The sequence below is a fragment of the Centroberyx gerrardi genome, chromosome 11 (assembly GCF_048128805.1).
Source record: "Centroberyx gerrardi isolate f3 chromosome 11, fCenGer3.hap1.cur.20231027, whole genome shotgun sequence".
Taxonomy (NCBI): Eukaryota; Metazoa; Chordata; class Actinopteri; order Beryciformes; family Berycidae; genus Centroberyx; species Centroberyx gerrardi.
Window position 1 is genome coordinate 21,085,154 of NC_136007.1, and position 71,682 is coordinate 21,156,835.

General features: G+C 40.5%; 5 protein-coding genes across 5 annotated transcripts; 3 read left to right on the top strand and 2 right to left on the bottom strand.

The window, feature by feature from the left end:
* The first annotated feature begins 1,525 nt into the window (after positions 1-1,525).
* On the top strand, positions 1,526-5,988 carry LOC139913521 (claudin-15-like). Its single transcript, XM_071901558.1, has 5 exons — positions 1,526-1,742; positions 4,673-4,837; positions 5,392-5,473; positions 5,658-5,768; positions 5,889-5,988. The coding sequence occupies exons 1-5, from the start codon at positions 1,526-1,528 to the stop codon at positions 5,986-5,988; spliced, it is 675 nt and encodes a 224-aa protein (XP_071757659.1).
* Positions 5,989-9,964: 3,976 nt separating this feature from the next.
* sat2b (spermidine/spermine N1-acetyltransferase family member 2b) lies at positions 9,965-13,478 on the bottom strand. The gene is made up of 6 exons (XM_071901700.2): positions 13,338-13,478; positions 13,053-13,104; positions 11,765-11,848; positions 11,420-11,521; positions 11,217-11,257; positions 9,965-10,348 (listed from the first exon to the last, which is right to left on the bottom strand). The coding sequence occupies exons 1-6, from the start codon at positions 13,398-13,400 to the stop codon at positions 10,169-10,171; spliced, it is 522 nt and encodes a 173-aa protein (XP_071757801.2). The 5' UTR covers positions 13,401-13,478; the 3' UTR covers positions 9,965-10,168.
* A 1,700-nt stretch (positions 13,479-15,178) lies between these two features.
* Positions 15,179-22,857, bottom strand: taf6 (TAF6 RNA polymerase II, TATA box binding protein (TBP)-associated factor). The gene is made up of 15 exons (XM_071901510.2): positions 22,677-22,857; positions 21,203-21,360; positions 20,949-21,035; positions 20,679-20,832; positions 20,507-20,563; positions 20,278-20,397; positions 20,035-20,156; positions 19,723-19,800; positions 19,509-19,610; positions 19,226-19,408; positions 18,452-18,526; positions 18,244-18,369; positions 17,866-18,039; positions 17,003-17,194; positions 15,179-15,731 (listed from the first exon to the last, which is right to left on the bottom strand). Exons 2-15 carry the CDS (start codon positions 21,356-21,358, stop codon positions 15,447-15,449), a joined length of 1,911 nt encoding a protein of 636 aa, XP_071757611.1. The 5' UTR covers positions 21,359-21,360; positions 22,677-22,857; the 3' UTR covers positions 15,179-15,446.
* Positions 22,858-24,204: 1,347 nt separating this feature from the next.
* On the top strand, positions 24,205-30,513 carry mrps31 (mitochondrial ribosomal protein S31). Its single transcript, XM_071901443.2, has 7 exons — positions 24,205-24,372; positions 25,822-26,310; positions 27,281-27,433; positions 27,939-28,082; positions 28,188-28,264; positions 28,770-28,910; positions 29,012-30,513. Exons 1-7 carry the CDS (start codon positions 24,260-24,262, stop codon positions 29,245-29,247), a joined length of 1,353 nt encoding a protein of 450 aa, XP_071757544.1. The 5' UTR covers positions 24,205-24,259; the 3' UTR covers positions 29,248-30,513.
* Positions 30,514-32,049: 1,536 nt separating this feature from the next.
* LOC139913419 (forkhead box protein O1-A-like) lies at positions 32,050-53,051 on the top strand. Its single transcript, XM_071901432.2, has 4 exons — positions 32,050-32,861; positions 47,837-48,028; positions 48,212-49,468; positions 49,561-53,051. Exons 1-3 carry the CDS (start codon positions 32,256-32,258, stop codon positions 49,430-49,432), a joined length of 2,019 nt encoding a protein of 672 aa, XP_071757533.2. The 5' UTR covers positions 32,050-32,255; the 3' UTR covers positions 49,433-49,468; positions 49,561-53,051.
* The last annotated feature ends 18,631 nt before the right edge of the window (positions 53,052-71,682 follow it).

The window sequence follows — 71,682 nt, forward strand, 5'->3', positions numbered from 1 at the left end:
CAGAAGTTGCGTATAGAGCTCCTCACACAGGCAATAACTATTTGTTTTGCTAATTATTAATAGAAAATTACTTTCAAGATGAATGAGATCATCGAGGTTATAGCACTTTTCCTAGGTTTTGTAGGCTGGATAATGGCTGCCGTATCATTGCAAGATCAATATTGGAAAGAATCCACCACGGAGGGCAGCGTTATTACAACTTCCACAATCTATGAGAATCTCTGGATGTCTTGTGCTAGTGATTCCACAGGGATCTATAATTGCCGTGACTTTCCATCTCTTTTTGCACTCCCAGGTAAGTAACAGTAGTAATTGTTACTAGTAACTGTGTAACAGCCTATTTATTATAACAATGTTTCAGGATCTTAGAGGTTATTTTCAGCTAAATCAGTCAGATCTGCTCTTAAAAAAAAGAAAAGGTGATTGTTATTGTTGTTTAGTGACAAATTACTGTTATTATTTTTCACTTCATTATGAGTGCTTTCACACAATTTCTGATGATTCGGCTAAAATGCTGTCCATAACAGCTGAGTATGCATTTTCCAATCTGTAACGTCATACTGAGTGAAATGCTGCTTTAAATCCTGTGAATGATTGAGATGTATATTTTTCTCCTTTAAGAGTCCAAATTATTATGTAGACCTAATTTGATCCAATCATAACAATACATCTACATTGCAATAATATATATATTTTATATATAGCTATATTAATGCTATGCATGTTGGACATCCTTTGACTCCTTTAATTTTACTGCAGTTAACTTGTGATCATATTTAAATACATAGTTTAAAGGCAAGTTGTTCTTTTGATTGACCTAAACTATTTGGGATAGAATAAAATTTAAAGTAAGATGGCTTTTGCTTGTGTGAGAGGAGAGACTACATAGGCAGTGGTTGTTCATCACCATGATGTGCTGATAAAGAGACAATAGAACAACACTATATGTTTGTTAAGACTAATGGAGACAAATCTTTTGGGCTTAGTTCTCAGATAAGGAAACATGCTCATCCGCGGTTCGGAATCAGGGGCGAACCCTAAATCCCTCAGTGCCACGGACATTACCAACATCCCTCTAACAGAGGGTGAGTCAGGGGCAGAACGTGACTTGAATCCCATCAATACCTGTTTGATTTTATTGACACAGTGTTCAAAGCAAACGTCAAAAGGTAACAAATAGCTTTGAGTATATAGACGTAGTTAGCAGGTTTGAACGTTGGACCTCACCTTTCTGTTGTCCCTAAGATAAACACTTTGCAGTCTTTGAAAAGGTTCAATAGAGTTGAGAATAAAAGGAGAAATTATAAAGGGGCTATTTTGAATTAATCATTGATTTTTCCGTTTTTTGTATCATCTAAGCGTAAGGGTCGCTGGGAATTTTGTCTAGCACTCTGAGACAGCCAACGGAAATCCACACGTTTGTGCACAAAGACAGCTCCGAGACAACGTTTAAAGAAAGAGTTTGAATAAGTTGTTCCTCTCTCTGGATAACTCTACACGGGTTCGCCAAAAGAAACAAGGAAATATGAACGCGTTAGTGGAAGGTTTCGCCTTATTCCTGGGCTTCCTGGCTTGGGTGATGGTTGGGGTCGCCCTTCCAAATCGATACTGGAAAGTCTCGACAGTGGATGGAAACGTTATCACCACATCAACTATCTATGAAAACCTATGGATGTCCTGCGCAACTGACTCCACAGGGGTTCACAATTGCCGTGACTTTCCATCTTTGCTTGCCCTTAATGGTACGTGGCTAACAACAGAAATCATTTTCTTAGAACTAATGATTATTGAACAGGATTAATTCCAATCCAATCACTCAAGGAATCAGGACTTTGTGGACCTTGAGATAATTGCTTCTGCTATTACAAACAAGAAAGACTATACTCTCCAAGCAGCTTTAAAAGTGTATAAAAGTTGTGTAAGAAAGATAGCTTTAGAAGTAATAGACATCTTTAAAAAAAAAAAAAAAAAAGAAATGTAAATACACTGTAGCTTTTCTCCAGTGTGTAAAGGAAATGTCAAGTGTATGTATAGTAAAACAGTTCAGATTTGACACTGTCTGATAAACACTGAATTCAGCTGAATGTTATGCCAGTTACCACTGGATCAAATTCAAGAGTGGGGAGTGAGCTGTCCTTATTTGCCATTGTTTTCCTCCTGTGATCTAGGTTTACCTTAAAGAATCTAGCAGGAGCCTTCTACTGTACTGGCTATAATCTGTAGTAAATATGGGTAATATAATATATGATAAGATGGGATAAGATAAGACAGCACACCTACACCCAAACTAGACAAATAGATACTCATAAAATGATAAAACACTTTCAACACATTCGCACAAACTGATGCATTCCACGTTGTACTGTATTGTTTTGAGGTTGTTAACCCCTCGGGCTGACAGTACCTGTCTCTAGGTACCAGATTGCATATATAAATATGCACATTAATGCTATTTAGCAAAGCAACCAGACAAGTCTTGTATGCTACATGAAAGCTCAGGCTGTCCTCTCTCTTGGTATCAGCCAATATGATAACTAGCTCCCCTCCAAATAAGGGCATGACCCTACCTGCTGTCGTCATTTCAATATTCAGCCACTAATTTGCATATTTTAAGTTTGAAACACATCCACTACCTGCTGCAGTGTGTGTGTAGCACAGAACCCCATGATGAATTCATGCTCAGTGACGCTGACCCTATGGTCAGAGTTTAGAACGGTAAAACAACAGAGACAAAGCTACACAAACTGGGTATTTTATATAAATCTGGTCCTAGTAAAGACATGTCAAGTATTAAAGGACGTCTCTTTAGTATGGCATGTGAAATATTACCTTGAAATTGGCATAATAAAAACCACGTGGCATTGCATCTTAAGTTTATATTGTACATTTTGGGCTGTTATACCTAACCATTAACTGAGCACGCTGCACAATCTAAATCATTCCCTTTTTCAAAGAAATTCCGTATATGATTGTGTTGTGTATATTTCCAGAGTTATATAGCCTACTTTTCATTTTTGGTATGTCCTTTCACAATATTTTGCTCTCAGCTCCAGAAGTTAATAGTCATAACTGGAGAGCTCAGACAGAAAGTTGACAATTTGTTACTCTATTGATGACTGATCTAAATATTGATCTACTATATATATAAGTAAACTCAACTAACTTTGACTACACTTTGTACTGCCGAGTCTACTTAAGGTTAAACAGGAAAATGAGTGAGGAGAAACAACCACTTAAGTGATCCATGATCTCATGTTTGAGCTCTGGTTTGGTAACAGACCCTGTACTTCAAACTGCACCAGAGTAAACTGAGTCATTTAGAGCCAAATGCAGGACAAAGCTGAATTCTCATAGGCTACACTAAAATGCAAAAGCTGCAAACAGAACCTGAGAACAACACATCAAAAGTCTGGTGTTGGTTATGAGTTGCAGACTTACAGGACTGAATCAAGATAATCAAGATCACATCAGTGCTTCACCACATATTTGGTGCCTGTTGTATGGAATATAACCTTTGAGCTAAATATCACTGTAACCCTAAAATGGGTGAGCCAATCACAAAAAAATGTTGTCGTTCTTCAGCAGTTCATACAGTATAGCAAAAAATCACTGACTTTTTGGGAGTTTGGCCCATTGGTCACCTTACCCCATATGTGATGAGAAGATTGGCACCAAAATGATCTGTGTGTGTCTGGTAGATAACTCAATCCACTGCGCATGCTAACACTTTAGCGTACAGTATGCTAGGTATCCATACAGGATTAGCATTGTCCAAAGTATGAAGATAAACCTTAATAATCCAAAGTTGGTATTGGTTTCCATTCTATGGCCTGTAGATTCATAACTTCTGAAAATTAAATCTCAATCTTCATCATTAGTGAAGTCCATTACGAATCAACAGCACAAAAACGTTAGCTGTTTGGCTAACTTCACTCGCTTCCTGTGTAAACAAAACAAGTTATGCTCAAAGTCTTGTGGGAAGAGAGATCTTCTGCCATTGAAAGAGCATTCTTTTTGTTGAATATTATGTCTATTTTACCAATACCCCTAAACAAGCCTGGCAGGTTTATAAGCATTTAATTAAAATTAATTCACCATCCAGCCTTGGAGCTGCTTTTAGGATAGTCGCCTACAATTACTTTACATGCTGAATGCTAAAGTGTTAGTATACGTACCGGACAGAGCTATCTACTGGAGACACAGAGATTGTTTTGGAGCCAATTCTCTCGTCACACATTGGATAAGGCGACCAATGGGTCAAACTCCATCTATACATCTGACAGCTTGTACTTTAACAGCCATTTCATCATTTCATATTCAAGATAATGAGAGTATGGAGCCAATGAAGATGTTTTATTCAAATATTTTTTGAGCTTGTTGTGATGAATGGAAAGTGGCCTTCTTCTATGTTGCACCTTATTTAGGATGCTTTTCTCAGCTGTGTCCTTGTCTGTCTGTTTCCACGATGTTTAGCATCTCTGTAACAGGTGTATAATATGCGCACCACTGTACAATTCTGCCACCTTATTTCATGTCCCCTATTGTCTTCTCAACAGTCTCAAGCAATCTCTCACCTTGAGTTACTTGTTTCAATATTCTTTTTTTTTTTTTTTTTTTTTTTAAAATATGTAATAAATATGTTATCACAGAATTTATTCATGTTCCCACACAGGGTACATACAGGCCTCCCGAGCACTGATGATTGCTGCCATCGTGTTTGGGACATTTGGGCTTGTGGCTACTCTTGTAGGAATGCAGTGCTCTAAAATAGGAGGGGAAAACTACATCCTGAAGGGGAGGATCGCCGCAATTGGAGGAGTCTTCTTTCTACTACAAGGTAATGGCGTATGGATGGAAGCAATGGCCATGTAATAAAAACTCTGAATTTTCTAAAGCATGAGAAAATGCTTGGTCAGGAGTAAATTCCAAAATAGTGTTAGAAGTAATACAGAAGATACAAGAAGATATGCAACAACACATATCAAAATGTGCAGAATGTACAGGAGCCCAGAAAAAAATATTATAGATATAGGCACATTTTCAAGAGGAATTCATAAAAATTAAAACTCATCTTTACACAGAGCACCTCGAAAGGTAAATAGGAATTTCTGGTGGTCCAATCTCTGTGTACAGATGACAAGCTATCAGTAAAGGGGTCAAAAAGTCAAAAGGTTATCCCTGCTCTAACAAACCTCTCGATCTTGTACAAACACCTGCCATCAGAATTGCAAGGGAATGGCTACTCCTTGCAACAAGTTAATCTGGGAAATTGTCAAACAAGTGCTTTTTGTGTCTTTATTATTCCCCAAGAACTCACATTCTCTCTGATGAGATGCCATTTATTACATTTGTGTAAGGTTTTCCCTAATGTTTTGTTTTTTAATCCTATAGGAATATGTACCATGATTGCCGTGTCTTGGTATGCAGCCAACATCACACAGCAGTTCTTTGACCAATTCTATCCAGGGACAAAGTAAGTCAATTCAACCTGCATCAGTATTTTAAATATAGTAAGTAAACTATAGTAAGCAAGAATGTAGTTATATCCAACTTACGTGGCCATAATGTAATTATTTGATGTATACCATGAATTAAAAAAGAATTAGGGCATGTAATCTTTAAAGCATGTATGTTAAATGCATGTCCTTTTATTACAGGTATGAGATTGGAGAGGGCTTGTATATTGGCTGGTCTTCAGCCACACTTGCCATATGTGGAGGTTCATGCCTAATGTGTGCTTGCAGACTGCAAACATCTGATGAGAAAATGTGAGTATCTGTTGTTGAAAAGTTCAGTATTGGTTTACTCTGCACAGACTGCCCTGGAGATCAGGGTGCAGTGGAAATTGCATGTATCCGCCTAACTGCTACACATTTGCTGTGTTTTAGACCATATCCATACCAACCACCTACCAGAGGAAATGTGCACTCTACTGTGGCAACGTCTCAGTCCGCCCCAAGCCACTATGGAAGAAATGCATATGTCTAAGGGGTTACTGTGTAGGGGGCTAAATTGTCTGGGTTGGGGTCAATTTATTGTGATTGAGTCTGTGTTTGTGAGAGAAAATGAACATGGGTCCAAGAGTTTCATATTCTAAATGCACTTTGTGGAGGGTAATTTACCCGCAAGGCAGCATTTAGAATGGAAGACACCTAGATCCAAGACCATTTGGCCACTTGTACACTTGTAATAGCTTACTAACAAAAACCTTCATTTGATTTTTTGGGCTTATTGGCTTTACCCAATCTAAACTTTTTGGTAGTGATATCATTGTTTCACTGGAAACCCTGGAGGGTCTAATACTTGGATTACAACTCTGCTATTTATATAATGTTTAGTGATTTTTATGGAAATGCCACTTCACTACTCCAGCATATAGTAAAAACCTTGGTAACAACTAACCCTAACCCTAATAGTTTCACAGCACTACTTTAAATCTGGGCATTTCATGAACAAAAAATGCCTCGCTTCCAGCCAAACAATCACATTCAGCCAAGCCATTATAAAAAGAGAAAGTATAAATGTCTTCATAAGACTGATGGTATATAATGAAATTCATCTCAACTCCAAAATCTAAATAGTCCTCTGAACAAAATGTACATATTACACATGTGCCTCTTACCTTGGCATTGTATTATTATAGACAGAAGTTTTATGGCAAGACACAATATTCAGATAGGTCATAAAAGTTTGTATTATGTTTGCATTTCTGCATTTATACTTTATTTCATGTTAGATCTGAAAGGTTTGAAAGTTTTTTTTGAATGATTGATTGCTCTAGGATTCCTTGTATACAGTACTTTGTTGATTAATCATAAGAACTATAATCATAACAGCTAAATAATCAAGAAACTTAATGAATACCACATGAAAAATCTTGACCACAGACACCAGATATAAAGGGATGGAAGAAATTACACAACTGGTTGATGAACCACTGGAGGATCCTGTAGTTGACATGAATACTGTGGGGAAAAAATGAAAAGACGCCTATCTATGGCCATTGTTTTGGTGCAGCAGTAGCATAATCATTGGTATAGTGTGGAAAGCAACGGTGAGCTGATGCAGCCATGTGGGGCTTCAGAGTTGGTTTCTCTGGGGGAAAAATACCACTAACCTTGACCAGTTGTGTTCTATTTTTGAGAAATGCATTGAACCAGTGACAGAGATATGGATTAACTTTTTGTTGCACCTAGCTGTACAAGGCGTATTATACTGAAAGCTGATGAAACCTGTAGAAACTTAAGCCTTGAATATAGTTCATGCTTATCCAGATGTTTAGTAACTAGATGTATGAGTATTATTATCGCATCATCTGTACCAACAAATCAATACGCACAGCAAGAGTAATAGGCCTGTATTCATCTCAATCCAAATTGCTCTGCACACAACAGGTTGAACACTCCAGGGTGCTGGCGGCGGCAGGAAACACAATGTAACAAAACTTTAGTAGTCCACCGCACTCAAGGAGAAGACAAGCCAACTATGATTTATGCCAACGCGTTTCGCCAAAGCTTCATCAGGTTCGAACCTGATGAAGCTTTGGCGAAACGCGTTGTTCGCTATATCTTAATCTGTCTAATAAAGTAATGGCACAAATCATAGTTGGCTTGTCTTCTCCTTGAGTGCGGTGGACTACTAAAGTTTTAGGCCTATATTCATGTTGGCAGTGATAGATATAAACTGTGATTTGCTACATACAGACTATCAATGAATGCTATACAGATAGCCAGTGCCACTGGTATTATTACAGCCTCTGACCTAAATGAACTATATGATTCAAAGGCAGCAAATTATAACACAACCATATAAGGGGATATTTATAATGGACAATGTAAAGTAGAGGTGCAACAAAGGAAATGATCCAAAAGAGTGCACAACATGGGTATTTTGTTGTATTATAAATTATCAGCACAAACCATAGGCTGTGTTTACATGCACCAATAACCCTGCTCCGGCCATACTCTGGTTTAGCTGTTTACATCCACCTCTGAGTATCCCAGCTGACATGAATAAACCAGTTAACAGAATATTCCTGTCTACCTGTTCTCTCTGTGGGCGGGACACCAGCCACAGAGAGAACTTTTCACCTGCAAAAGGTATGAAAAGGTTCGGTCACCAGCTTCCCCACTGAAAAATAAATGATTCCAACAGTAATCTGTGTAATCTTCTGACAAATAACCTGATGTTACAGGAAATTATACTTTTCAGCTAAAGTATCCATCAAAATGAACCCATAACACTGTGAGTCTGAGTTTGTGCACGACAAATGCCAAAATTGAAAGGTGTAAGACGTTTACATGCTACAGTAACACATTTAATATTTGTATTTAATATACAATTTTATTAGAGTAAACCAGAGTTCAAAACCAGGTTCAGGGTAACAGGGTTAAGAACAAAATTCTCTGTGCATGTAAACATAGCCTTTGTATCTTGTTCACTTTTCTTTTTTTTTTGGAAATATGCGTATGTTTGTTTTAAATGTGATGTCATACAATTTCCTTCACATGATATTGGTGATTTAAAAAATGTAAATGTTTTATATATTTTATACACAAATAAATGTCATTTGTAATGACTGATTGCATTAAGTCTTTATTTAATTGTATTGGGTATAAAATGGTATGCACTCTGCAGGGCAGGTGTGGAAATTTGAACATGGGCATCACTTCAAAAATGATAGGAAGCTTGCTCAAGAAAAGATTTTTCTGAAAAAAAAAAAAAATTCAGAAAGGAAGAAAGTTTCAACATTTACCTTTTTAATGGTAGAGCGTGCTGTACAAAAAAATCATTTTTAAAAGTTCAAGATATCCTATTGGTCAGGATCAATGAATCCTTTCTCTCTGGACACGCCTCACTCCTCTAACCCCACCCCAGTATCGCAAAGAAAAGAAAATGAGTAATGCCAAAAAAAAAGTGTTGCAAAGAGAAACCAATATCACAAACGCAACAAAAGAGCCCAAAGTGATACATTTCTTGCAAACATCAAGTTAACAATTCAAGTATATATATATATATATATATATTTTTTTTTTTTTACAATACTTTTCAATAATTCACTTTCATTTGCAATATATATTTTTTGGTTTGCAATTCTATGTGACTTTATCTTGACTCCGCAAGGCTCTCTTGGCTCCAGTGCTCGATGCTAACAGGTTAGCATATACGATGATGTATATAAAAATAGTGTAGGCCTACTGTGCACACAGACACGTATTTTAGTACTGAGATCACAGTTTTATATTTAGATTCAGTAGGGAACAATTGTCAGTCGCTAATGTTTGCATTCATTCATTCGTTCATTCAAGAGAAAATCCCTGTTCATTTTCCTATTGACCAACACAAATTAATTTATCATGAATAATTAAATTCATGATCTTTACCAGAAACATACATTTTGAAAAGAGGTTACTAACCATAAACCTACAATAAAGCTTACTGAGTTAAAAAGTAGTGAAAACTAAGTTTATCTTTAGCAGTCCACAAGTACAGAACTGTAATCATAACAACTAGTCATTATTTGTGTATTTGAGTTCATGCTAAAAATGTTTTGTGATTTGTTTTGTTTTGTTTGTCTTGTTTTGTTTTATTTGGTAAAAAAATGTTTTGTATTTTGTTTGGATTTGTTTTCTTTGTTTCGTGGTTTGTTTTGTTTTATTTGTCTGTTTGTATGTTTGTTTGTGTGTTGTCATGGATGGTTGCTGCTCTTGTTTTATTACTATATGCACTTGATTGCTTGAACTATCAATGCTATCTTGCTTTATTAATATATGCAGTGATTTAAACTGCAACATGTAATTTTAATGATTGCTTGACCCATCAATGCCCATCAAGGGACTGGTGTTGGAAATTAGCTTCGGCTATATACACGTGTACAGTACATCGGACACTGCTTTTGCAACTGTCAATGTTTCTCTGTACTTGTCCCTTACAAATAAACAAATAAACTAAACTAACTAAGTAATAATCAACAAAGGAAGATCATTTTTTATATGTAATTGAAATCAGTGTGATCTTAAATCCAGTCAAAGGAACCAAGCAGCCTGAAGCTCAGCATCATTGTCTTAAGGTGGGTTAGTGTTGATGGCAGACTGGGCATGGTGAAAAAAACAACTAAGCAACGCCCACAAGTACTTCATAGTATAAAAAGATTTTACTCGGCAAACTTCTAATCTTCAGGAGCTTCATTTGCTAATTTGTCCAGGGCTTCTCCATCAAACCGAAGTAAGTGCCACCCTTCACTGGCAGTAAGGTCCTGAGCTCCTTTTGCAACATAGAAGTCTAGAGAGGGAGTGTTCCAGTCCAACACCGAGAGCTGCAGCCTCACACACTGCTTCTCTTTCCCCACCTAAGCAAACAAAATGGTACGTTAGTACCTTGTGATAGCTGCAGTATATGTCGCACGTCATGTTTAGTACCAGTATTATTTATTGCCTGAGTGCCTTTAAGTTCACAGAATATGTTCATTTGCCTGTATTTTCACCAGAAGTCCATATTATTTCTATGTAATTGCAGAGTTCAAGACATTATCTGAGTCTCAAGGTCTGTGACCCTTGTGCACCCTCTAGTGAGTAGTTCGGAGGATGTATTCCTTAGACTGCTTATGTTTGAAGTGTAATGTATGCTACCACATACAGTAAGCTTCAGATTACTGTGTCACACCTGAGGTTGATGCACATCTCTTAGTGAGCCAAGTAGCCTAACTTGCACCATTTATCCATATGTAAGACCCTTGTTTCTACATTTCCTTTCCAGACCAGACACATTTACGCCTGCTCAGACATAAGAATACTGTTCCTGTTAAGTAAACCACCCTAACCTGTCTACAATCTTTGCTTGACACCGTACTGCGAATATTCCTGTCCTGACCAGATCAAATACAGTCCCTAGCTCCCTAATAGACATATATAAAAACAATACCATCACAGATATTTCAACAATCCCCCCTCCACCCCTCCCATCATATAAAACCTGCAACTTTGCAACTTTCAAAGTGACACGGGGGGCCACATAGTACGGTGGTGCATTTTTGTGTGTTCACCCCCGAAAACCCTGTTTCCTTTTCCTAAGATGCCATGGTTGCATCCTGGTGGCAAGAATTTATATGAATCTAGAATCCACAGTAAATACGCTGAAACACGGACACTACTGAAAAGCCATTTCCTTGTAGCTTTAAGAAGCGGTAAGTAAAACAATTTTACTGAGAACATTCTTACCTGAGCTACTTTGCTCATTAAACCTTTGCCAATGCCTTTTCCTATAGAGAAGAACATGAACAAAACAAATATGAGGTTGAAAATATTAGAGTAAACAATCTCATTCTGTACAGAATCAGAATAGCAAACATTTGGACATCAGACTGTCTTTATTTTAGTCTTTTCAAGCTTTGCTGACAACATTGCACCAACGCTCACTTTACCTCTGAACTCTGGCATCACATACAGATCCTCCATGAACACGGACGGGCCCTTCCATGTGCTGTAAGTGTAAAAGAAAAGGGCATACCCGACGACTGTGTGTCCTGTATGGGCACAAAGACACAGGCCATCAAAAAGACAAGCAGGAAAAATACCTAAATAAATAAAAATATAGTGCACAGAAGTGGCCAACCGGCTGCCAAATGCTAAACTAAAATGTCACCTGTTGAGTATTTGCAAACATATTCATGCATTGCTAATGTGACAAATAGTTACTGATTAGATGACAAATAGATGTGGATTTGAACTTATCTGAGAGAATCAAATAGGCCTGATTGAGATTTTACCTTCTTTAGTTTTATGCTCCTCTGATACTTCCGCAACAAGGCATTTGAAGAAGGGGTTTGGGCAGAACCCATCACGCTCCAGTTCTGAGGTAAAACAGGAAAGAAGATCAGTCTCATTTACTCGCACATGAAAACATCTCATTGACTTTCCACTGGAAGTAACACCTTTGAAAACCACAAGCATCTATATGACTCCCATCACGCCACGCTGTGATGGAGGAAGTGTCACCCTGGCACATTCCACTCCCAACTGGATAAAAATGCTTGTCGAGAGGCAACAGAGTTTCACCCCATATAAATTCTGCAGTATAACCTCATCAAGAGAACAGCTGGAGTGATAAGTGCATTGGGATGCAAGTGTCTGGGATCTTACTCTTTATCAATGTTATAACAAATTCCATGACATTTCAATGCTACTGAGGTAAGAGCAATGGGATAATAATCACATGACTCATGATAGCTTATTTTCAGGTTCTATTTTTAGCTGTTTTTGCATGTAGATCTAAATAATCTGTGAATTTGGCACTAAATTAGGCAGTATGGAATACATGGTTGAAGTAAATGAGAACAAATAAAGAAGGGTCTGAGTTATCAGTCCAGCCGGCTCTGCGTGTTTTTCTCACGACTAACTTGCCCCAAGAGTTCAGTACGAAAATTAGTTGGAAAGTTGAAAAAAATGTCTGTCCCCAACAACATGAAAAGGATAGGTATATTATGTGTACTACTGTCTCTGTCTAGCTGGTGTATTTATGTTCACTGTTGCATTGAAGTTTACCCCCCCTCCTCCATGGAACTGACTGTAATCCCATTACTGTTACTTTAGTCCACTCCATTTATCATTACCCAGCTCTGTTTCCACAATATTGCACTACTCATATCTGCACAAGTCTTTGTACACTGGCCTCAGGAATCATGTCCATGCTGTGTAAGACTCATAGTTTATTTCATCCTAATCAGTATAAACATTGCATGGTGCCAATGCAGTGCTGGAAACTGAAGACTCCTCTCTACAGCAGTAGACATATTACAGTGTATTCCCTGTTGCCTGAATGCACATAGTGATTGAATGTATATTTGTAGATTGATGTGTAGTCTCCACTTGTACTGAATGTGAGGTTTTATTGTCCCTGTGCCAAGTAAGCCAGTACTTGGCACAGGGACAATAAAACTATACAGTATATATACAGTAGTTAAGTTGGAATTTGACTTTTCTATTCGCTTCTATTATTTGCATCTGCCTCTGGTGCAAAAGATCTGCAATCGTTAATATGCAACGGTGCAAAATTACCTTTATGGGATATCTTCACCTGGTCGGGCATTTTTTCAAATACAGCCAAGTGCTGTAATAAAAGTCAAAATGAAATTAGAATCCACGTGTCTGAATCCGACGTAACTAAGTCTGTAGATAGAAGGCTTAAGGTTCGGTTTCTGTTGCAAACTCACACACTGTGAATGTAACAATGAAACACTTTAAATGTGAAACGTGGAACATTGTTGGAGCCAAGTTAGCTACAACTGGCTGGAAGCAGATACTGCCGTTAGTAACAGTAAAACACCGGCGGCACGGACTCACCGTTATCATCCTGGATATGTCTTTGCAGTCATCTTGTGTAGCAGCACGTATTTTGAAATTCATATTTGCAGACACAACAAATAACGCCCGTTAATAATCGATATCGACAGTGATAGTTCACAATCACAGACCTGCACAAACCAGCGCCTCGCGTATCTGTTGCCTGTTTTCCTCGAGCCAGAACATGAATAAGACTTCCGGTCCGTTTTTTTCAGAATAAAAGCGCCATCTCTACAAATCCACAACACTCATGTTGACTAAAAACTTCATTCTGCACAAAAACGCTAATAATTAAACAGCAAAATGCAACATTACATTATGCATAATGTTTTTTATGGTAATAATTGTTTTAATAATTTTGTTTTAAGTCCCGCTCTATATTTAAATAGAGAAATGCAATTTTTGGACAACATAGGCCACACAGATTAAACATTACACACATCACACACTACATTTTTTAATGCCATTACACATTACGCCTAAACCGAAAGTGTTCTGGTTTAGCTATTTTGCCTCAAAATGAAAGTGCAAAATTTGTTCCTGTCAAAAAATAAGTATTCGTAAAACACTCATCGTAACCCCTAGTCAGAAAATAGAGTGAAAATAGGGCTATAAAGTAGATTATGGTGCAGCTGGTTTTTACAACTCATATAACATATTATCACCCTGTGTATTAGACATTGTAAGCAGGTCTTCATACAATTCATACAAACGTACATTAGAGCCGTTTCCCCACAGGGAGCATTCAACTCATGGCAAAGAAACAGCAGAAACTACTGCCACAGAAAAGGCTTCAAATTGCCCTTTTTAGTCAGCAGCCATCCTTCCAAATGGTCTGGTATGTGCTTTATGTTTAAATCTTTCTTTGTGCGTATTTGGGAGTCCTTGCCATTGGCCTCCATTACATTTTGGGTAATAGAGAATCCGTTTTTTGTGTTGGCATCCATTGACCTAGATACTGGAGGCCCTGGAACAGTGGAACAGTAGTTTAAATTCACTTTTCCAAGATAGTAGTCATTCTTACAAGTGATGTGGTATGTTTATGTGTTTAGGCATAGGCATATATGACTAAATATAGCATATAAAAGGGACAATAAGGGGAATGAGTAATTGTATTTTCATTTATCACAGATTACTTCTTTTCACTTTGCGATGGGTGCTCACCATGAAAACTTTAAAATCACTGACCAGAAGCCTTGTTTTACTGGTGATTTTTTAAAATTGGATTGCAGTCGATTTGTTTATATTTTGTTTTTCAAATAAAAGCCCTAAAAGTCTTGTGGTAAAGGCAAACCAATAGTGTCAAAGCTAAAAGTGTTTGAATAAAATATTATTGTGCATTTACCCTCAAAATAGACGTCTTATTGCCACGTAGAGCTGAGAAGAGTGCAAACTTATTTCTCACTCAATTAGTCCAGGTCATCCCCGCAAATTTTTGAAACATCTATTTAAAGTAAGTGTTTCACTGTAGCCAGTACACCCTGCTATTTACTAGCTGGTAAGACATTACTGTTTAAACAAGCTGCTGCAAACATTTGCAAGCTTATACATTTTGAAATACAGAATTTTAAATTATGTCCTGTCCATTCCAATCTAAATTTGCAAAGGTGCCATAAACTCCACTCACTGCACTCAATATATTATATAAGCACTTAATATAAATAGTAAATCCAACAATAACCAAGACATTCTGGTATTTCTGGTACAAAATGTATATGAAGGGTGCTTATACCAAACTTCTCCCAGTAAAATTATTTTTGTAAAAAAATAAAAACTAATAATGAATAGTTATTAACCCATCCCTTAAAAAATACAGCCACATGAAGAAATCCTTACAAAATCTGATTTATTTTAGAGTAAAAAAGGAACATGAAATCAATTAGAATATCAGCTGAACCATTACAAATGTCACAGATTGATCTCAGATTTCATCAGGCGTGAACATATTTACAATTTCTAGTCATATCCGCTCTTTATCAGTCGAGTGTTCGTATATTGACACGATGCTGCGGAGTTTACCCCTCTAAGTTCAACCCCTCCCAGCCTCCTAGTGTGCGTCAGCTGCACCAGCGAGATAAAACTCTCCGTCGTCTCCACTACCTGCGAGTCTCAGTGTGGGGATTGCGTGCTCGCTCCCGGAGAATCGGAGCGGTCCATCTTCATCCCCGCTTCTAACGAGGAAATGGAGGTGGGAAGCATGGCGCTCTTACTCTCCAGGGAGGAAGAGGCGGACGAGGGCAGAGACACCACAATGTACTTCTGCAGGGGTCGTGACCCCGTCAGCCCCGGGCCGCCGCCAGACTCCAGTTTTACCAGGGGCTGCAAGGTGGAAGTGGCGCTGGGAACAGTGCTGGTGACTGGGGAGGCTGACTGGGAAGAGCTGAGGGTGATCACCTGAGGGAGGACAACAAGACAGACAATAAACCCCTGCACTGGAATGTGAATTTATACAGCAGGGTGTCTGCAAATTCCATCATTTTACATGTAAGACCTTTTCAATCTCAGAAAGAAATATGAGGCCAGTGTTGGGACTGGAATAAAAGTGAAAATGAACTGTAGACCTATCAGAATATACTGTAGGTTTGTGTGACTGAGCTGATTTCTGACAGGAAAACGCCATACCAAGAAATCGCAGCACTTTAAAATTTAAAAATGAAAAAATTTAAAGTTTTCTGTTTGGACCTTTAATCATAGCACCCAACTGACCTTTAATCATAGCAACTGAGGGTGCTATGACTAAAGGTCAGTTGGGGTGATGCCTGTTGTGAAGGAAATCAACACCATTATCAATCATGTTGCCAAGTCTCTGACAGGAAGACCCACAGGAAATTAAGCGACCGTGGGAGGAACGCTTTAAACCAAAGGGGTTTTCACTAGAAGGTGACTGATTATGGATTTTTGAAGACTGATGCCATTTTTAGGGGAGAAAAAAACCAACTAATATATCTGATTAATAATATACTAATTTGAAATTTATTACAATAACATCTATATACAGACTTCCACTTCCAGCTCCGATTAACTAGAATACATAAAATATTATTAGGTTTACATCATTTTTATGTATTCCTGTATGATGTATACAAAAACATTGTGAAATAACACTTTTTCCAAAATGTTTTCTAGGCACCAACTCAAGGCAGAAATATATGACTGAATATTACTTATAGATTTATGAGGATCATGACAGAATAATTCCACTTTTGTGTGATTTTTTTTTCCACATATGGAAATACAGAAATGTCATGACACTAAAATGTACACAGAATGAAGGATTTGGTCCCTGTTGGTTGTGGCTGCATTGAACTCTCCCAGTCAAAACTCCCATGCAGAGCTGACACTACAAAAGTGCTCCAAGAAAATATTGAAAGACATTTCCTGTGAACCACATCAAGGAATAATAATATGCATTTTCAAAACCGTGTAGAGTGTAATCAGTGCTCACATCCACTGATTATCAATTATTTATAAAAACTCTAACTAGCATGGATGAACCACTGAATCGGTCGACCACTTGTTGTAACCCCTAATTAGACTGGGATAGAGTTTCACAACATGAATGTAAACATACATATTTACACTTCATCACACTTTGCTCATTATTCATACAGAACCAAATCTAGTTGTGACAATTTCATACTGTGTAAAACTGCTACTCAACGTACCTGCTGAGTCGAGGCAGCTCCCGCACTGGTTGCCATGACAATGTATTTTGTTGCCGGGGGAGACGGCTGTGACGGGGTGCCTGGTCGAGGGGACATCAGGGTGAGAGAGCTGGGAACCTTAATGATGCTGGGAGTGCGAGGCCCTCCAGACCCACTCAGACCACTTTGCGAGACCGAGAGCGTGGGACGAGGCTGCCAGAAAACAGATGGCATTGTTAGTGTGCAGCTGTCCACAGCATACTCAGTAACACCTCACATGAACTCTGGTTTGTGACACCTGAACAACAGCGTTATGGTTGCTGTATGGTAAAATATAAGCAAGGTATGTTAAACAAAGGGATGGTGCATTTAACAAACATCATATTCAAGCCTGAATATTCAGTGAATCACAGGAGGTATCTTATAGTTAATTTTTTCAGTCTGTAAATTTGGACGCTATTTATGTTAGGTGGAACCAAAAAAGTGTATCTAGTGCAGCACCAGCACTTTTCTGATTTCTAGCTCCAGCTAACAGATAACCTAACAATTATTGTACTAGTTTGGACACCTAATTGCAGTTGGATTAACAAAATATTGCATTGCTTTTAACAAAAGCAAATGTTTAAAATGATTTGTGTTGAGTACATGACAATAGTGTCCTAGCTCCATGCCTACCATCAAACAAATGGATATCTGTCTTTTGTCCGCAAGACTATTATTAAAGATAAAAATTGTGTTTGGAAGACAAATTCAAATGGCTGTTCAGAGGACAGCAATATAATTATTTCAGAATAAAATAAAATTTAAAAAAACAACAGACATTTGCACATTCCTTCGTAATTCAACACAACATTATACATTATTTCACGAAGTATTTAATGTACCTGTGTGATTGTTAATGTGGTTCTGTTGACTTGCTGAGCTTGCAGTGCTGCTTGGGTCCTGGCCTTCACTACATGGGAACAAAGCATGGGTCCAAGGTAGCCGTAGTCCGCCCGATACTGCTCCACATTGTCAGGCAGAGGTCGTGTCTTGGCAATGACACTGGCACAGTGTTTCTTAGAAGAGCGGGAATAAAAAAAAAAGACTTCCTCACTTTTGGACATAAATAGAAGTAATGTTCTGCTACAATAGGCAGACAGAGTGAATCAACTGTCATGTTGTTTGTGTGACATGCTTCGATTGTTTTACATAACAAATGTATCAATCCATGCTATAGTGTATCTTCAAATGCATGATAATCATAGAACTTTATTAATTACCAATAAGAGGCTTTGAACATGGTCAGCTCCTATCTTATCAATATTGGAGACCACCGGTCCTTCCATCACTGCTTTGATGCGAGCGCCCTCTACAGCAAGCCGAGGAAGGATCAACGTCTTGATCACCTGCAGAAGACAAAAGGAGGAGGTTGGAGCCAACGCAGCAGAGAGGACCGGGAAGAACCGTGGGAAACAGATTCACACTCACATCAGCTCCTAGTTCAGAAAGTCCAGCGATGCAGCCGTAACGCGTCGTCCACTGGGTTTTGTCATCCAGCCAACTCTGAGAGACAATGTCAACAGGGTTTAGTCAGTGAAGCCTTTTAAGCAGGGCGGTCAAAGTCAAACACAAGGAGGGTAATGTTTATCTAAGGCTACAAAAACTGTTCCACAGAGGTCACTGGCCATTAGTATTTGTTTTTCCAATTTTTGTGTGGCAGTGAACTTAAGTATATGGAAATTTAACTAAACTTCCTTTACAAATCCAGCTATGCTTACAAATTACACTGAATGGCCTAATGGGGGAACTACAATTAAAGGTCAACTCAAATGTGATATGCATCTCAGACACCACTGCTTTCATTTTGACAAAACAGGGATGATGCATTTTGGCACTGTGTTTTTGCTGGCCTGGTTGGGACGCTATAATTAAAGGTCAAAATTTCAAACTTTAAAAAGGCCATAACTGCCAACGGCCAAAATTTGTGAAATTGTTGGTGCCACTGCATATATTTAAAAATGGCAATTTAAAATGTGGTTGCTTGAAGATTACCCAGAAGCCATAGATAAAACAAACAAGTTGACAAGGGGAGATTTTTGTCACTTCCTGTGGCTGATCAAGACCTCAAGCATCAACCATGTTCAAAATGTCAACTTACACTTTGCATGTATAGGTTTTGCTGTATTGATACAGTGTCAGATCCATACACCTTGTCTGTACCTCAACATTTAGGAAAAAGAAACATACACACACACAACCCACCTTAGTAAAGGTCTTGGTAATGCGGGACTGGATGTTGTTGGTCGTTGTGCTGAAGGTTTTACAGCTTTGGGCCATGAGGCGAGCAGCAAAGTCCCGCAGGGCCCAGTGGTTGTCAACATCTGGCCGCAAACACAGCTGCTTACTCACAATACACGTCACCACAGCCGGGATGAGCTCATGCAGCTACACATGGGTCACAGGGTCAGAGAGGGGAAAGATTAAGATTAAGATTATATTCCTGGAGTAAAATAACACAGCATTTTATGTTTGTTTCTTCACTCACATATTTCTCCAAGTAGAGGGTGGGGTTGTCCATTAGAGCTTTGACCATCCGCATGAGGTAAATCAGCAGAGCCAGGTTGTTTTGCACCACATTTACACGCACCTTTGAGGAGAGCATGAAGTCAGTACCTTCAGCAGTGAGATGTTTGGCTGTTTTATATTAGGAACATAAGGATGCTTCACAAAATTGAAAAGGCACTGGAAGAAATGCTTACCCCCTCAGAAATAAAAGTGCTGAATCTTGGAAGCATCTGATACAGTCCAGGGTCTGTAGCAATACTCTGCAAAGCCTCCTGAATGAGACAAGAGAGTGTAATTACACCGAGAATTTCCTTCACTATGAAGCCGACACATGAGTAATACTGACTGCTCCAAGTTCTGCCCAGCGCTTTGATTTTGTCACTTTATGGCTAATTAAATCCCACAATGTAATTACCTGTCAAAACAAGGTGAGTAAAACACTAATTACAGTATTAGTGAGCAACTGTTAGGTAAACCATATAATCAGACAGACAGTTGGGACTTACAGCCCTCTTAGCTTCACAGGAGCCAACACAAGCCTCTGTGATTTCCTTGTAGTAGAGCTGCTGTTCCACAGAGAGTTCATGAGTGCTGCGCGGCTTCAACCTCATCAGACCCTTCTCCTTTCCTGATAGAGAGACAGATACAAATATAGGATGAATCATGGATGAATGAGACAGACATAATCACGGGGGAGGAGGGGGTGAGAGAGAAAGAAATTTTGATATAATACAAAATAAGACACTGACCTTTGCCATCAGCAGTCGTTGCCCCCTGACTCTTGCCCTGAATGGTACCCTCCTCCTCCTGACCAGGCTTGACAACTTTGAGCGGTTCTGTGGATTCAGCCTTCTGTTGCTCTTTCGGTGCTGAAACAGAGTAAATGAGAAAGCTCAATGCCCAGCAATTCAATAAAACACGTTTTTCCTCCATATTTTTCTGTGTCTTTTAAGAGAGAAAAATTCAAACAACTCTCACCTGGAGGTGGATTTTCTGGTATAGCAGGCTGTACCCCGTCAATACTTAACCAATGGGCTGTGGATTAAAAAACAAGTGGGATGTATGAGCTTCCACAAAATACATTGAGAACAAGACAACAGCATTTCTTAGGATATAATGACATGTGACGTGATATTGATTGTTTGAGTACCTTTGAGAGAAACGTCTAGTGGAACTCTGGGAAGCGGTGTGTTGATTATGTCACTGAGGTCCACTTCCTTTTCCTCATAGAAATGAAGCTCCCTCCCACCGCCACTTGCAAAGCGGAAAGGGATAAACTCCTGTGACTGGAACCCATACAGCGGCTGAAAGGAGAGGGATTTGTTTTGAATGCATAACCCAGTAACTTACATCAAGTACAAACAACGCCACAGAGAGCACTTTCCGTTCTCTAATTCAAATTACAACAGTTCGCCCTCACCTCTACATTTTTTAGTTTGAGAGCGTTATCTATGTCACTGGTAGTTAATTTACGTCTCTTCCCATGGTGCATGAACTTCAGAGCATCCTATGGAAAAGGGGGGAAAGAGAATAAATAGAATAAAAAACAGATTGCCAACTAATCAGACATAACAGAAACATGACATTCAAGCACATAGGCAAAACATTTTGTTGATTACATAGTAATTTACGCACCCACAACCTTGATATCTTCTTGAATCTTCTGAGCCTTACCTGAGCAATTTCCTTTATTCTGTAGCTGACCTCTTCACTTAGGGCTGCACAGCTCTCCTCCTGTAACTGCCCCACGCCCACAGACTCTGCCATGGCCTTCATAGACTCTGTGGGCAGGACCACTGAGCACTGCTTTTGCCGTCGCTCCTCCGCCATGGCTATAAAGGCAAACAGGGCAATAAATAACAAGGCATAACCCCTAGCGCTATGTACACACCCAAACACAAATGCACACATCAGTTCCACTTATTAAGGTGATGTTTTTTCACTCAAAGCAATATTTCAGTTTGGTAAAACTTTTTTTTTTAGTTCTCTGTAATGTTGAATGGTCCAGTAATGGCCAGTCATGGGACCTGAAGTTACCATTACAAACGTATGCTTTGCAAACATACACTTAAACACTTAAAGTCACACATCTAAAAAACCTGAGTGACAAAGTAGACCTAAGTGATGTTTCAGTGTGCACATCTGTGATGACTACGCATTGTGGCTGATTTTGCAACTCATGCAAAATTTCTACTTTCATAATTGCTTTGCCTTTTACATCTACAGTCTTCAACCATCCAAATACACTGTGCACTGAGTGCAGCAGCAAAAAGTGAGAGTCAATTTTAAAGTTTACATTCATTTCTTTGAAAGAAGTGCTGGGTGTTACTACTACCATACTCTGAATGGACCCAAACATTTAAAAATATGTCCCAAGTCCTGTTCTGTGAGATGTTTACCTTTCAGAAGGCAACTGTCAAAATATGCAATGGAATTTGACATGACATTTTCTTCAATGCTAAGACAGAGAGAGAACGATATAGATTGGGGCTATCTTGGCCTAAGCCTGTTCAAAATGGTTTTCATTTTAGAAGGGAATGGGGGGCTTCAAGGTAAGTTTAGACTTAACACAGTATTACAAACATAAAACTTGAGTGATAAAAAGGCAATCAGGATACGATTCTGTTGAAAATAGATTCGCAATGCGCCCTCAGTCCCTTTTCAGTCTGTTTTCCCAATCTAAAATTGAGCAAAAACGCACGTCTTATTTTAGTTGAACATTTTCTCACCTGTCGGAGGCTAATTTCCATATAGCAAAATAATCTTAACGGGCCAAAAATGGCTAAATATGTGGATTTAGCCTTATTTTCCCCATGCAGTTAACGTATTATACTTGGTATGAATGATATGCGACAGCAATTTCAATTTTGACCCCGTTCACTCCTACCGCTAAGAAATGCCGTGTAAACATAGTTTCCCAGAAAGCGCGTTAACCACTCTGAAGAAAAGCAACCGGCTCCATACAAAACACAAGCCTCAACAGAAGTGTATTCGTTCACGTGCAACAACTTCATAAACAAATTAAGCAAAACTTGATTTAATTTTAAGCTTCTTCGCTAGTGCATACTTCTTTTATGTCACTGTGAGCTTAGTTAGCTGGGTTAGTTAGCTTGCATGCTAGTAACTTAGCTAGCATTGACGTTCTTACCTGTGTGAAGTTGCTAAATCGTTACCACCTTTCCGAGGTTAAGCAAGAATTTATACGAATAAAAACACTCACTATTAAGATTTGCAAAAATTATTATTTCGCCAAGCTAACTCTTCATGATTTATATCCATCTCTTGATATAACTAATTCAACGATTGGAGCTCTAACCTCCGTTTCAGAAAAGTCGCCATTTTGATTCACGTTAGGTTATGTCATCGCGAGACTGTGGTTAAGGTCCTTACAGATACAGAGACCACTTCAAGTTTATTGTCATGTGCATTAAAGAGACATACAGTATGTAAATTTCAGTGCAATTCAATTCAATTCACTTTCAATTCAAAGATTAAATTAAATTAAAATTTAATTAAATTACGCCTGACAAGGACAATAAAAACAACAATAAAACAATAATTGTATAAAAGGATATTACAGGGTATTAAACTGATAAAAAACAACAACAACAACAGTATAACACCAGGACAGACCTACTGCATGTGTGTATTTGTGCATCAGACTGTACGACCACTGTTCATGATTCTGACTGCCTATAAACTGTGTCTGAAGCTGTTTACAGTCTATGGTCTGAAGCCGGTGTTAAGAGTTCTGATAGAGCTTTCCAGATGGCAGAGCTGAGAAAAGACCATGAGCTGAACAACTGGGGTCTTGAATGATGCTTATGGCTTTCCTCTTGCAGCAAGTAGTGTAGATATCCTGGAGCTGTGGTAGTTCTGTGCTTATGATCTTTGATTTTAGAGTTATGTTCAATAGTGTGTGGTCCCGTTCAGTGAGGTTTCCAAACCATCCTGTAATGTCTTTTGAGACATTTCAGAAAGTACACTCACAGTTGTGCCTTGTTTAGGATACGGCTGGTGTTGAGAGGGGGCATCTGAGATCTGGATAGCTAAGAATTTTAAGTCTAACAATTTCAACAGATGTGAGTGACTTTTGTCTTTCTAAAAAAAAAAATAACAATGATTTCTTTTGTCTTATTGACATCAAGAGAGAGGTTGTCCTCTACTACTACTACTACTACTACTAGTCTACTACTACTACTACTTCTACTACTACTACTACTACTACTACTACTACTAGTCTACTACTACTACTACTACTTCTAATAGCCTACTACTACTACTACTACTACTACTACAAATAATAATAATAATAATAATAATAGGCTAATAATCATAATCAAGAAGAAGAAAAATAAGTGGATGAAGAAGTGGAATAATTTCTCAAGAACAATTACTGCATGAGCTTTTTAAATTAACAAAGTTATAAACTATAATATACAACCAATAAGCCTTGTAACACCTCAATTTTGTCTTTAGCAGTCCACTACAAATTAATAAAGGAAGATTGTTTTAGAGGGAAACAGAATCACTGTCATGTTTAATTTATTGCACTTTCTAACACAGTTAATAGCCTTTATTTTTTTTACTGAGCTACATCATGAGCATGATGTTCTATCCCGGAACCAACGTTGTCCTTTAGTTTGCGGCGGCAACCTTTTCCTGTAGCAACGGAAGAAAACGCCAGGAGCGTGGAAGGGCGACATTATTAGGGTTTTGTGAAAAGCAATCATGTATAGATGTTTATTCCGCGCAGTGTATACGGCTCGAAATCCTGCAGTTCATGCCTACGAGGCGTGTGTGTTGCCAGCGAAATGTGACACAGCTGCTCTGCCCGTGTTCAGGTAGGATATGTGACTGTCAGCTGGGGCTGAAGGGGACACACGAAACACACATGAAGAAGTGACACATGACTTTATTTGGATTGTTTAGTGACGTGCCTTACCGCTTCTGTTCATAGGAGAAAGTAATGGCGATAAATGTACAAAATATGCGTTCAAAATAGCCCACAAATTACTTTTCTTCGTTATTTCTGTCTACGCTGAGGGAAGGGTAACGGTTAAACCTGCACTGGGGGGCGGGACACTTTGATTGACGTCTGCTCGTGCGATTCAGGTGCTGCGCTGGTAGGTCGTTTCCATGGTAACGTGTATATAAAGTTACCAGCTTAACATGCCAGTGAATCCAAAAAAGACGAGATGGTACCATTGTAAGACACGGCGGAATATGGTGATGAAATCTGCTTGACTATAATGAAATTTCACCACTGTTTTTTGTTGTTTTATTTTTGCGGGCTCCTCTTATATTGTGTAATCAGTCGCTGACCTTGAACATTTGGCTCGTTCACCAATGGGATGGCCCGCGCTACTGTTCACCCCCTGCCTATATTTCATTTTTATTAGAGGAAGTAGTCATAAATTGAGCTCAGATTACCATTTCGTGTGCTGTTTTAAACTTACTTGGAGTTATTGTGTTTCCTGTGTGTTTTACGTTTCCAATCACAGACTTCACACCTACTACTCACAGAGCTGCCATACCCATCTAGGGATAGGTAGTAACTAGGAGGCTATATTTATTTATTTATATTAGATTTATCATCCTCAGAATTGGATTATATACATAGGAGAGTGAAACGCGTGAGCCATTTCAAAAGTTGCCTCTCCACCTTTTACATAGCATTGAAATTCAGTGCTGTTCATTTAACATACTTTTTATTTTGGCTTCATAATCATATTGTTTTGGATGAGAAATGACAGCATGACAATGAGGTTAAAAAAAAGCAGATTGTCCACTTCAGTTTGAAGGGATTTTCAGCCATACTGGTTGAACAGAGTAATTTAGAGTCAAATGGAGCTGAATTCTCATCAAGATAGAATGAAATGCAAATGCAAAAAGCTGGGAAGAGAATCTATAAAACAAAAAATTAGCTGGTGGGTTTATGGATTTCAGACATTTAGAAGTCATTGTGTCATCTCGCATTTTAAATGAGGGCTATTTAGTCAAAACAATATCAGTGTGTTACTCTCCAAATACTTATGGAGCTCTGTGTACATTCTTGACTTATATTTAGCTGTCGACAGTGTTGTGCCTATACATATTAGCTATGAAAGTTACATATATTAGCAATGAAAATAGATTTTTTTTATGTCAGTGAAAAAATTAAATAGTTTGGATTTATGGCTGGTCCACTTGAAACTGGTAGAAAGTAAAATGGCAGAGAGTTGTGTTGACTAGTCCTCTTCATTTATTCAGAAACCTGTATTATTATTAACTCTGTTTTGTTCCTTACATAGAGTTGCAGATGGAGGAGGAGTCAAAGCCCTCAGCACAAGTTCAATCAGCTTCTGTGAAAAGAACGATGGTGCTGCCCCTCCTAAGCAAGATGGGAGAACAAATGCAGAAAAAGACGGTGAGGTGGCGGAAACCGCGACTTTGGTCGAAGGGAAAGTCAATGATGACAGCAAAGTCGTCAAGATGGCCGAACAAAGGGAGGAGCCAGCAGTGTTAAAGACAGATGAAGCAAGTACCACAGAGCAGATGGATGTTATAATGGGACAGGAGGTGGAAAAGCCTCAACAAGCGAAGGCTGACGTGGTTAAGAGTGGGAAGGAGAGTCTCCTGGACCTCCTGGGAGCCATGAAGGTGGAAGTTACCAACAAGAAGAAGTTTAAAACCTTGAAGAGCACGCAAACGTATGAGCCTGCTGTCAAGCCCAAGCCAGCAGCTATGGAGAGCACCATCAGTATGTTTCAGCAGGCTACAGTGGAGGCTTCAGCCCAGAGGTGAGAGGGGCTTTGCACTAGAGGTGGGCCAAGTAACGGGAAGAAACAAGCATCCGTTAGGGACATTGCATTGAGTACGGCTGTCATCCAATCATCTTGAGAGATTACCTGTATTCTGAGAACTACGGCTGTTAAATACTGCATTCATTAGGTTACATTAGCTTGTTACACTGCCTGTTTCTTCCAATCTTCTTTCTGTTCTCAACAGTAACAATGAAGTGATGACTTTTGTCTCAACGCTCTAATGACCACTCATCTCATATAACCTTGATTGAACAGTTAGAGTGGCTGCATTGCTTACATGTCTAATCAATTAAATTGAACATGGCCTTGCTTAAAGTCGGAGACTTTATAGCCACGATAGAATCATAAAACAACTGATTTAAATATAGGCTATGTGTTAGATTTGCCATTTGAAGGCACAATGAAATGACCTTGTTAGCTGATATATCATAACTTAATGTACTGTACACAATCACAAATGAATGCCTTTTACTTACTGGAAAACAAAATAGTTTAGTGGTTACTTCATGTCGTACCAGTAGGCGTACATAAAACATCCAACCAATAATACCATCACAGATTTTCCCCTAAACTCCTTGTGACTTTAAACACAGTTGCCAAATGTATTTACTTATTCATGTAACTTCACTCAGACGATGTATGCTCATTTTATAATCTACTGTATTTGTATATTGTATACTGTATCTACTCTAACCCTGTATTAAATCTTCAGGGGTAACTTATAGTTTTTTTACACTTACAAACATTCTCAGATCATGAGTGCCACCACTGCTATGATTGATGCAAGTTCAATGCTGTTCAGTTTGTACTTTGTGTATTGTGTGAACCCACCAGCAGGCCTCTATCCATCACTCAGCACAATACTATAACCTTGGGAGGATACCTGAAGCCTTACTCACTTCTCACTTGACATGCTGACTCAGGTTTTCTTTACTGTGTTGTGTAGTGAGACTCTGGATCCTGCGCTGGTTGCTGCTGCCTCAGCTGCTGCCTCCACTCTGCCCAACCAGAGCCAGGCCGAGTCTGAGCTCCTCAGACAACTGAGGCAGCATGAAGCCGTGACTGAGGCCCAGAAGAAAGGGGATATGAACAACCTGGGGTATGTGGACTGAGCCCTTTTCCTTCCTTTTGTTATGGTAGCTGTATTTCCAGTATGGGGTAACGTTGTGTGACATGAAATCTGATGTTTATAAGAAATTCATTTGGTTTTTCAATTTTTTCCCCCATTTTTTTATTTTCAAATTGGGATTGTATTTTGCAACTAAGTGGTTTAGTTTGTTTTCTTAAAGGACAATACAAGTATATCTTGTATTGTCAGTTTGCATTATTAGGAAAATAATGACTTTCACATACACAAATACAGTCTCTGTCACTTCCAGACTTAGATCTTTGCTATTCTATTCCTTATGGCACCAAAACAAAAAACAAAAATTTGTTTTTATACAATAAAAATGTTCCCACAAAACCTTACAGTTGTGTTATTTTGTTTATGCCTGAATTTTGCTTTAAGCCATGAATGTGAGTTTTTCTTCATTTCCTGCATAATGGAAAATTAAAGGCCTTATTCACATATAATAAACAATAATTAAACAATATGTTCTCAGGGTAATTATCGCTGACATGAAAGTGGGAAAGAGGCCCAACAGGCAGAATGCTCGGCCAGCCAATCAGATCCGGTTTGATGACGACGGGCGGGGATACACACACGACAGGGGCATCACAGCTGAGCTGGACGGCGTTCGGAGAAGGTAAATGTTTTCTTTTGTAATACGCAGGGTATCTTTTATTAGGTTATTTCCTAATAATGGGTTTAATGGTGAAGTGAAACTGACTTTTGATGCTTTATTTGTTAGGAGGAACTTGTTCTCAGGGAAAAGACTAAGCATCTTTGCCCCCACTACTGATCAGGACGGAGCAGAGTCAACAGTTGGTAAGAAATAAAAATAGTTACTGTTGATTTGTTCTGGATTAAGTATACTTTACTGACTTTGTTTGCTTGTAATTGTTCTTTTTATGCATATTTAGAAACATTCCATTACCTACCTGGATCATTCTTGGTGCCTAGATATGTTGCTAGAGTGTGAGGTCTCAACTCATATTGCTCAGCAGAAGATCCTTGTTCTGTCTTGTTGATTTCCTTCTTCTCACCAGATTTTTTCTACTATTGTGTTCAAACATCTAGTGGAGGTTTCTATTGAAATTGCACCAATTCCACCTCAATTCTGTTCTTATTTTGTCAAATACATTTTAAGTCCTGCAGAAGCTAGTCACTCCACATTCAGTGCTGTAACACTACAGAGAATAAAGCTTCATTGATGTTTGCTGTCAATCGCTGGCCTCTTCTCAAAAATGCTGACATGATATTACCAGTCAGTTCAGAATAAGAATTATGGTTTTAACTTCATTCTTATTCTCCCATGAAACTGTTTTTTCAGCACGGCCGACCATATGGGACATGGACTTCGCTAATCAGTTGGTCCTGTCAACCAACCAGATGCCCCGCAACAGGCTTGAGGAAATGGTTCAGTGGACCAAAGAGGGAAAACTGTGGCAGTATCCAGTCAACAACGAAGCTGGTGAGTGCTGAATGCTTTATGCTAGCTGAATTCACAGAGAAGGAAAAAGAAAGTCTAACTTTGTCTCAGGGATATTTACAGTGTTTTCTCGGTCTTCATAGGCCTGGAGGAGGAAGCCAGTGTCCTGTTCCATGAGCATGTCTTCCTGGAGAAGCACTTGGAGCAGGGCTTCCCCCGGCAGGGACCTGTGCGCCACTTCATGGAGCTGGTGGTGGCCGGCCTATCCCGAAACCCTTATCTGACCGTCCGACAGAAGGAGGAGCACATTTCCTGGTTCAGGGACTACTTCCCCCAGAAGGAGGAGGTCCTCAAGGAGGCTGATGTTTACCTCAACTGACCTGGGACAATTAAATATGTTTTCAAGAGGTGTTGGTTATGGACACACAGGAACAAGGCTCTGTTTCCTAAAGGCATCTGGGCACCAAGATCACTTTTGCCCACTGATGTACAGTTTAACATGAAGAGGAGGATTATTAGAAACCTTGAGGACACTTGTCAGAGAGGGTTGTTCCAAAGTCTGGACCTCAGTGTCAAAGATTGTACAATATTTACCATTTCTGAAATGTTGACCAGTCTATACAACCACTGTCTATTGCTACACTGTTGGCATGATGCTGGATGGAGAAACTGTGCAGAGAGTATACTTGAAAGAATAGCAACAGTACTGTCACATTTTTTGTTCATTCCAGCGTATGCCAGTTACTTTCTAGTGACCTTCAATAGTTTGTTACATCCATTGCCTTGGCAGAAATTACAAATGGAAATTGACATGCCTCATGGCTCCCAATGCCTCCAAAATGCATCTAAAACACACTGCAGAGATGTGACTTTTAATTTGTACTGTATAAGATAACTAGTATTAATACAACCATGTTGCCACTTATTTATACAGTTCCCCTCTTGGAATTTCTGTCTGCAAAATCATTATGTGGAAAAAACTGTTTGAAAATCTGTTCCAAAAATAATGATATGAGGTTCGCTTTGCCATTTATGTCAAGGTAACGCAAGGAGCCAATCCAACATCAGCCATAACCGCTTGTAACTCATTTATTATTTAACATAATAAAGTTTTACAGCATAAGTTTTGTCATGATTAAATTACAGTGTACACTCAATCTTGTCACCCTTAATGGTATTTTAGATGGATTTTTGATGCTCTTTTGAAGTGTATTGCAGTCAGTGGGAGCCATGAGGTCAGAACAGTCCCATACTAAAACCCTGACACATACAACCAACTGAAAACAGTGACGACCAGGTGTTTATGAAAGCCATATAATATGGAAACGACTGATGTAAAAAAATAAATTGTTGTGTTCTATTATTCTGTTTAAATTGCTTTCTTAAGGGTACAGAAGTGTTTTTGTTTTCTTACAATGTTATGAAGTTGCCTGTTGCTGGCCTTTTATTTTTTGTCATAGTGTCAATCAAAGATATCGGTTTCATGTTTTGGTGCAACTAAATTGTATGAAAAACAGGATAGTGAAATGTTTTGTTGAATGGATCGGTAGGGCCTGTACGCTCAGTGAGGTTAAGTGGATGAAAACATTTCTTGTATTCTTTTTGTGTCAAAGGTCTTATAAACAGTGTGAGGGCTGCACTGTGATCATGATGGATGGTGTTTTTCCATAAGCCAGCAGTGAAATCAGCATGTCCAGGACCCCGATGGTGATTTACAGTAGAAGTATAATTAGACTCATATCATATTATTTGTTCAGGCTGAACCTCACACCTCTGCCAGGGAGAGTGGTTTTGAGGCTAAAAAAAAACAATGAACTGCACAGATTTCTTCTGATTACATCCTTGTGGTCTAAAAACACACTTAGCAATCTATTGTCTAAGAAAATGTGGAAAATGAGAGCCTGAGAAGTCAGTGGAAAGTACCTCATTTCCGGAGGGCATTCTTCAACCCTGAACATATTTTTTGTTCACTTTTCCTTAAACATGTTCATGATCGGCTTGATAAGATGTTGGCAGAATGAAGCAATCTTAATTTGTATATACATGCGTGGAGTATATACAATATAAGTAAGTGTGTGTGTGTGTGTGTGTGTGTGTGTGTGTGTGTGTGGAGAGAGAGAGAAACCTGGGTTTTAGGTCGACGTTGCTTAGACGCAAACGCCCACTAGATGGCAGTATTGACAACCGTGTTCCCATGTAGCCTACTGTTACTTCACTACTCAATCTTCGAAAACAAGGGTCTCTAACAATAATTACAATAATTTTACAATTAATGGACCTAAATACCGTAGATATTTCCCGTTCATTAAGAAAAAGAATGATGCTGTTCCTAACTGTAATGCTGCCACATCTGTAGTGCTGGACTGGTTGTATTGACTAATGCATGACAGATCTCTGGATATAGTGATAGACCAACCTGTAATTAATTTAACTAGGCTAATTACTTGCTGTAGATCGAATATCAGAATCATAATTATGACTGATGCGGTTTTTATTTGCCAAAAACAAACCAACCTGTGGCTGGACCGTTTTCGTACAGGACCATTTCGTAGGAAATACAGTATAAAAATAAACTTGAATACATGTTTACAGTGACTATTACGCATGTGTAAATTAATTATTTTCAGATAGAACATAAATATTCTTAAAAGCATGTATTTTATTATTGCTGACTGCAAGTCGTCTCTCAAAATCTCCAGTGGGAGTCTACCGGGTTCCTAGGCTGTTGTGCTGCCTTCAGGTGCTGTCGAATGTCGGAAATACCAAGTGATAACACATGAACGACACAACCAAGTGGAAAACCCGACGTGGAAAGTGAGTATTTTCTATTCTGTGTAAATAATTTGTATTGTTGTATGTTGGTAATTTATCTCTTTGTTTAACTTTTGGTTAGCACACATTTTGTTTTTAAATTAATAAATGAAGATATCAATTGCATATCCTCTGTCTACCACTTCAGCATCTTGATTTCTAAACCGAAACAACGGCTATCAAAATACTGCTTTCGTCACCGGGTCCATTTTGTTGTTATTTCCGACCAAAAAAGCACTTGAATGTGCGTCAAGTCCTATTTATTATTTTAGCACCCGGAAGACGGAGCCTACGAGGAGCACTTGAATGCAGCATTAGGCACCACACAACTGTTATTACTGACAGAGCGCCAGACTTGAGCGTGAAACCGGTCTGGACAGAGTGGAGTGAACTTTTCAGTGCAGACAGACACCTTGGATGAAGCAGCTCAGTGTCTTTCTTTTCAAACCGCTTGGCTTTTATCTAGCCTACTGAGTTCGTGGGGTAACATTTTCTACATTTTGAGGTTTTTTTTTAATCTGCGAGATTTAATTTTTTGAGCGTCTATGTGACTGCGCGTGCCAGTTGTATTCTGACATGGCTGAGATACCGCCACCACAGAGACAGCTAGTCGAAATAGACCCGGACTTCGAGCCTCTCCCCCGACCCCGGTCCTGCACGTGGCCCCTGCCCCGGCCGGAGGTCATCGATCCCGCCAGCTCCAACACATCCTCCCCGGCGCCGTCGGTCCAGCAGGAACCGGGGGGAAACGCCGAGTTCGTCAGTAGCCTCGGTTTGTTGGAGGAGACCGAGGACTATGCAGGGTACACCGAGCAGAAGCCGCCTGTGCTGTGCAGTGACTTCCAGTGTCCGGAGGAGAGCTGCGTGCATCTGCCGGTACCGCCGCACCGTCCGCAGCAGCAGCAGCAGCAGCTGCAGCACCCCGGGCCCCAGCTGCCGCACCAGCACCAGCAACAGGTGCCTCCTCCCGGTGTCGGCCCCCTGGGTGCCGCCGCCCAGAGGAAGAGCAGCTCGTCCCGTCGTAACGCCTGGGGGAATATGTCGTACGCCGACCTGATCACCAAGGCGATAGGCAGCTCACCTGAGAAGCGGCTCACCTTGTCTCAGATTTACGACTGGATGGTCAAGAGCGTGCCTTACTTCAAGGATAAAGGGGACAGCAACAGCTCCGCGGGCTGGAAGGTGAGCGTGCTGGCGTGCACGTTAGGTCTATTGTGTGTGTGTGTGTGTGTGTGTGTGTGTGTGTGTGTGTGTGTGTGTGTGCGTGTGTGTGCAAGCATCCATACATCTAGGGTTATCTAGAGGCAAATGCTGCCTTATAGAGCAGGGTACTTGGGTAGACAGGGGTATAAGTGACATTTTAGAAAATTACTAATATACATTGGAAAGCTCTTGAACTCTATCAGATGGTCTAAAAACATGTGTAACTAACAAAACCAAAAGACTGACAGAGTGACAACCCTAGATTAAACTTTGAGCAAACAGGGCCTCACTTTTCTCTTAATCTCTGTAAAAGTATGAATGGTTCCTATGTTATTGTTTTGAATGAAAAAAAGATGCAGTCATTCAAATCTTGTTTTTGCTCTGCTGTAACATTAGGAACAAGTCACTTGCATCTCCATCACTCCACACCCTCCAATTGTAAAACTGGTTCCATCTCTGCTGCAACACTGTTGTATTTGAGGAGAGAGCAGTTCAGTGTTTGGCTTTAATCTTAGTGTCAAATGGATTAGGTAAATGTGGTCTGGGAAAGTGAAGGAGTAATACTCTCCCCTCCCTCAACAAATACCCTCAAAGTGCCCTTGAGCAAGGCAGCTGAGTGATGCTCAAAAAGAGCATGTGTGCTCAGAGTGCAGTAAGGTTAGAAAACAATAAAACATGCAAAAAATTATTTCCACACACAAATAACCGTATTAACTGTCTACTAACTACCGATATCAAACATAGGGGTTATTTATACATTTTGAGCACTTTTGACTCAAATGTCAGCCTAATGGCCCTCACATTATGAGAAAAACCAATAGCACTGAGGGTCAAAGCTAACAAAAGTAAGAGCTTGAAGTCTTCTTCTCATTGCCAACATAGAAAAAGCACTGACTTTCACTTACAGGTTACAGCTTTAGTGCATGGTGTTTCCAGACGGAATCTATCCCTATTCTCTTCCTAATGCAACATTAACAGTTTGCAGAGTCACAATTCTTGCTTGAGAGGCATGTAAGCAATGCATCTTCAAACCCGCTGTCTAGGCATTATGCCCAATTTGATTGGTACAACCCAATTATTGGTTGCATGAGCAAGAATGTTTTGGGGTCTTTTTGCTGGGAGATTTGTTGACCTCTCACTCTGTGCTGCCTGATAATTTGTGCATTATTGTACAGAGCAACAGAAAGAGGTATGGATAGACAAGGAGGGCTATACAAAGCAACCTGTCACCAATACCAAAATAGAAGTATCTACACTTTACTCCAGTCAAGGATCCACAGATGCTACTTTTTCCATTCCAATACTGATTTCAGTTTTGGGGGCGGTGATCATCCAACAAAATGATTGAAATGTACATTAGTCTCCATCAGTGACATTACATCTAACATCTTTCTCTGCGTGAAAAGGGCAGAAAAGTCGTTATGTGTTGCGGGAAGGTGGCGCGTTCAACAGTTATCTTTTAAATGAGCGGCTGAACCTTGTGACCCCCGGTCACCTTTGAAGTCTTGGAGTGATTTCCTCTGCCCGTAGTAGCGTGTGCCTCTCTGCTGTGTTGCTGAGGAAACCAACAGCTCTAAAGCAGCAGAGTACCAGCTAGGTTCATCTGACTGTAAACATCCTATAGATGTGCCTGAGACTGTCGCTGTCTCCGATCCGGAAGTAGAAAAAAACAACAGAAAAGAGTGGGGTCAGTTGTTAGTCAACAGGTTTGGCACGGAGGTTACTGGAACCTAAATATGCTGTTTGACTTTCAGTCCTGTCCCAGGCAATCTTCAGCTCTACTACATGCCTGTCAGCTAGCAGGCTGAGAGCAGGGCTTGGCTGAGAGATGGCTGTGGTTTGGTAGAGAGGAAACAATAAAATTATGCTACACGTGTGGGAACAGACCAACAGAGATTTCAGATTAAAACGCCTTCCTTCTAGAAGAATTCTCCTTCTAACTGGCAAAAGACATTCCTCAACTTGTTGCTTGTGCTTGTTGGATAAGTGTATTTTTGATCTTATAACCAATTCCTGAGTTATTCCCATTTCCAAACATTAGTCTTGGGAACAGCCTATTCAGTATTACACAAAATATACTGACTCATGGTCTGCCCAGGCTTTTTTTTTTTGCAGTCATGGAAAACCTGGTACTGTTATGAAATTTGAAAGTCGTGTTTTCCAGGCCTGGGAATGTAATGGAAATGTGTCCCTAAGCTTTGAATATGCTCAGTTTCATTGACTGAAGTTGTAAACACGCTTCATACTTAATTAGGAATTAAATTAGAAGTTTCCATTCTGACATGATCCAAAAGCATTAAGGCAAACGTCTAGTTAATCTGGGTCTCAATACTCTATAGCTGTATGCATTCAAGGTGAAGTAAGCAGCTAAGGTAATTACACAGCAATGACAGATAGAAATGAAAGGAAGACACAAGGAGACAGACGGAGTCAAAGATGGACCAATATAGTGACAAATTAAAACAAATTAAACTTTTGTATTTCAGTGCCTTGCAGCTTTGCCGCCCTCCCTGTAACCCTTCCATTCCCGTGAGATTTCATTTCGAAGCTATGCCAGGAAATGCCTTTGTGACCCTCAATCAAATTTGGCCTCCATTGTTAAACACCCCCATGTAAAAATCTTGATCATAGCCTGCATTATGAATTACGGCTCTACCAAACCTCCCTTTCCTCCTTTTCTTAGTCTGTCTGCAGTCCTTCAACCCAGCCTTCCTATTTTTTCTTAAATATACTGTAGGTGCACTGGGTGGTGGGAATGCCTACATATTTTTTTTTTGCTAGGAAAGCAGCACCGAGTGAAATGTTCTGAGTTCCCTTGACAATAACAGGAGGCGACACAAACAGCTCAATCAGTGTTGGGGAGTGTGGGTAGGAGGGGGAGGGGGGTGGGAGAGGGGGATGCTGGGAACAACGTCTAACATCCTCCATTCCTAAGCTGTGCGCTCATATCTTTGTGTCCCTGTCTTCTAGAGTTTCCTCAGCGGATGCCACAGCTTGGAGAAAGGGATTGTTGCTCTTTATCCTATCAGTTCCTTTTCTGCTCTCTCTCAGGCCTTTTGCTGAAGGTGTTTGTGTTTGTCCAAGAGGAATTTGGAGGAGGTGGGGGTTTGGAGTATTGCAGGCTTTTTACGTTTCAGGCCTATTACACTGAGCACCGAGATCTGCAAATCACTAGAATTGTGCCTAACTACGTAGTCCCTGCAGCTCTTTGATATATCAAAATAACCCAAAGAATATCAGCACAAATGACAACAAAAACTCATTGAAATTCTCTTTTCACTTTCCCTCCTCCACAGAGAGGTCAAAGGTCAGGGTCAGCTACGGAGCAGCGACTCTGGAGCTGGTAGGGGTTCAGTGTCTTGCTCAAGGACACTTCAGCAAGGCAGATACAGTACTTGCCAACATGGGTGCTTGAACTCGTGTGTCCTGGTTGGTGGGTGGCCTCCCTACTCATTCCGTCACCCTGCCGCCCTTAATATTGAGTTCAAGTACATAATGTCTGAAATATCAGTCCCCTTTTCTATCATTTTGAATAAGTATATTACTCACAAACCTAACTCAGATGTTGGAGGGAAAAGGGGATGATGTAGGCAGTCGCTCAACCCTGCACCACACTGTAGTCCCCCCTAACCACCACAGTATAGCTTTAGGTAAGGCTGGGGTGTTTTGTGGGTTGGTGGGCTGGACCGCATGCTATGAAACTGCACTATCATGGGCTTGAATCCAGCTGATGACCTTTGTTGCCTGTTCTGTCTACTGTGATATCCAATAAAGCAGCAAATACCTTAGAAATATTCTTCAAAACAATAGCTTCAACCTGTATATCATGAACATAAAATCACCACATCACCACGTCAAACTCAACATTGCTGAACAAGCCCGGGGCCGGTGATCCGGATTCCCAAATATCATTTGCGGCATTCCTGCTGGGCCTTGGAACCGCTGGCTAATAGTTATTTTTACACTTTCCTGTTAAAAAAACACGGCAAGTCCCCCACAATGAACTATGATGCATTTCCTGCCGCCTGGATGGAAAACAGTGCCATGTGTTAACATCCCCGCCCTGAAAAACACAGGGGTCAGGGCTGGAAAAAGAGGAGGAACCAGCAGGAGGAGACACACAGGCCAGTGCAGGACGGCTTCTGTACGTCTGTTTCTACGTTCAGTCATTTTATTCTTTTGCAGCATTCCCAGCACATGGGACAAGAAATCATCAGTCTTTTCGCTGTAGTGTGTTATGAGTCATATCCTGGCCTACGTGTTGATTTTGGAGTCCACGTGCATGAGCGCACCTCGCTGTAATGACTGGTAGCGAAAAGGCGGAGACCCCACGGTGGGTGGAGGGCGTTTCGTTTGAACCTCTGTGACAATACAACTCCACCTAGAGTGCTGAAGGTGGGTGGAGGGGTGGACGGGGGCGAAGCTGCTGCTGCTGCTGCTGCTGCGAGCGTTTCCTGTCTTCCTCACGTCGTGGTTTTTTATTTCCTTCTAGAGAGTGTGCAGCAGCTCGGTGCTCACGATGCTTTCCCCAGCAGAGAAAGCCCTCGCCTACTGGGGGGGAAAGGTTCCCCTGGGGTGTCGGTGGGACCATGAGCTGGAGCGTACAGCACGCAGCTTACAGGAACACAGTGTTTTTCTCAGCGAACTGTGACGTTAAATAATGGAACATGTGTAACACAGGAAGTAGCACCCCTGCGTTTAACTGGCACCCTGGTTCTGGGCAAAAACATGAATATTTATGCAGAAAATTAGCATGAATTGTAGGCCTAAAGTGTGAGAATGGAATGAGTGCATGTTATTTGATAGTTTCTTGAACTTTATCTTAGTTATGAAGTGCATAAAAGCCAGTGGCAGGTGTGTTCAGTTGTTTTCTGCTGTGAGAGAGATATAAGGTGGTGTGGTAATTTCTGCCGCAGTGCTTTATAGATGAATAGACAGTAGCGAGAGATCAGAGACACTTACAGGTGATGTGTGCACTTGCTCTCAGTAGTGAAGTAGTTTATCTTGGCTCTTAGTATGTCAGCCAGCATAGGTGTCATGAGGGCCCTATTAAAGTGACTTCAACTGCCCCCATAAATCATTCAGCTCTTGGAGTCACCTATTGGTTACAGGACGGGATTTAGGATTTTACTCACCTGATGCTACAAGTCAGTAGCCTGCAGCAGAGAGGGAGTGATCAAGTCCTGACACAAAAATCTACATTTTGTAACATGCAGAATGTGTATTTAAAAGGCATATCACATTGTTCGCCTAATATGTTTACAGTTAACTGGTTTACTAGCAATAGCTGTGTGTGTGATGAGCTAATGATGTTGAACACAATATGAATATAACACAAAACCCCTTCCTGATTATGTTGAGCTAGGCAATTATCACATGGAAAAAAGACTTCAGTGAATTACATAGGTGTGCCATGTGATACGCACGTTGAACACACTATGACTTGGTAGTAACTAGCTTGGATGGGCATGCATACCTTCATGTACATGTCTGTTTAGTCAGGTGAGACACACTGACAGGCTCAGGATGCTCACTGGGAATGCTCAGTTGAACAAAACCTCTGAGATCAAGTGACAGTTGAGAGAGTGCATGCCAGTGGAACTGCAAAATTTGCAAAATGCAAATTGTCCTTTAGCACTGGAGTGCAGCTTATTAGAAAACATCATTAACACTTTATTTGAAGGGGGTGAATAAGGCTGACATAACACTGTCATAACTATGTCATGACAACTGACATGAACATGAATTAGACTTTATGAATGTTTACGACTGTTGTCATTAAGTGTCATTCGGTTGATAATGTCACTTTCAATGCAAAGTTGACACTGTTCTAGATGTCTCTGCATTGAAAGTGACATTATCAACCGAATTACACTTAATGACAACAGTCGTAAACATTCATAACGTTTAATTCATGTTCATGTCAGTTGTCATGACATAGTTATGACAGTGTTATGTCAGCCTTATTCACCCCCCTTCAAATAAAGTGTTACCAACTTGGGCAGTGCTCATGTAAGTCATTGTTTGTAGATGGCAGTGCCACCAATTTATGTTTGTGGTCTTGTTATGGCACCAATATTACCTACATTGATTTTGACCCAACTTCCCTTTCTCATGTGTGCTACAACTGTGGCTCAAATATTATTGACCAATAACCATCCATTTTTACTTAGCGTTGATAAGCTAAGTGCAAGTATTGTGTTGATCGATGTGTGGTGGGCAGGTATATACTACTAGAAGAGGAACTTGCTGGTACAGATTATCCACAATATTTGTTGTAGACCATCCGGTAAACATGCTATAGTAAGTAATATTGTGCTAGATACAGTGGATAGAAAAAGTATTCATCCCTCCTGAATTTTTGCAAATTTTCTTGTGCTGCAAAAGCATTTCAGAATGCATTTTTCTGACATCTATTCAAACAAATCTATTCAATCAAAGTGAAAAGGAAATTCTGGGGCAAAATTTTAAGACACATTTTCCTTGAAGAGGTTTTAAATAGTTTGTTTCTGAACTGAGTTTTGGTATACAGGCCTGAAAAGAGAAGGCAGCTCCTAAAAGAAGCCAGAGAAAAGGCTGAATGACTACCAACCATTTGTTTTGGGATCACAAGGTTAAAAAGAGAGGCTTGAACTTAAGAGGCCCACTGAAAACCTCAAGCAACCCAATGCAGAAAGGGAGGCTTGGGGTAGGGGCTTTCAAAGAGGAGCGAGTAGGGCTTGAGGGAAGGAGGGGGGGGGGGGGGGGGGCAGTCAGCTGACTGGCGGGCTGTGGGCTGAGGCCTGAGTACAGTCTGCTGTCTACATATGTGTGAGTCTATGGAATGTGTGGCATGTGGGTTTCTGCATTGTCCTCCAGCCCGCACAGGATAATAATCCCCCTATATATTATGTTCACACAAAGAACCTGGCCTCAAAGCCATTATGCAAAGCATAAAGGCCATGGCTGCTGAGGGAGGCTTGAGGCAAAGAAATACGGTGTGAAGAAAGGGAAACAGAATCAAAACTAATTGAGATTAGGGACCAATCCTGTAAAAACTACTTGGCCTTTTTACCTTGTGAGTTCTGCAAGGAATGTGTGTCATTCTCAAGATTAGGCTCAGAAAGATTATAGATCATGATTCCACTCACTGTGTAGCCTTTGTTGTAGACTTTTGAAGTCGGATATATGTATATAGATATGTTTATAGATATGTTTTGTTTTTATTCAGGTTTTTTTTATCAAACAGCATATATCACATGAGGGCACACTGGGGGATTTGTTTTGAATATTGCACCTAACTGGCTAATGCTCATCTGAAGCTCAACTCTCAACACTAAGGCTTTGGCTCTCCATTCCTTTTCATGATACCATTTTGAAGCCATTGCAGAAGTAGGCCACTCAGCGTTCATTAAGGAGGCTGCGTTATGCCTGGAACCATTAAGAGGTGAGATACCCTCCATGTTGAGCTGCAGTGCTCTTCACCTGCAGCCACGGTTGCCCTTTTTCTTCTTTTCAGTCCTGCAACAGAAACCAAGGTCTCATGCTCAGGTTGAGCTCTGCTTGCTCTTCCTGGGTCAGAGGATAAAGGGGGGAGGGTTGTACAGGAAGAGAGCATCAGGAAGTGGTTAGTCCTTTTACTGTAATCTCTGCAAGCGGTGTGCTCTCTGAATTTATTCTCCTATTTAGACAAGACAAGGCAACTACTTTATCATCATCTTTGTGATCAAATATCAACTATCTATCTTTTATTCTTGTCCCCAGTGGATATTAGGGTTTCTAATGTGTGTAGCAAAGATGAACATATAAGATACAGAACCAATGTGTGTGGCCAAGGTGACAGAACTAGGTCACACAATGTCAACTCGTATGTCACCAGCTTCTAATCAAACAAACTAACTGCTAACAAACCATACATTAATTATTTATATAATTCTATACAACGAATGTCCATAAGTACCATTTAAAAATGTATAGTGATTAGCCTAGTGAATGATTTGTCAACCTTTAATTAGAAGCTGGTGACATAGGAGTTGACATTGCATGATCATCTGTGTCCATACTTTAATTCCCTGTCCTGCATTTTACTTAAAAGGCATAGGAAGCAAGTCTAACTGTGCATTCACACTGTGAGCAACACGATCAACAAGTTACCAGAAGTCCATCTATTTCCCATAGAGCTGAGCGACCAGGGGACCGTGGCCACGGCTGAACTTTTCGCAGTCATCGGCCATCAACAGCCACTTCTGTGCTTCCTTGTTTCCTTACTGATGTAATTTCATGTCGTGAACAATCGCTCCACTTGTCAGCTGCAAAATGGACGAGAATTTGATTACAGACATTTCCAAGTTCCGACAACTTCTGTTTCTAAAACATCTTCACGAGACAGGATACCACTTGAATGAAATTGAGATTTATTGATAAATCAGGGAGAAGCGGGGAGGGCTGGGCGTGAGACTCTGAAGGAGTTTGGCCTGGAGTTGTGATGTGATGATGGTTGTGTTGTCCTATACTGGAGGAGCGTCTCCTGGGCAACTGACCCCCGCCAGAGCTCTTGGCAGACCTGGACATAGTATCCCTATATCTAGACAATAGGAAAGATGGAGGAGGGTTGCAGTTGGGGGCATGTTGGTTTGTTGGAGGTTTTATTCTGTTGGACAGGTGATCAGAGGGATGGGGATCAGGTGAGTGAGCAGTTACTGTGGGCAGCTGTGGCTGGTTTCAATGAGTGGCTGAGGATTGGAGTGCATTCCAGTGCTGTCCTCATCCCGAATTTCAGCTAAACAATTAACTCCGTTCAAAAACGATGCTTTGAGAACGGTTGCGTCCATCGCTGGTCGGCTCGATGGTTGATGGTAGGCTCTGATCAGAAGGCAAATATTAGCCAAACTTGACTACAGAGCTATGACCTAAATAATCTGTTGTCATTCTTTGAAAACAAAAGCAAGAGAACACAAAATCATTGTGAAAATATGTTGAATACATAAGAATATATATCGCACTGTCCTTCACCATTTTTAAACCACTGTGTCTTAAAGTCTTAAAGTCTTAAAATCTGACTAAATATCAGCCCTCAAGCACTGAAATATAACAAAGCTAGTGATTTGAGTAGCAGTTTGCCTCCAGCAGTCGGTCTCTTGGGGGTTCCTCTGTCTGTGGTTGAGCCTTGTGCTGCATGTTAACACATGGACCATTGAAAGTGAGGCAACTCTCACTCTGACTGCACCTGTCCCTGCAACTGGGCCTTGTTTGTTTACTTATCCTGTGACCGTTACTGCAAGCCTCATGCTTCACTAAACTAGGAACAGCAGCTGTGTCAATTAGATTGTTTTGATGTCCAGTAGGAGGAGTCTGATGTTGGAGCTATTCTCAAGAGAATACAGACTAGTTGAATTAAACCCCCGACTCAACTGTAACATCACTGCTGGGCCCTCCTTTCTTGCCAGCAGTTTGTGTAGATATTGCTGCTCATTAGTGATGGGACGATATATCAAAATTCAATATATCGCAATACAAAAATGTGACCATACATATCGTGGGGCAGAAAAATGAATCGTGATATTTTATTTCGCTGTAGTAATCACAAATGAGACGGCTTACCCATCACAGTTTCATAAGATCTACATCCAAATTAGATTATTTGCACTTTGTAATGACATTTTTACATTTTTGCTTGCATTCTAGCAAGCCAATGCCATTGCTAGAAAGATTTGTAGCTCAGAAATGAACATAATTCTGCACAATACTTTGTCATTGAACTTTTATTTATTACATCGCATCGTGGTTGTATCAAATCGTGAACCCCATATCGCGTATTCAATCATATCGTGAGATTAGCATATTGTCCCATCCCTACTGCTCATAGATGATATCGAGAACATTGGGTGCTATTGAAAAGGGTTGTAAGATGGATGGTGTATGATTGTGTATTGAAAATCCATAACCTAAAGCAGGTTAGAGCAGTGGCCCACTTGGTTGTGTGTGAGCCGGGGAGCAGGTGGGCTCACAGCAACAGACTACAGAAATGGATGACTGGCTTCTGCTGCGTTGCATTCACAACATGCTGCCCCACATGTGGCATTTCTGAGGGCACACTGGAAATAGACTGTGTCAGAGGAGAATAGACCTTTCCCATGTTGAATGTCCTTGCACCAGCTGACTTAGCACCAGTGTGACAGTAAAACTGAGGTAGTCCTCAGTAGAGCAGAGGTTTGTGTCAGATCCAGCATCAAGGACAGCTGTTCTTTCAAGAGCTTTATTGGTTTAAATTATTTACTCATAACCAGAGAAGAAAGTATATTTTCTAGAGGATAATCTAAATAATAAAATAAAAAATAATATAAAGAAAAGATAATCTGTCAGTAAGACGCCATTTATTAAAAAAGGAAGAATGCAGATGTCCAACAAATCTTTGATTGTAGTTGATAATAATTAAAGTAATAATAATTAAGTGATGTTCTTCCGCCAAGCGATATAGTTCTTGAACAGTAGCTAAACGCAGTGGAGCAAGACGAAGCAACACACAAGTACAGGTATGAGTATTTTCAGTTTTTTTCAGCTGCCGCATTAAAGTAAGGAAGATTCTTACTGTCCCATAGCACAAAATGACTACTCAATACTAATGGCTCAATGATTACTTCATCAGGTGCGGAGATTTCTGGTTTTCAAAACTCACTTTCCAGCCCTGACTCTGTTTTGGAACAAACCCCTGTCCCCCACTGGCATTTCAAGACACTCCCAACCCCCCACCACACCCAACATCTCTTCACACACACACACACACACACACACATACACACACACATTTTCAACTCTGAAAATGTAACGGCATCGCAAGACATTTTGTTCTCAAGCCAAAAATGCAAATGACAAAGCAGTGTTATATTGCAGTATTTTGCATCATGATATATTACCTCTTAACTAGATGTTTCCGTTGAATCTCTGCTCTAATGAGCTAGCTTACTCGCCTCTATTGTGAAAATGTGACTTTTTTATTTATGTCAATTACAGGCCACCATAAACTGTGCCAGAGAACTGACGACGTTGTTGCAATTCCTCGGTCTTCGATAGTGGTCAGTAAATGTCATAGATTACTTAAAGCCCCCTTAATATTTAAATCAACTGTTATGCAGCCACTGGTACACATTTATCGGGTACTTTACAACCGCTTCAAAGGCAGCTCAGCCAATCAGAACCGAGGACCGTAACTATCCGTTTTATAAAATAGTTTAGCCACAGTGAAACGCAGGCCGTCTCGGGTTGGCATTTCAGAGTAATTGTGTGTGAGTGGGGCACCTCCTGAATTAGTGAGGCAGGGGATGTCTTTTGTTCTCTTTGGGCCGAGGTGAGGTCTGTCTCAGACAAGGATTATCCCAGACCGACTAGGAGAATGCCTCCTCCCATGGCCCAGTCATGCGATCCATGATCTTTTGTGGGCACTAATCACAGCCCATAGACATTTGCATATCACCAGCAAACTCAGCCATGTGTGCGCGAGACATGTAGTTTGGTCAGTAGTATTTTTCCCCCCGCTAAGATTTAAGTTGTTTTGAAGATAAGAACGCCACACATCTCAGATCTCAGGTCCTCCGCTAATGACTCATTTCCTGTTTCGTGTTCAGTTACAGATTGAGAGCATGTGAAAACTGAAAGACAGAGGAGATGGAGGTTCTGATAAATGAACAGATTAAGAATAGCATTTGGCCATGCTGTGACTGCTTAGTCTACCTCAGGCTTGTGAGTGTGTGCTGGATGTGCTCTGGCTCAGGAAAGCTTTTCTTAATGGAATCAGTGGAGGACAAGGGAGGAGTCTGGCTCAGGAGAGGGTGTTCTGTTTTGGTGAGTCAGACGGCAGACAGTCCGAGCCAGCGCGTCACATCTGATGCTTCCCCTCCTCTCCCTACTCCTGCTCCAGCCTGTTTGCATGTTTCTGTCAGCGCCGGCTGAGGAGCTCGTGTTCAGCACACAGTGAACTCATTGACCCCGGCTCTCACGGCAAAAACATTCTCATCTCACTCTGCCACCCTCCCCATCCTTGCTTCGAACTCTGTAACCTCTCCTCTCTTTCTTTCTCTCAGAAAATGTCTCATTTATGTTCACCCCCTGCCTCGGCTCCTGTGATCAGGCTTCACAAGGCCAATGTTGATGCGCACTATTACTTGGTTCAGTGCCCTCGTATAGGAACAGTCATCCAAATAATACTCACAGCAGTTTAAGTTTGTTATAGGTGGCAATTTCGTATTTGTTTGGTGCATTATCATACTGCACACTAAGAAGTCCTAAGAAGGATTGCATTTAAAATTGACCAACCTTTATTTTCCATTTCTAAATACCTCTCATTGGAAGTGTCCAGCTGGCTCAAATCAATGAATCAAATTTATTTTTTAAGGTGCTAAATAAAGGGATAATACAAGAAAATTCTCCTCTTAGAAAATCATAAGTAGAGTATTATTATTACCCTTGAAATGAAGGTAATAAATGTAAATAAAATGTAAATTAAATGTAATGAATTCGTTTTTTGAATAAGTAGCCCTACACAGCTAATTAGTATGACACAGTATGAATCACAATCTGATGATTAATACACACAGAATGCGTTTGTGGAAAGCCTAACCCCAGTCCAAGACAGACATTTCAGACACTCGCTTAGACAATCCCTCTATTGTTGGTGAATGTGAGCGTCTTTATCTCCATGCTTTGTATATCCTTGGAGAATCCTGTGGTTGGGGACATCTGGCTTTACTAACTGCAGGGAGTTGCTTTTGCATTCACATGGGTGTTTAGGGGAAATTCCCTGGTAGTGTATTCTGTCTTGTGTTGCAGTTTGGTCTTTTTTTGTATCCAGCATCCATCACAACAGTCAGTTGAACCTTGTATGTTGGGAAGAGTGTGTCTAGGCTACACGTCTGTGTCCTGTTTGACCCGCTTTCTGCTCCTCCACCGTCTTTGTTTGTGTAGCTGAGGGATTTACCGCGGGAGGCGCCTATGTATCCCTTTTAGGGCACCTAACATAGCATTAGAGAAAATGGAATGAATGAGGCTTTGGGTTCATACATGTTAGCACAAGGACAGATGTGACCACATACACCGATGTAAAAAAAGTGAACTAGTTGGTTCAACCCAAAGAAATACTATCTGTCTCACTCAGGAGAGTGCTTTTGAATTTGCTCTCCTATAACTGTCTATGGTGTCGTAGGACTTGTGGGTTTGAGACAAGATAGAGACACGCAGAGAAGAATGTATAGTCTTTGCAGTAACAGTGATACCTGTAACATTGGTGGACAACCTGGATTATGTGGTTAAACCTAGCTCTGAGGCTCCTCTGTAGAAATGCTGTGCTTAGTCTAGAGGGAGCTCATTTTTGACAGCATGAGGGTCAACTGCAACATTAACACATAAAAGTACACACTTATCCTACGGGTGTGGTGATTCGATTATGTTTTTGACAGCTAAAGTCATCATAGGTTCATTGTAGGTACATTCTTGATGAAGAAAGAGATGTTTATGGCTCTGGAATATACATTTGTAATATACCTTGTAAAATGAAAGAAACCCTGCTTTAGGTTTACTCCTTTTGTTCTTGTTCTTGATGGTGGAAGGGTGGGAAAGTGTTGCACAGGTGAAACTAGGTGGAATTCACAGGAAACGTGTGATTAAGACCTACTGTGAGGAGGGATTACTCTCCTCTTTTTTGTCTTTAAATGCCTTTAAATCCACATGACAGGGAAGACAATGTCTCTTTGAACACTGCATAGAAAAAGGTTTGGCTTTGGTTTGTATTATTGTCTTACTCCGTTCTTGGCTTCAACCCATAACACAGAGGTGATTTACTGTAGAGGGAGACCTGGGATAACCTCAGTTTACTGTCTACCTGTTCTTACATTCCCAAAAAACAGCCTCACATTCAAAGAGGTAATGATATTTGTAAGGTCCAGTTTTGGAGGTTTTGGAGAACATAAACCGTTGCCTAGCTTGTAGCTAGTGTATACATTTTGTTCACTTTTCTGTCATGGATTCTTGCTGTCGTTGTAAACACAATCTGTGCAGTCATGTTGTTCTTCATTTAATCTATTTGTTGTAATCCTTTCTTCTATTCCCCTTCTTCAGTAACAGATACTATATGGCTGTATTGACACAAACAACACTTCGTCTCCCCCATAGCCGCCATTGTTGTTCACGATTTTGCTACTGCAAGCAACTGTTGCTTGTGTCACTAACAGAAGCAACTATGAAAATCAGCCTCCAAAGTTGATCAAAAGGGTTTTCTTCAGGCCCTTCCAACTCCGAGCCTCCTATTGGATTGGACAGCATGGCCAGACATGTCTCACGCTGTGATTGACTTCTGGCTCGCCAGGCTACCAAATATTTATTTTGTGTAAATTATACCGCATATGACGTCCGCTCCTCACTCCCTCTTGCCAAAGTGGCCTGTGTCACTGCCTAGAGAGTGTAAGGATGGAGTGGAAAAAGCTTGGTAGACCAAATATTGTTAGTAGAGGATATGGATGTATGCTTCCTGTTCATCTGCTTACTTTGATATCACTCTCAACTCCTTCTCCTCCATGCATGAAAAACAACAAACTTTCCCCCTCAAGGCCAATACATCTTGTTACTTACTTACTTACTTACCGTTGAACAGCCACCGGGTCACTCTGGGTCTCACCGACATAGATGCTTCCTTTGTGAGTGTGAATGTGAGGATTTGTTTGCATGAGAAGAATTTCATGGCTTTATGCAACTCTCTGTAGACACATTGGAATGTTTTGAGTCATTTTTCATTTTTCACATTCATTACTTGTAGATCTATACAGTATATCATCATAAAGAACCTCAGGAGCTTAGATCTTGTAATGGAGAAGAGAATAGAAAATGTTTAGATATTATGATCCCTCAAATCACAACACAGTCCTACTAGATATTGTTAGGCACTGGTGTATTTGTTCAATTACAAATGATTCATTCTTTTGCCCATCCAGAACTCCATCAGACACAACCTGTCCCTGCACAGCCGTTTTGTGCGCATGCAGAATGAAGGGACAGGAAAAAGCTCCTGGTGGATGCTGAACCCAGAAGGGGGAAAGAACGGCAAGTCACCTCGACGCAGAGCTGCCTCCATGGACAACAACAGTAAGTTCGCCAAGAGCCGAGGAAGGGCCACAAAGAAAAAGGTACAATGCCCTTTTATTAATGCTATACACACATAGTTATGTCAATCCATCTAGGGAGGTTTTGGCCACATAATGGTTTCTCTCAATTTCTGCTGAAACTAGGTTAATTTTAGTATACGTTCATAATACACAGGTAGTTTTATGGCAGATGTGTGTGAGGTGTTTGTGTTCCTCTATCCCCAGGTGGCCCTACAGGAAGGGGTGGAGGGCGGAGCGGGCAGCCCGGGTTCCCAGTACTCTAACTGGCTGGGAAGTCCCAACTCCCACAGTAATGATGACTTTGAAGCCTGGAGCACCTTCAGGACCCGCGCCAGCTCCGATGCCAGCACCCTGAGTGGTCGCCATTCACCTTTCCTGTCTGAACAGGATGACCTGGGGGAGTCCGATGTCCACATGGTGTATCCCGGAGCGGCAGGGCCCAAGATAACAGGCACCCTGCCCAGCCTGTCCGAGCTGGCTGGACCCATGGGCCAACACAGCCCAGAGAACGTCATGGAGAGTCTGTTGGATAACCTGAACCTGCTCTCTCCTAAGAACCCTCAACTGGCTTCTGACTCCTCACACTTATCAACCTCTGCGATGCTTCAGAGTAGCCCCTACAGCTCTCCTGGCTTGGCCCCCCAGCCACAGCAAGACTACCGCAAGTGCCTGTATGGCCAGGTGAGGATGAACTCCCTGTCCCCTGTCCCTATGCAGACAATTCCAGACAGCAAGCCGGGCTTCGGGGCTTTCGAGAACCATTATAACTGCCCCGCAGGCCTCCTTAAGGAGCTGCTGACCTCAGATGCAGACCCCAATAGGGACATGATGCCCCCTAGGGAAACAGTGGCACCTCAGGCCGGGCGGGGAGGGTGCCTACTGCCCAGCTACAACAGCCAGGGCCAGGTGGGGGGGCATGATGGAGTAAAAATGATGAATCCTCCTCAGACTCGCCCAATTCCACATGTACATCCACGAGCTATACATAGCCAGGGCCCTTCAACCTCGCGGGACATGAATAGCTGTAACATGATCCCCCTGACTAGTCTGACTAGTCTTGCGGGAGGCCCTCCTCGAATGACCAGCCTGAGGACGTGCATGCAGCTGCCCCATGGCCACTCGGCACACACCGGTGATGTTCCCCCAAGCTACGGCAGCACCAACGGCTACAGGGGCCCTGGCTCAGCTCACCACCACGGTCATCACCACCACGGTCATCACCACCACGGTCATCACCACCACGAGCGGCTGCCCAGCGACCTGGACAACGTGTCCATTGAGAGGTTTGAATGTGACATGGAGTCCGTCCTCCATGACACCCTCATGGATGGAGGTGCGCTGGACTTTAATTTTGATCCCACAGCTGGCCCGCAGGGGTTTCCCCAGAGGGTGAAGCCCACCACGCATAGCTGGGTGTCAGGCTAGGACGCATGGTGGATCACATGACCGACACCCAGACAGGTGAGACTCTGACAATTTTAAATAAAACCATAAGAAATCAAATGTCTACAGCATGTTTGCTATTCCTGAACATCTTCCATTCATCCTCACAGGTTTACCTCAGCAGGATGTCACTACTCACCTTCAGGAAATATATGAATCCAAAGAAGCCACCATCACTCACCACGTACCGAGCATCTGACACAATGGAAGTGCCAAATGTTTGTCTTGAGTTATAGGTCCATGTATAACAGTCTTTTTGAATCCTGTTGGGACACAGACATTGAAGCCAGCCACAATCTATTTTATAGTAAACAATGGACAGAAGAGGTTGATATTTCATCTGGCTGATCCTGGTATTGTACTGAAGTAAGATACAACAGTCAGAACTGCTGTTATTCACAACAGTATCAGGGATGCTGGAAATCGTTTTAATTTGCTTTATCAAATTGCTCTGCAGAAATAAAATGGTTGAATTAAAGCCTGCATTTGCTCCGTTTACAATTGCCTGTCAAAAACTGGATTTATGTTTATTTTGTTTTGTCAACTGAAGACATGCAATAATTCTGGTGTTATTTTTTTGTAGATTTTTGTTGATTCATGGAATATTACAATGTACTATATGTATTTATAATGTCAGACTGGCCACTCAGTCTTTAGTTTTAAGAAATTACTTAACACCCGCCTTTTTTGTCAGACATTCTCTTAATCTGACGCTACACAACACAGCATCAGAGTAAGAAAATGCCTGGGAAAAATGGAAATATGAATGCATATATATGTGTATATATATGTATATATATCACAATGTGTTTTGTCCATGTTGATTCTGTATTCATTGTATTTGATAGTAAGTAAAGTGTTCACCATTGAGTCATGGTTTATCATTACGATAAAGACGTATGGTCCTGCTTTTAACTTTTATTTTACCTTTTATTATACCTATGGAAAATGTTGATCATATTAAGAATGTGTATTTTAATATTATTGTATTATTTTGAGTAAATATATACACACGCATTGCATAACACACAACGCAGCATGAGATTAAGAGAATGTCTGACAAGAAAGGTGGGTGTTTCTTAAAACTAGAGACTGAGTGGTCAGTCTAATATCCAGGGAGGCTGTTTCAGAGTCTTGGGCCAACGCTGTGAAGGCACAGTCATCTTTTGTTTTAAGGTTGGAAGCTTTGAACAGCCAGCAGGCCCTGCTCAGAGGACCTGAGGGACTTCACAGTGCTGTGAGGACACAACTCAGTAATATAAATCAGGGCCTGACCATGCAGTGCCTTCAGATCAGAAGAATTTTGTTATAAATTCTATACTTGCTCGCACCCAATGAAGGGAGGCCAGCCAGTATACCAGCGTAACATGGGACCTATGACTAGTTTTTATCAAAAACCTTTTAGAAGCAATCTGCACCAGTTGGAGCTGGACTACGGCAGATTGGCTATGGCAGGAGAACAAGGCACTCATATGCAGATAGCTCATATGCAATGAGATAAAAGCATGAGTAATTATTCCCAAATTGAGACTTAAGTTAACATCTTAACATGTTGCTCAATTCATGCATGAGTCAAAAATGCCACCTAGATTTTTAGAGGAGAGCTTCATATTGCATGCTGGCAGACCGATGCTCCACCAAATCTCACTTGCTATAGCCTATGGTCTGGCCAATGGCAAGAATTTCTGTTTTCTTAGAGTTAATTTGGAGGAGATGTTGTACCATCCAGTCTTTAAGGCAGATAAACAATCTTGAAAAATTGCTAATCTGCTAAAATCATTAGGCTTGAATGATAAATAGAGCTGTGTGTCATCTGCATAGCAGTGATTAAAAAAACAGTTAAAATGGCGAGTTTTATGCCCCAGCGGAAGCATGTACAGTGAAATTAGAGGAGGTCCAGGAATAGACCCCTGGGGGACACCACATGTCAGTGGGGCAGATGATGAAACATAATCACCAATACTGAAAATTTTCTATTTGATATGATGCAAACCAATCAAAGGTTGATCCAGAGTCATCCACTCAGTCTAAGCCTTTCAAGAAGAATGCCATGATCAACACTGTCATAGGCAACGCTGCAGTCAAGTAACAGCAACATGGAGCACTCCCCAGCATCGGCACACATTAAGAAGTCATTAGTGACCCTGAGAAGATCTGTGTCAGTACTGTGTTGTTTATGAAAACCAGACTGAAATATATCAATTCATTCATAATTTATACATAAAGGTATCTGGATTGTTTGTTCCTTTAATCCTGCCCTCGGGCCCTTGCTCTCATTTTCTTGAGTTGTTCCCAGACCTGACTACAGAATACTTTTTAACAAGCTTGTAAAAAATCCTTTTGCTGACATTTTAATGCAGCAATTGAAGCATATGCATATGCTGTGTACAATGTACTGTATATATTTGCAATGTATTATTGTTATGCTATCATTATTTTCAGTCAAACTGAAATCAGAGAAGGAAAAAAATATTATACAAAAGGTAATCAATTTTATTATAATGATTAATAGTTACATATTTATTTGTCTGAGATATTGCCTCTCAGAAAGCCATGGGAAAACCTGGTGTCCCATCTCTCAGTTGTGTAAATTCAAAACATCTATTCATGATATTATGTCTGTGCATCTGCAGTCAATGTAATAATTTATGTTGCATCATTTGAACTCAGCCAATCAGCATCCATGTATCACATCAGTTGTGAAAGTGTATATCGAAAGTCAAGAAGTCATAGTAATCCATTCTGAAGTGAATGCTCCCTATCACACTTCATGTAGAAACACATAAATCATCCTTACATCAACATTCTTAAAAATGTTGGGAACACATTATTATTGTTAACAGGAATAATGGTCTCAACGTCTAATTTCGGTTTGACTTAAAAATAGAAATGTATATATGATCAAGGGGAGCAGGAGCAGTTGGAAGGACAATGAGTTCCTGTTGACTGGAAATGGGTGATGATCTCCAAAGTTTAAGTGACACAACACAGGATTTGTAACTGACTTCCCAGCAGCCTTGTTACGCACCAAAGAGTCTCTCTAACCTACCGAGCACATTTTGAAGAAAGTGTGCCAACTCACTGTGCTTATAGGGTCTCACAGACTTATGAAGTTGTACATATTATTTTCTATGGTAGTAAATTTAAGTACATGAAGGCTTCGAATGCTAAATGACTTGTTACTGAACTTTGAATTATATTAAGTATTCTATATAGTAGTGTCTTAGACATGGTTGTTTACATATCTCAGTACAAACTATATGAATGAATTTATGAACACTCATACCTCAAAATATTTTACCTCTGAAGTATTGAAGGGATTTTTCCTGTAATTTTTCTTAGTGAGTAATGTATTCATTTTTTGACATAGTATATGTAGTACATATGTTTTGATATTTGCTGTAATGCTCAAACCAGTTGTGTTTAGACAGGGTCAGGGTGAAGCATTGTCAACTTTCTATCTTTGCGCTTCTAATGTTTTCTTGTGCTGGAAGATTATAGCCATTACTTTTTAGTAAATATTTTGTGAAATTACTGTAAATAATTTGCTACAAAACATACATTTATGTGAAATTATACATTTAAAAAAAATTTGAGAAAACTTCTCTGTTGTACATTTTTTTTCTGTCACCTATTTAGACAGAAACCCAAGAGAATGAAGTATTCAGTTAACAGAATAATTGATTATGTTCTGGAAAATAGAGATTTCAGCTTTTAGCTGCAAAATACTGCTTTGTTAAATTATCACAGCTTATCACAAAATAAATATGTGATGGGACCATTTTTTATAATGGGTCAAAATGGCTATTTTGCACTTTGGGTTTTGTAAAACAAATATGATTTATTTATCCTTAAAGATGAAAAGTCCTTGAGCCTGTTACATTTCTTTGGAGAGTAAAATGTATTTTGATATGTGAACTTTGAAATTATACACAAGTGAGTAATGGTCCTTCCTCCCTTAAAATGTATTGCTGTTGTTGGAAGAAACCCACTTATCTGCAAAAGGTTTTTCAGGAATAATGAAACACATTCTTCATTTCTCATTGACATCCATGTATTTTTGAAATAATACAACCTTTTATATCAGTTTTCAAGAACCCAAGGCTCATGTAACTCCTTCAATGCTTAAATGACCATGTGAACTTTCAATTAAAGGAAGAAAAGAAAAACAGCAAAATTGTATTCATGTGTGTTTTCCGCAGCAGCAGTGATATATTGTGAAACAGTTAATGCTTTTTTAAGTAGAGCTACCTTTTAACACATTCTGATATGACGTTATGGATCTAACACTGGGCTAGTAATCTTTAAAAGTTTTTTGTTCAGGGTTTCCACTGTCATGGAATTTCTTGGATCTTGGATCATTTCTGTGGGAAAGTCAGGGAACATCAGGGGATTTTACAATGGGTCACTTTACAGGAATATCGTTAAGTATTTTCCGACTTGTTTCACACATTAATTGCATTAGATGGTGGTTTCCACCTGTGTCCTCCTTTAGAACTTTTCTGAGCTGAGGAACGATATTAACAAACCAGGAAGGAATAAGATGTTCAAGGCATGGAAGTAGTCCGACCTAGTTATGGAAAGTCATGGATTTTTTGCGTCAGCGCATGGTGGGACCCGTGGTTTATTAAACATAAACCAGGGGTCTGATATCCTTCTGCCTCTGTATTCCAAAATCGGTCTGGGCCTAGCGTTCAGTGCCTATGAACAGAGCTTTAACCAACCACACCGGCTATAAACCACACTGCTTTCACTATGTTTGCCAAGTGCCTGACACTATTTGCACATTTACAAGAAGGGCAATCAAAACTTCTGAAAATAGTATTTCTCTGATGCTGGTTGATGTTGGTTGATGTCCACATAATCATCTCTCTGGATCTTTGCTGAGTCTGAGTCTTGTTTTGGAAATTATTGATTGTCATTCATTGTTTCACAATGTGGCTGTTGTGAATCCCTTTGAGACTGTAATTGTGATTAAGGGCTGTACAAATAAACTAGAACTGACTCGACTTGAAGTTATTGCACACCTAGGGTGCCATGTAGCAGCTCAGACAGGGGCTTCAGTGGAGCTGGCTGTGAGGAATGTGGCTCATGCAGGATAGACACCCATCAATAACAAGCACACATGCAGCCCATATGCTCTCCCAGTGTGAAAGAAGCACCGACCCGGATCCTCAAAGGGCAGCCAGCCCAGGACACACAGGTCAAGGAGGTTTGTCTCACAGGATCAGCGGGTCTGAAGGGCAGGGAGCCATGTTCAAGCTTTCAGTCGGTTCCTTTGGACTGGTTGCGTATGGAATAAATGCGTGTGAATTCATTACACGAAGTGAGCAGAATTCCCAGAATAACCTTCAGATAAACTTTTCTCTGTTAATGTCATATGTGCGACAATTATGAGTCACCCACCCAGATATCATCAGTTCTCACTGCGGACTGGTGTCTCAGGAGGTTCAAATTTAACACCAAGATTCATTCCACTGACTTCTTTTTAAATTCAACAAACCTCTATAATGTATCAGCGCTGGCAGAGAGCATGCTCATTAGGGCTGGTCATTTTATAAATGTTGACTCCTTAAACTTGCATGCATCATTTAGTCGTTCCATAGCATGTCGAAATGTGTGTGTGCGTGTCTTTCTGTAATGGAAGCAAACCATTGAGTCATGTGGCTGTTACCCTAAATGACATCTGATCATTTGCTAATGGGAAGTGCAATAAACCTCTGAAACTAACCAGTTGCTCGTGAATCACATTATATTAACAACTGGGAAACGTACTGCTTACAAATAGTTTCCAGGGTTTCAGCGCAGGGCCTGACTGAAAGTTCCTTGGTTTTTCCACGACTTTTGATGACTATCAAGGCACATTTTCATTCCTTCCCGGTCTGACCCTTTCTTTTCAAAGGCAGACAATTGTTGTTGCATTTCTCCCTATGGATTGAAGCATGTTGCACTTCTGGACACACCCCAATCAGTGACGTCAAAGCATTACAAGTATCATGCTTTCATCAAATGCGTGATTTTTCACATATCCTCTCTATTACATGTCTGTACTGAGAACAGCCAAGCTGAATTTCCATAGATGGATAAAGAAAAATGGAAAAGTGTCAACTTGTGGTCACTCTCTGTTTCTCCAACACATTCTCCAATAGCCAGTTTAACAGAGCCAGCCTGTTTCACACACAATTAATCATACTCAGACTGATCACCCGAGTGGATGAGAGTCATTTAACAGCAGGGAGGCATATCACAATAAAACTCCCTAAGTGGTTGTTGTTTCCAGAGCCCTCAGGTCGCCTCTGCTGCCTGAATGGTCAATAAAGCGTAATAGGAGGAGGGAGGAGGGCAGCTGGGTGGGGTTAAGGGAAACCCAGGCCCAATGTCCCTTATCTGTTTGCCTAGGACAACGTCTTGTCAGCCTCACTGGTTGCAACCTTGCGCTCTACATTAGTTACAGAAAGGATCATGGAGACTTAAAACACTCCCATGGCACCCACCTTCCTGCACTCCATCCACTCTATGTGTTTTCTGCTTGGATGTTATTTCTTTACCAAGCACTCTATCTGTTACATCTGTTGTCTGGGAGCTATAGTACCTTGCACTCCTTACAGTTGTGTCCTTGTAATGTTGGTGAGCTAGGAGTTAGCCTTAATGTGACCAGTTTAGCTGTAGCACAGTATTGGATTCATGGTCTATGATTATATTTGATGGGTGTATGAGGTAGTTGAGGCAGCTGAGTGATTTTGTTAACCTAAATTACAAAGTGACAGTGTTGTCACACAAATACTAAACATTTGTTTTGGACTAAGTGGTTGTTCTGGATGCAGAGGTGATTCAGCGCCACAACACAACAAAAACCATGAGGTTTTGCTGCTTGTTCCGCAAATATTATCTCATGAGATCGACGCAGTTTAAAGGAGTCCTACTGTGTTCCCACTCCTGGTTGATTCTCTTAATTGGCTGATAGAAATGACAACAGAACCTCTATTTACATATGCGTCAAGTGCATGATAAAGGCTTGTTTTACGAGTCTCAGAGTTGATGGAGATGACTCCCATTAGGCTTGGATGAGGCGGGCCTTTGGCGGTATCTTCTCCCAGGGGGGGCGGCGGCCTGCAGAGGCTGCACAGCGAGCCGGGGCCAGGCTAATGTATCCATGTGGCCCCGGCACAAAGCCAGGAAATTAGGAGGTTTGGGCCATTGGAGCTTAGCTAATATAAAGCGCAGTATGCACACACACATCCAGCCTCAAACCTGCCCCTACTACTCCCTGTCTCTCACAGGGAGGCCAGGTTGAAGATGAATTCATGATGAGATTAACCAGAAGCAGCCTGTAGATGCTGATCAGTCCTACTGCATGATAAAGAGGAAACTGAAGAAATCAGGTTTGTTGTATAAGTGTAAGCAACTGGTTGCCTTTTAGTCAAGGTAAGAATACTTGGATGTTGGCCATTTTTCCACATGAAATGGCCAAATCAACAGAGTGCTTGTAAGTTTGTCCAATCACATTTTTCACATAAAATGGTCCAAATCTGTCCAATGGTCAACAAACTATCTACCGGTCTTCTTCTACTATAACCAGGGACTCAGTGGTGGAGCATTTGAGAGTGAGGAGATGGAGGATGATTCTGAGTTGTAGTTTCATATGTGAGTTTCAATCTCCCCCACAAGTGTAGGAAATTGTTTTTCATTTAACCTTTCATTACAGTTTCCATTTATCATGAACTTTTGGTTTGTTAGAAGAGCAAATGTCTCATACATAAACAGGCACTTTAGAAATGAAACTATACAGTTTTTGAATCATGATACACAAATGAATGGATTTTATTTGGGGCTTACTGTGTTGATGGTGGAGAGTTGATGAATACTGGAATCCAGGCACATTATTGTAGCGCCATGTAACGCTTAACACTTAGTTCAAATGCTGCAAACTGGCCTGATTGGATGGATCTCAGTAATTCTTTAGCGAGGGAGCCAATCAAGACCATGCCCAGTTGTTTACTGGGGTCAGTCCAAAACTGCCTGGAAAAATGGGTGCATTTTTTTTTAATTTAACCACTGAAACAAAATCAAATTTTAACAATGACTTTATTAAACATTTTTGATCATATATGTATATAAATGGACGAAAAGTTGAATTTCTATAATATGGGACCTTTAAACATTTTAGTGTGAGTTCAACCCCGCCACTACCTACTAACCACCACCAATGGTACCCCTAACTCCAAAAGCGGTTGTGTGTGTATGTGTGTGTGTGTGTGTGTGTGTGTGTGTGTGTGTGTGTGTGTGTTGGTGCAAGTGTATGGGTATGTTAGTCATTTTGATTTGTTGTCATTCATGCAAATCTCTGATCCCTCTCTCTGCTGCAGGAGGAGTAGTTGGAGTATCGCTGTGAGTGTGGAGCGGACACATCTGGCCAGCAGTGGTGCTTTTTGACCCTGCCGAGGTGAGTGACATCACATCCATCACAAACGCACCACCAACTGTTGTCGTCAAAATAACCCTAACCAATCAGATTCCTGTGTCAGTCCTCATACAGCATCATCTACCTGGAAATCTGATTTTTATTGTCATGACGTGGAGCTGGTCTTGTCTATACCAGATTTATGCCTTTGGTTTGCTCTCTACGGAAGAAAAAAAAAATAAAAAAATTTCTAAATAATAAATAATAATAATAACAACTTTTACAACAACTTTTATTTATATAGCACTCGTCAAAACAGTTACAAAGTGCTTTAAAGTCAAAATAAAAGAAGCTTCAAAGACAACAATAACTACTAAAAGAGAGAAAGTAAAATAACAATATGATGGAACAATAAAAGGCAAAAACAGCACAACAAGCAGCATGAAAAAAGAGTAAGCAAGGGTTGTAAACAGACATAAAAACAGTAGAAATCAAATGGCACAAAAGCAGAACAGACTATAACAAGGCCTTCTTAAACAAGTGGGTTTTGAGATGGGATTTAATAGATGATACTGAGTTCCTCAGCAAGACGTTCCAGAGCTCAGAGGCTCTTACAGCAAAGACTGAAGACCTGTTCAGTTTGAGCTGCTGAATGGGTGTTTTACTGCAAGGCCCATCACATCAGACTGACGGCTGGGTGGATACAAGCAAGAGTATTAACATGCATGTGGATTAACTTCACTCTCTGCATGGACATTAGGTGTGACCAAGTCAAGTCCAAGTCAAGTCCAAGTCATTAATGTCAAGTCTTAAGTCTAAATGTAGAACATCAAGTCAAGTCAGAACAAATCAAGAGTCCAGTATCAATTTAATATCTTAAAGAAAACTAAATATCTAGCACTTTTCAATGCAATATGGTTTTAATTGGATACAAACTTGGTAAGAGCATCATGAGTTTAATTTCTATAATCAGTTTCAACTTCAATAAATTCAATCATTCCATACAAATTCAGAAAACAGAATTTAAATTCAGTCGTCTGGTGGAACAAATCTCATCACTTTCAATCATTCATGTCATTTACACAAACACAAGATCTTTTGTCAAGACTTTAGAAATATGAGGGAGTCCCAAGTCACTAGAACCCAAGTCAAGTCTCAAGGAGTTACAATTGTGACTCGAGTCCGACTCGAGTCCAAGTCCCCACCTCAGATGTCTTCTGTTTTTAAGGAACTGCCGCATCCTAATACACAACTAGAGTTCCCTCTGCAGGACTAAACCTGGAAGCACCATCACAAAACTCAGAGGGAGATTCCTTACATCCAGTGTTTTGGTGACATCTGGTGTTAAGAGCAGGATCTCCACACTGGAACATGCCTCACAATCACACCATTCCTGCCTGGGTTTGCTTGTAAATTTGTAATTTAATTGTAAATTTGCTCTCTTACGCAAATAGTTGATGGGGAGTGCAATGTTTTCCTGAATTCTGAGGAAACAGTGCGCAGAAACGAGAGGAAACGCCATTTTTATTGTAATAATATCTTTATTTCTCACTATTGCTTTGCTATAGCATTTAGTACACCTTTGGTGGCAGGAACAACACAAAGTCTCAATGACAAATATAAGCATATCCTAGTTACAAATGTTACTTTGCAAATAATACTGAATGGGACGGCAACAGAAGATTGTCAGAACATAAACACTGTGGATGCTATTAAGTAGTTCTATTTGTGGCATCATGGCAATAATACAGTATTTGATATGAGCATTGAGCAAGCAGCATGACAGCCTAAAAGGCCCTTCAGGCATGTTCAGACAGTGTAGGAGTGTGTATTGTAAACATAAAAGGTTAAAAGCAGCTTTGAAATACACATAAACTTACAATATTCTTTCGTACGACACACTGTGTACATTAACTCATGCGTACTGGGACAGAAAGGAGTGCAATGTCTAATTTAAGCGCTGAAGACTTTTTCCAGTGAATCACATTCTTTGCCCTGAAAAAGATGATGTGCAAAACATTATTCTTCCACCATCCTTTCATTCTCACCATATACAATCTTGGTAATGTCTGTGCACGTGTGGCATTACTTGATCTGCATAACACATCATCCAGCCAACTGTCTGCAGTTTCACTCACAGTATGAGACTGTAGGGTTGGAACCTCGGCCTCCTCCACATCATGCAACAAACTTGTTAACCTCAAAGTCACAACTTTTACAGTCATATGCAAACTGTCATACATGTATTTTTCGATTATAGGGTGCACTTTTTAGCGTGTTTCTGCTGTCCAAGAAGGAAAAACACATTTCCACCTAAATATGAAGTCTGAGTCACATAACAAATGTTGAGCAAATTGTTGCAACTAATGCATTTGAACCCAAATCAAATAAGGGGGTTTACTGTGCAGATCTCAGACAAAAAGCCCTAATAATTTCACTTTTAAATGAATTTGCAGCACAATAAAATCTGAAAAGGGGCTTCCAAACTTTTGCATACAACTGTATATTGCAGGGGTGGCAGACTTCTGACACATATATTTTCAAATCTTCAAAGCTAAAGAAAGATCTCCACTTTATATATTTTATGCTAATATTGTGTGTTCTAGATGTATGAGTGAACCACATTATGTCCAGTCTCTCCATAGTCTCTTGATTAAAAGAATTAGCCATAAGGTGCAATATAAATCTATAAGCAAATCTTTTCTTAAAAAACTTACAAAACCACAAATGTAAGATTTTTTTGGCCATGAATACAGTGATTTGATTGTATTTATTATATGTTTTAATCTTTATTTATCCAGGTGAGTCCCATTGAGATCAATGATCTCTTCTACAAGGGAGACCTGGTCAAGACAACATTAGCAGATTGAATTACAGACTGAAAAACAATAAGAAATGTTTTGTAATAAGTAACAGATAATCTGCTAATTTCTAATAAACAAATAGATAATAGAAAATTAATTTAAATGTAACAGTGTTCACTGCTGCATTGTCTATATATATCCTTGTTGTCACCTAGATTTTCTTTTTTTTTTTAATGAGCTAGCATTCTGAAAAATAAAAGTTTAAGGTACAGTGGTGAGAATAAGGATAATTACATAAAAACCCTGACTGCACAAAAGTCAATTTTGACAGAATAATATGCAGTGAGAGTTCACTTAACTTTGTTTTGTCTGATGGGTTTTCATGGCTTCTAATCTTTGCCAAAAAACAACAACAAAAAAAACCCTGTAAAATAAAACAATACTGTATGAAGATGTGTAGCACCTCAATGTGGTTAGAGGGGAATACCACAAAAAAATCATAGTTCAACTAAATTATTCTACTGCCCAAGGACTCTTTTCTGTATTACTGGGCATTCACTAGTGTCCCACTCAACAAGATACAAGAAACAAGAGTTTGCCTTGCCCCAAAGCCTGTGATGTCATACCAATGTACAGCTCCATGGTGAACGAATGCGTCATTTTCTGCTTCTTGGCTGATAGCACTACCACTAATGGGAAGCTCATTTGGATGCAAAGGTTCAGATAATCAATCTTTGAATCTGCAAAGTTAAGCCTCTCGTACATTTTCAATGCAGCAGCTCCGGGCTGTACGTCAATATGGCATTATGAGTCCAGGGCTTCAATCTCTGGTGTCTAGCTCTGCGGAGAGAGTTGGCTATACTGTATGTATGTAGAAATACTGATTGGACTGTCGTACGCTGTAAGAATACAGTAACACATGTGAATTCTTAATTTCATCTGAGTCAAAATCACTTCCATAAAGGTCCATTTAACCTGTGGAAGTGAGCGAGGTCACGGGCTCAGCAGACCCACCGCCACAGGAAGTGACATCACCAGCGACAGAAGCCATGGCGCAGACTGGAACATCACGCTGATTGCAGAGCAGATTGGGAGGATCCCTGCAACGGAGCAGAATGTGACTTCTGATATTATTTCTATTAGGGTTAGACCAGTATATTGGTGTGCTGATTTATTGGGCCCATATTGGGCTTTTATGACATATGGCAGATCAGCCAGTCATTTCGTCCACTGCCCATATTATTTTCCCTCATATTTTATTGATTCATTTAATTCTCCAACAGTGTTTTATGTAAATTTATTCTTCATTTAAAGCAGTGATGTATCCCAGAATAGGTGTGGTGGGTCACCCTGCCTTAAGGACCTGCTAACCCTGAAAGAGTTTCATTAGTCTGGGTTTCAGTTGAGAGTTTAATTGTCCCAAGATGAACTACATGCTGTTTCAGAGGCTTTTCCACCTTGCCAAAAATAAAATTCAGGGGGAAACACTGAATACGTGTGATTGTTGATATTGAATACCGGCACAAAGTATCAGCTATCGGCAGCTTCGATACAAAAATATCAGTATCGGCCTTCAAAAACCCATATCGGTCAAACCCTGGTAAGTCTCATCAGCACAAGATAATCACAGTTTAAGGAAAACCTTTCCAGTTACTCACTTTGATGCACGGCCATGCTGTTCTCCTTCCAGCCGGTGCCCTGATAAACCCTGCAGGTGTAGGTGTAGGGCTTCTCGTCGGCCAGCGGGGCCCAGGTGAGGCGGCACACGGTGGGGTTGACCAGGCTGACGTTGGCCCTCCTGCGGTTGTCCGTGGACACCAGGTTGACGGCGTTGGGGTAGGTGCTGCCCACCAGCCGGCTGTCCTGCCGGTACTCGCAGTAGGGGCCGGTCCGGTGGTCGGTGACGGGGAACTCGCAGTCCACCCTCACGTTACGCTCCAGGTAGGTGAGACAGGGGTACATCTGAGGCCCCCGAGGAGTGAACAGGAACCCTGAGACTGACGTGACTATAAGAGAAGTGAATCACAGCTAGGCATACAGAAGAGCAGGGTAAAGACACAACAAAATATTTCAAAATGCTTCTAATATTAATAGGAATTTATCATTTATCAGTATGTCTGTTCCTCTTGGATACGCCATCCAATTACAGTTTGCTTGCTCTGGTGACTGTGGTAAAGTTAGTTGTACATTGGACATTCATATTTAGTGGGCTAGCCCACTATTATTTATTCCACTTCTTATTATTATTCCACACATGCTACACATCGGTACACATCCACCCAAACACACACACACAGACACGCACACACACACACACACACACACACAGCTAGAATCGCCCTAGCAACCACCTAGTACACCCTAGCAACCACCTAGAAACACCCTAGCAACCACCTAGTACACCCTGGCAACCACCTAGAAACACCCTAGCAACCACCTAGAAACACCCTAGCAACCACCTAGTACACCCTAGCAACCACCTAGAAACACCCTAGCAACCACCTAGAAAACCCCCTAGCAACCACCTAGTACACCCTAGCAACCACCTAGAACACCCTAGCAACCAACTTGAAACACCTCAACAACTACATAGAAGCGCCCTAGCAACCACCTAGTACACCCTAGCAACCACCTAAAAACATCCTAGCAACCACCTACTACACCCTAGAAACCACCTTGAAACACCCTAGCAACCACCTAGAAACACCCTAGCAACCACCTAGAAAACCCCCTAGCAACCACCTAGTACACCCTAGCAACCACCTAGAACACCCTAGCAACCAACTTGAAACACCCTAAAAACTACATAGACGCGCCCTAGCAACCACCTAGTACACCCTAGCAACCACCTAAAAACACCCTAGCAACCACCTACTACACCCTAGCAACCACCTTGAAACACCCTAGCAACCACCTAGAAACACCCTAGCAACCACCTACTACACCCTAGCAACCACATAGAAACGCCCTAGCAACCACCTTGAAGCACCCTAGCAACCATCTAGAAACACTCTAGCAACCACCTAGTACACCCTTGCAACCACCTAGTACACCCTAGCAACCACCTAGAAACACCCTAGCAACCACGTAGAACACCCTAGCAATCACCTAGAACTGCATCTTAGCTGGTACTGTACAGCTAGCCCACGCATTTTCTCCAGGAAATTAGTTTTATGTTCAGTAGCATTTAAATGTGACTGGACAATGGTGATTAACACTCCCATATTCACACTTAGGGGAGGATGGAGTAGTCTGCATCTTTTTATGTTTATTATCTGAAAGCTGTTTTTTATTGTATACAAATGGCAATAGCGTTCCAATGGAATGACAACAGGAAGTCACAGTCTTTTGTCAGGTTATGCAATGATAAGAGAAGATAGCAGTGTTCAATATTTAATATGCTACAGTGCTTTTGAGGTGATGTAAAGCCAGCTTGTCTTTTTCCCACTACACATAAACAGTGTGCTAAGGCAATGGCATGAACTGTTACAAACTAGAGAGGTGAAACTGTTACCAGTCTTGATAATTTGATGAAAGGATTTGAAACATGTTATTTTTGCTCATCCCCTTCCAATCTACAGCTTTTTTAGTTGAAGCTTCTACTTTTTGTATTCCCCACATGTTCAGTTTAAATGTTTGGCTGTGCTGATGTGTGCTGAAAATAAGCACATCATTCTGTGATAAAGACGAAAGAATTGTATCTATAACTTCAATTATCCACTATATTTTGAATACCTTTGGTTTAGATAGATGAAACTTTATGTCCATGTCTATTTCCTGTTTTGGAGGACTGAACAATGAACAATTAGTTATTAACTATTCATTTTGCGACTTGAAGTTTGCTTGCTAGTTTTTTGAGTTTTACAAAAAATATCAGTAGCCTATTAACTGGATTTTTAAGTAATAATTCAACTCTTCAATGTAATCGTCCACACTATTTCTTTAAATTCCACTGCACATTGAAATCAAATCAGTGTCCTATAGCCTAGCCATGTCCCTTCAGTAGATTTTAAAGTGAAATGACATACGGACTAATTCAAAAAATATATAAAGAGATATGATGCTTATGTTGTTAGCCTACCAAAGAGGAGGCAGGCCGTGGCGGACAGGTGCGGCTCCATGGCGACTGGCTGGTTTCTGTCCGGTCAGATCAATAACCTTTACACCACGGTGTGCCTGCCAGTGTTAAACACAGGACAGCATTAGAAAGTTGAACCTATAGATCCAAATTATTACCATGGATGAAAGCAGAGAGTTGAAACACACACACACACACACACACACACAAAACAGTAAGACGCTTTCACACAATCGGGACAGAGACATAAACACGCACACTAAAGACAAATTGTAGCTTGTACGTATATAATCTCTGTAACCTAACAGTGGGCCAGGATGAACGCTACTGCAGCCCGGTCTAGGCTGCAGACTACGCCCATGCAGTGTCTTCACACTGCAGCAAACAGCCTCCCTTGCCTTACTGTAGCCTATATGCGCACATTTTGGTCTCCACTGCAGGCGAAGCAGCAGGACAGAAATGCACGTTAGACAGATGCCACACCTAACCTAATATATTTTACAATCTTATAAAGTGTCCGCGAGTGAAAGGTAGCCTAAAATGCATGCGTCATGCCGCCTGCCTCATATTTAACTTGTTTTTCTCTGCATATGAAGCGGTCCTTCCTACCTGGCAGTTGAGTGCGTCTCTGTCCCGAGGCGGAGCAGCGCAGAGCGGCAGCTGCAGCAGCAGCTCAGCTCCGTCCAGCAGCCTGCCTGGCACCTGGGCGACGCCGTGTGTTGGACTGAGGCTACACTGAAATAGGCCTACACTTGTGTAAAATTAATGGCGATCATCCCTAAAAAAGACAATAACCTCAATGCAGTGTTTCCCAAACTGGGGGTCCGGGCAGGGAGGGGAGGCAGGACCCCTCCTCCCCCAAAAGAGACAAGGGACCCCCGATAAGAAAGATAAATCTAAATTTGGGGGGTCTCATTTCACGTTATGAGATAAAACCCACATTTCTGTGAGAATGCAGCATACTGTATAATTATTCGTAAGTATTCCAAATTTCCGAGTTTCACTGAATGCAGCATAAATCCCCCTCATCCATAACGTGATGAACAAAGTGCAGACAAACTTCTCTACACAAGACGACTAGCGGAACTCCCAATTTCAGTAACTTTAGTAATAATTACATCTTTAAAATTCCCACTTTGTGCTGGTCTCTTCAATGATTTACAGTTTTACAGGTACTGTTATACACCAACTGAGTTACACTAGCCAGTTTGTTAGGTCTAGCTAGCTAGACACTCAGCTGTCTTCTCATGACAGACTTTGTCCTCCCCCCCTCACCTCTCCCCTCTCCGAAATAGTCAACTTGTTTGACCTTGTTGAAAACTCTTTTAACACCATGAGTCATACAGTTGTAGTGAATGTAGTGTAATTGACACATTCTTTATAACATTTAATTTGCACCTTGTCGAGTTCAGCAGGCCAGCAGCAGCTCAGGTCAGTCCAGGTCAACCCAACACACAGGAGACCAGACCGCCCCAGTCCAGCAGCAGCACATAAACACTGTAAGTTCTGTGGTTTCTGGGATTTGTGATTTTCATCGAGTCAAGTCATAAAATTGAGTGTTTCATAACAGGCAACCGCCACTCCTACCACCCCACCTGCTTTCTGGGTGGGAATCAGACCCCCCAAGACTTGGGACTCAATACGGAGAATTGAGGAGGGAGTTAAAGTTAGACCTAGGTTAATTTCACTGTTTTATAATTTGTTAGAACTTAGCACTTGGAGAGAAAGACTGTTCTCATGGGGTTTTGGTCTCTCTGCTGTTATTGCCCCTCTTACAGTACGGACAGTCAAACTCCCTCAGATGGGACAAAACCTTGGTGATTGGGGTCTAAAGTGTCTCTACTTGACATGAAAAAGTTGGGGAACCCCGGCCATAATGTGCCTTTTGACAACATGGAAGGATATGACTGAGGTCGTGGATGAATACCATAGGAGTAGACCTTGTGATCTGCCTCATTAATAATGGAGAGCAATCAATCAGAACTGCTTAAGAGCTTTTACTTAGTCGGCTGCTCGTTTACTCATCTTACTCATCTGCACACTGGGCTGCTGCAGTGAAGGCTAGGCTGTAGGTGATATAAAAAATGTAAGTGTCAGAACCAAATGACAGAATTGTTGGGCTATGAAAATGAGTTAATAATAAGCCTAATAACAACAACAACAATTATTATTATTATTATTATTGTGTTTGGTCCAATAATACAAGCACAGAATGTTACTATTTTCCATTTTAGACACACAGACAACTCCAGTGTGACCAGGACACATTTTGAACATTAGGGGGCGGTCTAATGATGGCACCAGCGTTGGAAAGTTTTTGGCCGTTTCTACTGGCAACAATGACTCCCCATCTATCCCCAGGAACTTCAGCTCCATCCACTGCCTCAGCAGAAAATTTGAATTGAAATGGAGTTACCTCACAGCTCCCACCGCCTCCAAAATGCATGTAAAACACGCTGCAGAGACGTCAGTGTTTTGTCTCTACATAACAGCGCAGAAAGAGGAAATAAAAGGCAAAACGTTCCACAAATGAGGCAAACATACCAAGAGGACTTAGTTTGTTAGTTATTTAGGGGACAAACTGATGAAGGTGCTAATGCATTTCAGCGAATCAAGCCTTCATCACAGTATTTCCTTTCTCTAGGTCATACAGCAGCTTGATATCTTCAGCATTCTAATCAATAGAAGCCCATTGATTGTGTATTGATATGTCATCCTGAGTCCTCTGGTACAACAGAGGGTAAGATCTATAAATATCCAGAAACAATGGTGATAATCACATTAAGGACATGTCCCAAACAGTATCTCTCTTCCTCTCTCTCTCTCTCTGCCTCTCCTCTCTCTCTCTCTCTCTCTCTCTCTCTCTCTCTCTCTCCTCTCTTTTTTCTCTCCTCTCTCTCCAAAAGCCGACCTCAATCTACCCCTGGCATCACACTGCTGAGCACTGAGAAAAGCTCAAACTGCATCAGAGAAGGTGAGAATGATTAATATAGTTTTATTTGCTGAATCTGAACTATGGTAAATCATTGTACCGTGTTATGCAGAATTGTTTTCTCATCCCCTTTATTCTGGATGCAATATTTGTGTTAAAGCTAAAGTAAGCATTAAAAAGCAAATGTTTGCATGAAGGTGAGAGCAACTTTGCATGAAACAAACATGAAAATATAACTGCATTTATTTATTTTCTTAATAACATGCATACAAATAGGTAAATATCCACCCATGCTTTCTAGAGAGGTTGAGTAAGCACAGAAATCGTGTGTCAACGTTGGCTTCTCACCAAAGTGAAGTTTTCAGTTCATCTCTGCAATGTAAATACTGAGGCTGTATTGTGCTCAGCTATGCAATATTATGAAACACTGACTTTTCAGCAGTAACCTCTATGGGCATACATATGAATTGCAGAAGCATGACTCGGTGATATTTGAGGTTTACGTTTCTGAAATCTGACCCCACTCTTTATCTTTACAGGATATTCAGTTTGGTTTGTCTTGAATCTCGTTAATCTAAAGAAATGAGGACAAAAAACTCGCAGTGTCTGACTCAATGACAGTAATTGTCCTGGTTGATATTAGTTTGCTCTGACTCTGTTTTATTCGATCATTTTTCATCAGAAAAGTTGAGAGAATGTTCTTCCTTGCCACGATTTTCCTTTTCGGTAAGATAACTTAAGTCTTGTATAATAAAATAATGTGAAATTGCACTATTATTGGCATGCTTTTTTCTGTCATTATGAATCTGTGTCATCATGTGTCCGACTCACTGCGCAGAATTAGATGATGATTTTCATGGGTTAGATACAGGCGAATACCTGATAACCTCTTCATGTTACACTGTACCTAGGCTTTGCATCAGCCCAGAAGGTGATTCAGTTGAACTACTGCTCAATAGATGAGCACAACCTAAGGATGGATTGCAAATATGCACTTCCTGCTGAGTCACCAGAGGCATATTGCAAGTACACACAGGGTGACAGACTCCTTGACACCACCGACCCGGAGGAAGAGCAGCACGCCCCCTTCAAGAACCGCGCCAAAGTCCGCATGTTCCCGGGCAACAACTGCCGCCTCCTTTTTAAAAACCTGCCCAACGGCAAGTCCAACTTCACCTGCAACATCAAGCAGACGGAAACGGTGTCTAAAACCTCTGTGGTTGAAAAAAGTAAGCTGCTCTAATCGTCATTCACGACAGCTGCAGTGTACACACACATGTCCTACATTTGAGCGACTGACAAATGTCTCTGAAGAGAAAGAAAAATGCTCATCATTCTGCACCTGCATTTTTTTTTTTTCCCCACAGAGCTTCTCCTCCCCTGCTCAGCTTTGAGTGTCCTGTTACAAAGCTGCAGCGGACTGCTGTTGACCTTGATGACACTTCCCATGCTGCTGGAAATTCATTGGCTGTGAAAGACAACCCGAAAAGCTGCAAACAGTAACAAGTGCATCCATATCCATATCGTACGAATATTATTGAACTCTCTTGATGTCGTGTCTATGCACCAATTGCAATGACCTGAAAGTATGATAGAATACCTTGTGTATGTTTGGTATGTCACAGGCCTGCACACTTTGCATCACACAATACTATGCACACATACTGCAAACAATACTGCATACACTTCATACTCTACTCCCACATAAATATTATACAGTTTGAAATCTAGAGTGCAGATCTGTTGGGTGGAAGTAGATCGCTGACAGACTGTTGCCTAACCAGGTGAGGAGGGAAAAGCATGAATGTGATTGGTCTCAACCTTTAGTCTATTATCTGTACAGTCTGTGCTCAGATGATGCCAATATTCACAATATTTATGCCTGTGTTTCAGTGATTTTATTCAATATAATAAAATTATTCTATTTTTACTCTTGTTCTGTGGTATCAATAGGAAAACCTATTTCTGATCACTTTCTGTGATAAATGGGATGAAATGTAGATAATAAAACAATGAAAGCTCAGAACATAAACAATTCCCCTCCATTTGTCATTACTCCTGTGTCACACTTCCAACTGTTCTATCTATTTCTACTGAATCGCTATTGTGAAGTGAGGACATACAGTGGTTTCTATTAGTATTTGAACAGTGACACATTGCTTAATGTTTTGGCTTCATACCCTTATTAAGTTGAATGTGAAATGATGCGAAGACTAAGATCAAAGGACAGTCAGCTTTAATTTGACTGGAATTTGAATTCTACGTGATAGATTAAAGGAGCTGTTTGCTTCATCATCATATTTGCCTATCTGATTAAACGGATTACCTTTTTCAGATACATCTTTTGGCAATGTTTGAGTATCAGGTTGTGCTCAACTTACAGATCCACAGACTCCAATAATTAACAAGTACATCTAAAATGCATCTATAGCATCAAAAGTTTTCAGTGTGAGTGTTGGTATAGCATCAATGCAAAGCTTTGCCCGCTGAGAATTTGGTTATGACAGGTGTGGTTTGCATTGTGAGGCTGACTTGGGATCAGCTACTACTGACATGTACAGAGAATTTCAGAAGGGCAGAATTGTCACATTAAGATGAAAAATGAAGTCTCTGGAGTGTAAGAGATGTGTTTTGGAGCCATTGGGAGCTAGGAGGTTTGGTTTAAACTTGCATGCATGTAGACAGACTTATTAGTCACATCCTCACTTCTCCCTCTCTCTGGCCTCCTCCATCTGACCCTCACAGGTTACAGGCAGCACTGGCCTGGACTCCTGTCTTGACGTTTCAGACAGCAGCACAAGGTCTGGCCTAAGCTGACCTAACTCACTGCAAGTGGTTTATGGGATTTTGAGCTTCAGCTGCCAGTCTTTGCGCTGTTCTGAGGAGCCAATGCAAAAACGTCCTCTAGAAGTGTGACAAAGAAAACCAAACCACGTCTTTGATGTTCATTTTTCGTTTCTTCTATGCTTGAAATCCATATTCAGTCAGGGCAGAAATTATGTTTTTGAAAACTGTAAGGTTGGTCAGATCCACATGCATGAGCGTATTATTAAATTTACCACTCCCTCATCCAGTCTAAGAAGGGGAACAGAAACTGAAAATTTGACGTGAAAAATATTTTTTAGAGGAACAGAAAACTAACCAGAAATTAAAATGACTTCTGGAATGTACCCATTATTCTGAAAGCCATTATTTTGTGGTTCTCCAATGATGATTAAATCTTAAATTAAGAAGACAAAAGGTAGATCTGCCAGGTTTGTGTGATATTGTAATATATTGTGTTTGGTCCACTGGTGTTTTCATATATGCTGACGGCTGGGCTGACATGGGCTATGTGTTCTTTTCTTTTGCCACGTCAAAATCTAATCATAATTATGCAGCAAGCGGATGAGGAAAATGATATCACTGCAGTCATGTGAAAACCTTGTAACTCAAATTTAGGTGATTTTTAATGTTTTAACTTCAATTGAAGCATTACATGGTTCTCTATGGGTTGAGAAAATCCTATGACCTTTGGACTCTTTGAAACCCTTTTAAAACCCATTGGAAAAACTCAAAAATACATGGTGGTTAGGCTAAAAGCAAGGTTGTTATAAGGTTATGTGTTTACATATCATGGACCCTGGCATGGTCAGAGTTAACATTTTTTATTGAAAGTGCTGTGCATTTTAATCTCCTGTAGAGGGCAGCACTTTGCTGGTGCAGACTGTATTGTGCCAGACATTTTCAGAGAGAACAAGGAAATGACTGCAGTGATTACAGTCAATGAGGGGATGGCAAAGTTTGAAAATATACGTAGCAGAACACCCGAGCATGTGAAGGTAGAAGGGTTTAAGGATAATAGAATGGAGTTTAACCAAGTTCATTTACCAGCACACTGGCAAAGACTGTAAAAATATATCACTCATTACATGCTACACCAGTAATGTAATATCTTCTACTTTGTTTATGCAGCAAATTTTCTATTGGCTAAACATCCTGCACATAAAAAAAAACAGTCTTAATGAACACAAACAG

Bases quoted from the DNA above. Each gene is read 5' to 3' on its own strand.
- LOC139913521 (XM_071901558.1), top strand. From the start codon at position 1,526: ATGAACGCGTTAGTGGAAGGTTTCGCCTTATTCCTGGGCTTCCTGGCT. The intron at 1,743-4,672 runs GTACGTGGCTAA...GTTCCCACACAG, and splicing joins ATCTTTGCTTGCCCTTAATG to GGTACATACAGGCCTCCCGA. The intron at 4,838-5,391 runs GTAATGGCGTAT...TTAATCCTATAG, and splicing joins AGTCTTCTTTCTACTACAAG to GAATATGTACCATGATTGCC.
- sat2b (XM_071901700.2), bottom strand. From the start codon at position 13,400: ATGAATTTCAAAATACGTGCTGCTACACAAGATGACTGCAAAGACATA. The intron at 11,849-13,052 runs GTAATTTTGCAC...GTTTTACCTCAG, and splicing joins GGTGAAGATATCCCATAAAG to AACTGGAGCGTGATGGGTTC. The intron at 10,349-11,216 runs GTAAGAATGTTC...TTGTTTGCTTAG, and splicing joins TAATGAGCAAAGTAGCTCAG to GTGGGGAAAGAGAAGCAGTG.
- taf6 (XM_071901510.2), bottom strand. From the start codon at position 21,358: ATGGCGGAGGAGCGACGGCAAAAGCAGTGCTCAGTGGTCCTGCCCACA. The intron at 18,370-18,451 runs GTGAGTGTGAAT...TGTCTTCTGCAG, and splicing joins TTTCTGAACTAGGAGCTGAT to GTGATCAAGACGTTGATCCT. The intron at 15,732-17,002 runs GTACGTTGAGTA...GTCCTCCCTCAG, and splicing joins GAGCTGCCTCGACTCAGCAG to GTGATCACCCTCAGCTCTTC.
- mrps31 (XM_071901443.2), top strand. From the start codon at position 24,260: ATGTATAGATGTTTATTCCGCGCAGTGTATACGGCTCGAAATCCTGCA. The intron at 24,373-25,821 runs GTAGGATATGTG...TTCCTTACATAG, and splicing joins GCTGCTCTGCCCGTGTTCAG to AGTTGCAGATGGAGGAGGAG. The intron at 26,311-27,280 runs GTGAGAGGGGCT...TGTGTTGTGTAG, and splicing joins GTGGAGGCTTCAGCCCAGAG to TGAGACTCTGGATCCTGCGC.
- LOC139913419 (XM_071901432.2), top strand. From the start codon at position 32,256: ATGGCTGAGATACCGCCACCACAGAGACAGCTAGTCGAAATAGACCCG. The intron at 32,862-47,836 runs GTGAGCGTGCTG...TTGCCCATCCAG, and splicing joins ACAGCTCCGCGGGCTGGAAG to AACTCCATCAGACACAACCT. The intron at 48,029-48,211 runs GTACAATGCCCT...CTCTATCCCCAG, and splicing joins GAAGGGCCACAAAGAAAAAG to GTGGCCCTACAGGAAGGGGT.